This window comes from Symsagittifera roscoffensis, chromosome 2 (genome assembly GCF_963678635.1).
Source record: "Symsagittifera roscoffensis chromosome 2, txSymRosc1.1, whole genome shotgun sequence".
Taxonomy (NCBI): Eukaryota; Metazoa; Xenacoelomorpha; order Acoela; family Convolutidae; genus Symsagittifera; species Symsagittifera roscoffensis.
This window is the reverse complement of record NC_087063.1, coordinates 838,563-899,510: the sequence shown is the minus strand read 5'-3', so window position 1 is coordinate 899,510 and position 60,948 is coordinate 838,563. Positions and strand designations below refer to the sequence as shown.

Below are 60,948 nucleotides of genomic sequence, written 5' to 3'. Positions count from 1 at the left end.
TCGAGAAAATCACAACAAGTAAAATTTCAAAAAAGGGTCCGAAATTATATTATATAGAAAGATATCAATTACGTGAAAAAGGCGCTCACAGGCCGTGTTGAGTGTGGTGTTATTTTGAATCTCTTCCAGTCATGGTTCTGATTGCGAAAAGAAATTTCAAATTTTTCTCTTGGTGTCGAGTAAAATAGGACTGAACTTTTTGCTAGGCTTTTTTTTTTTACCGCCAGAGCAGTGAGTGTGCGAAAGCGGCTTGAATTTTCTGTCTCTCTTCTTTTCAGGTGTTGGACATTCTGGTGCGGAGTGGGAAAGCGAGTCTGGATCCCATAAACCAGACACTCAGAGTGGACCTTTGTGGTCTGCAGCGCAAGACAGTTTCTGAATTGATCGAAGCCATCAAGCCTGTTTGAGATAACTCAACTTACGCGAAATAACAGAGCTGACAAAACAAATTTGATAAATCTGACAAAATCAACATTTCTAAATGAGAAATTGGTCGATGTTTATCTTTTTAGAGTCCATTTTTAGAAAAACTAACCACTACATATTGTGACTCTATTGCGAAAAGTGTTTTTGCGAGTGGAGATCATTTCAAATCATTTGTTTGCTCTTTTCGGCCCTCTGCAACAGTTTAGCCTATACGAGTTAAGCACCTTGTATCTGATTTCAATTCTCAGTACAACCCTAGATTTCAAGATTAATTTGTAAAGCATTTCTTCAGCTCTGGAACGTATGTATGTTTTGTCCGCTCTAAATTTTAAGTTAACTGAACTATTGAAACTTCTTTGATCCTATAATTAGTGATTATGTTGTTTTTGATTTCGTCAATTGATTTTACTTTGAATTGAGTTAATATGTTGCTGTATATGTTTTTTATTCTCTTAGGATGTCAACGAGCTTAGAACTACCTTGTGTTTTAATGCCCGCTGAAGTGTTACCGAAAAAAGGTCATCTTGAAGGTCGTGTTTTTTCTGGTTCATATTTCTGATTACGTTTCAAATGATAATATACCCCAAATCACAGAAGTGACAAAAACGCAGAAGTTCGATGCAATGGTCGATTCAAGGAAATTTTTTTAAGGAGCTTAAGTTACCCTAGTGTAAAACGCAATTTAGTTAACAATTCAATCATTGATTCAGGGGCGGATTTAAAGGAAGGGGCACATCTCACCACTCAGTTATTCGGCACCTTCCTTATCAAAAAGATTAGCCCTTTGATTACACAAGCGTCAGTTTATATTAAGCTAAGTTTTTTTCTAATCTAAGTCGCAAATATTGGGGCCACTTTTGGGGCACCGTTACAGCTTTTTGATAACATTTACTTTGACATTCGAATAGAAATAAGTTGACACAGTTGATGTATGTATAATTCATCAAATGAACTTAAAAAAAATTATTTGTTTCAAACAACATAATTCAGCAAAAACTCGATTTGTTACATGCAAATTTAGTGTGGATGCCTTCAATTTGTTGTATTCCAAATTATTTATAAGCATATGTAGCTGCTTTGTTCGTGAATAGTGTTTGTCAGTGGTTAAGCCTGCGTGGCCGAGTGGTAAGTGCTTGAGGCTCACAATCTTTTGATGCAGTAGGTCGGAGATCGAATTCTAGACCTAGCCGCATTTTTACTAATTCGAAGCTCAATTCTATTTTTTTCTTAGCACTTTCCAGAGCTGCTCTTTTGTGTTCTCGTTAGTGTTTGCGAAGCGAAGCTTCGCCTCTGTGTAATATTTTAGGATATCCTTTTCAAATGACTGATCCTTAAATTTATCAAAGCTAAAATGTCCGCCAATATAATTTAATTTCGAGGATGGTGCGCGTTTTTTTAATTCGATTTTTAGCCATTTCATTTCTAGCTTAAACTCATTTTACCAAGAACTCAAATTTTGAAAAATCTCATTTAAAGTAATCGGAACGTGTGTCATTCACGAAGCACTTTCTTCTTTAGGTATGATATTAGAAGCTATTCTTTGAATTTATTTTTTAAATTCAAATAACTTAACAAATTTGAAGATCACCGTTGTAATTTGTAGTCTAGAAGCAATCAGACATTGAATCGTGGGCAAAAAAATGGGTTTCTGTTTGACTGTGTTACTTGAGTGTTGTTGAGAATCGATGAAAGCTGGTGGTGGCTAAATGGGGTTGAAGAGCTATCGATCTGATCAAATTACTTTTGAGCATAAAATCTATTGATTTGTCCCTATGTTATTCGAGCTCCGGGCAAACTATTTCTGATTTGATCCATGAGCAAGACAATAATTAGAAGACAAGCTGAAAAAAGATGCAAAAGATGTGGACAGTGGTTCGTGAGCAGATATAAAATTGTCATATTCTGAGTTTAAAGTGACAAAAGCTTTGCGTTGATTATTTGTTGGAAAAGTTCCTGCTGAGGAAAAACTATTCAAAACTACATTTCAAGAAGTTGCCGAATGTATTTAGCGTGAAGCCGACCTATTAGCCTCTCTTGATAGCCCTTGATTTTGCAGGTTTCTTGAAGATGTTTTGTTGTTGCTGTTTTTCAACAATTTTAGATAACTGATTGAACTCAACTGATCGAACCCAAAAATTGGATTGATATAAATTTGAAGGATATCCAAAGAAACTAGACTCATCCCCAACACGAACTCCTGGGTTCCTTTTTGAAAATTAACAGCACGATACTGCAAACAACGAGTTTTCCAATCGTTAAAACTACAGCTCCCCCAGAACACCAAAAAAAATCAAAATATGGGAATAGAATGGGTAAGGGAAACAATATTGCAGAACGAGAGAACAAATTTCAAAAAGTATGTGCTGTATCATTAAAAGTAAATGTTTTACTGTATCCTTTCATAGGTTCATATTGGTACATTTTTGTAAGTACTTCTCTGTAAGCTGAAAAATGGCTCGTGTGGTGTATATTCATTTTTGGGAAGTTTAATGGCAAAATTTAAACTAGCAGTCAAAATTGTTTTGAAAATTTGCAGCTCAACAAGATGAAAATTTGAAAATTTGCTTTTTTAGGCACTGGAGTGGAGACCGGAAAATAGGAAACGAAACTTCAAAGCACCATGTTGTTTAACTATAGCGTATGGAATGAACCGTAACTTCGTCAAGATTTCTATTTTCTAGATTAAATCCCTGGGTTCAAATATGTAACATCTTTGTCGATATCCATGGTTCCACTTATTTTATTAAATCATCATTTTGGATTTTAATTTCATCTTCCATGTTTTTTCTTTCTTAATTTTTAAATTTGTTTCAACTCTTTTTTCTTGCAAAGAGTTAGATTTATTAAGATTGTCTAAAACATGTGTGAAAACATGACATTTTAAATTTTGCCTGTGCTCAGTTGTGTTCGTTGTTTTTGATAACATTGACAAAAAATAGTGAAAACGGTGTAACTTTCCAGCCAAATTAATTTTTATATCATCTAGCTCTCGAACGTATAAATCAAACAAAAGCATTTGAAAATAAGAACAAAGATAGTCGGTTACTGTGCAGGTAGCACAGAATGTTAAGACCACAGTCTTAAAAAATACAAAAGTGTTTTCTCATATTGGTGTCGTTTTTTTTCTTCAGGTTGTGATTAAAATATTGCTCGAAAAAATAGAACTTAGGCATATTTGAGAGTCATAGCAAAATAATTCAATTGGAAAAAAGATTTTGAAGAAAAATGACAAGAAAAAGCAAAAAAATTCAAAAAGTTTCAATTTTTTAAAAAAAAATTTTTGCGGAACTTTTTGTTCCCAAAATTGCGCTAAAAACTCTATAAACTACCTTTACTTATTTTTCATTGCTTAAATGAAACTTAAATAAACTTTTGCAGTTACTAACCTAACTATCTTACTTTCTTACTAATTAGTTCCAAATTAGACCAAAATTTCAAACCGGTTTTTCTCGACACTGTGAAAAAATTTTTGAAATTTTTAAATGTCGTTCATATCACGACTGAAAGTGTTTGTTTATGATATATCGCTCAACCCTGTTCGATGATAATTTGTAGTACCTGATTATGCGTGGAAACCAAAAAAAAACTAAAACACACCTGTATATAAAGTTCCTCACCATTTTCAATGGTCGGAACAAAAATTAATCTGGGTCCCGTCAGTTTTTTTCTTAATTTTTTCCCTGAAACTATCGAATGTTTATGAAGAAATACTAACGTGACTTGAATAAGTGGATAAAAACTATTTGGGATTAACTTAAAGATTCTGTCAGCTTGCGTTAAATTTCTAAATTTGGGATTTAATCAGAATTCGCTAAAATGGTGATTTTTCATGTCCGTCATTGCCATTATTTTTGATGAAATTCTAAATACTGACGAGTAGTAAAATTGCTTCCAAATGTTATTGGCTATACTGGCATAATATCGAAATGGCGCTCAGCTTGTTCTGATGTCTGTTTTTGCTGTGCAGCTTTGATCGAGTTTTCTTTTGTTTGAAGTGCGAGTTATGAGGAGAATTGTTGAGCCTTGAGTTACTCTTTTCTTTTCAGATTTGACTCTCTGCTGTTTTAGTTGTGGAATTCTGTGCAGTTCAAGTTAGCTCTCTATTTTGTCAATCTTCAGATTTGGTTTCGAGAAATCATACGCTGAAAAAAAATCAGCAGCTGTCATGCTTACGAATTTGAATGATGGTTACGGCTCTTTTGAAATTGAAATTCAGGGTTGCTTTTGCAGAAATACTTTCACTGAGTTTTGACCATTTCAAGCTAATATTAAAAATGTTTGGGATAACAAGTGTTAAAAAACGGGGTAAAAAGAGGTCACCATTACATAATTGTTGTTACAATAATGAAATATTTTTTTGAAACCAATTGAGGTAGTTCAAGGAGAAGGTGCTCCAGCTGTGTTGTATAGAAGCAAGATAACATAAAAAACTTACTGAAGGTTAAGGTTTCTAAAAAGTTAATTCTGAACTCGATTCAAGGATACATGATTTATATGCACTGTCATCTAAAATATCGCTGCCTAACTGAAACAAGACCTGCTCATAAAGCAATGCAAAGCCCTGAATGTTTCGACTGTCTCTTAATCAATATCGAATAGTTTTGTTAAAAAAAGTGTTAAAAAATCAATATTTTTGGACAATATCATCAAAGGTGACAAATTGAGGAGTATAAAATCAATACGACCGACTACCTAGCCTCGATTCAATTTGGAGCGATTTTGTTGTGCGGGATAATTCGCCAGGCATAAATAATTTGCGTTACGCTTCCAGGATTATGGATAAAATCTACAAAGCGCTCATAAAGTAGTCTTGAATATGGCCAAGTTGGCTGTTTTCAAAATCCCAGAACTTTGCAAAAAACAATTGGAGGTAAAATATATATTTTTTTGATTCTGATTTAGGGAGTCGATATCTTCAATAGCGTATAATTTTTGTTGTTAAAAATTTTTGCTTCCCAATTGCCGAAAACTGACAAAAAAACCACACCAAGTATAAATATTTCGTTTTCTTCGAAAGTTGGAACAATGTTGATGAAGATTAAACCCTTAATAAAAATATCCATGGAGGTTTAGCAAACAAAAACTAGTTTTTTCATCAGGTTCGGTGTAAATTTTTAAACAGAGTTTTTCAAGAATATAAACAAAAATCCTAAAAATCCAGTGCAAAGATTTTTCGCAGGATTTTTGAAGCATTTTTGAATCTGTAAACTGAATTGCTTCTCCAAGCTTGTTTTTTTGTTGTTGAAAAAACTTTTTGGGTGAAAATTTTTAATTTTGATTTTACCCATCGATATAGCAAGTGTTTTATAACAGGGAACTACAGTTTTTGTACTTATAAATCGTTTAGTCCAATTTACTCACGTTTCTTATCACGTAATTTTCAATCTATTTTTTAATTTTATATTTCATTTGAAAATTATTCTTCTATTTGACGCGAAGCTACAATATTTTGACCATGATTTTCATCGGTTTCGTTTTCGGAATGTTTCATATATTGTAGAAGTTTTTGTTCACAGTAGACAGCCATCAATGTAACACAACTTGATAGATTCCGAAAACCTACATTCTGTAGAATTTCAAAAACCTACAATCTCTACCACATAACTGTTCATCAACAATTTTTTAAAAACATCACAATATCACACTTCCGCACTTCAGCTAGACCAGTTTTTCAGCTCGGTTTTTAAAAAATTTATTTCGATAAAAACTAAACTTTTTCTGTTACATCGAAATGTTTTTGGCTTAAGTTTCCCGGGATGTGTGCCTCTTACGAAATAACCTTAAAATAAAATAATAATTTTGCATATCTGTGGCTATAACCGAGCATTGGTGATTTTTCAATTTTGTAAAAATTGATACTGAAAAAATGAAAAGCTTAAAAAGTATATTTTGGCTAGCTTTTTATCTGTCGATCTTGCAACGGTTATTCGTTTAATTGGCAACTCGCATGCCAACGGCTTTCACTCGAAGGATGATAAAAGCAAAGTTCTTTCAAAAGTAGATATTTTCATGGGCAAAAACATATTGATTACGAACGAATTGTTCTTATTCCGCAAGCCAGTGCTTTTGCTCTTTAAAAATGCTTAATGAGTTCATCAATGTAATGCTCTAACTTTTTTGAAGTTTTTGTTAGCATTTTCTGTATATTTTTTTCGTTTTAAACGATTGTGTAATAATCAAAAGGAAATGTCACATAATTTTGAAGGCAATAGGTTCTCTAAATTTGAAAATCAGACGCTTTAAACTTGTCGGTGGACACTTTTTCTCAATTTTTAAGCTTATCCAGTTATTTTAAGTTTTCATTCGCTAAGCTTGTTACTTTCTGCTTGTGTTTTCAAGGTGCAGTTTTGTTTCCGTGTATTGTAATATAAAAACTATTTTTTTGATTACGAATTATTAATGTCTCGTACAAATTGGCTGAACTTATTTGTTGATATCAAAAAAAAGATTCAACCTTGAAAAACGATTTCCGATTCTTGAAACGTTAATATCAGTTTTTTTGCTAAATTTTGTTTATTTTACTTCGGCTGATTGTTGGTTTCTTTGATAAGTTGATTGAAAAAGTCGCAACTGCTTATTTGGATTCTCTGCCATTTTGTGACTGGCAGTTTTGTTTCTCTTGGAACTTTCAATAAGTTTCTGCAGTTTTCCGTGATTATATATAATTATTTCGCGAACTTAGTAAAGTTTGGACGGATTTTTGTCGGCATTACTTGAAGAAATACTTCAAAAATACCTAAGTGTAGTAAGTAAAAACTATTTTAGTTTTTATTTGTAGGTTTTAAGTCTTCAAAAACAACACGTCTTTTTTTGTGGCTTTTGTTGTATAACAGGAGATGCGAAAATCTGCCTTGCCTCTGTTTCTGAAAAATATTGTCTTTTCTGATAATCTAGTCCCGAAGAAACATGAAGACAAATTGAGGCTCATAGAAAATGTTTAGAACATCAAATCGTGTAATTTTCAACCAAATATTTGAGTTTATTTTTCTATGCAGAATTAAAAACAAAAAATAGCTTGATTTCGTCATATTTATTTTTGGCTTACGGTTCATTTTTCAAACCTATAAAAAAGTTAATATTGATTTGTTGATGAGTCTGTTTTTTTCTCAAACAAAATTCCGGTTTCATTAACCTTTTTTTTTTAATTCTAAAATGATTTGTTGATTCATTGTACTGTAAACGTAATTTTTTGGAATAAGAATTTCATTTGTGTTTTTAGAAACATTAATCGTTGACTTTTTAAGACACTTTCCTTTTACAAATTCAATTTGATAACTTTTTTATGGCTTTTGTAAAGCTTTGATGGGCCTTGTATAAATCTTCGGAAAGGATAGTTTTCTCTTAGTTTTGGTGATGTATTGCACATAAATCGATGACTGAAACACAATATGTAAAAAAAAACAGAAAACGAACAATGGGGAAAATTTGGTCAGTCACATTTCATGGAAACTCAAATTATATAACGTAAAAGAAACGTTTCTGTTTTTAGCTGACTAATTTTTTGAAACTGCTTTTAGATTGAAGTATTATGTAAAAATTGACAATTGTAGATTACTACGCGTGATTGAAAAACAAGAATAATTATTTCTTTGATACTGGTTTTTTTGTTAACAAACCAATTTCTAGAATGGTTTTGTCTTGTTTTTTTTTCGGCGCTTTGTGTACTTTGCAAACAAATATTATTTTTTTTGGGTTTATCGAGCAAAAATCCCATTTTAATGATTTTTTTGTATCTGAGTATTTGATAATTCATTGTTCTATGAATGAAACTTTTCGGAAATAGCTTTTTTTGTGCTTTGAACAAAAGCGGTTTGCTCTTCAACTTTTTAAACAGGTTCTCATTACAATTTCAGTTGAATAATTTTTAGCTAGTGAGCGGTTTGAAGTTTTGCTAGGCGTTTTATAACATTTTGGAAGTGCTACGGTTTCCCTTGGTTTGGGTAATTTAAAAAACAAATCAATTGCCGAAAAAAGTTGAATATGTTAATTAAACAGATATTGAGTACTGCGGAAAATTTGCTCAGCTACATTTCATGAAAACACAGTTGACACAACAAAACAAGGATAGCCGGTTACTGTGCAAGTAGAACAGAACATTCCGACCTAAGTCTTTAAAATTACAACAAGTTTTGGCGTGGTGTGATTAAAGGAACAGACCAAAAAACTAGGAATTAGGTATATTCGACCGCCATACTAAAATAAGCAAATTGAAAAAATATTTTTCTAGAAAATTTACTAGAAAAACGAAAAAAAATACAAAAAAATGTTTTAAATTAAACTATTGTAATCTTTTAAGCAATTAAAAGTGCAAATTAGACTGCTCGCTTGCTTTATTTGCTCGGAATAAGACGGAAAATCAAAAATTTCAAACCACTTTTTCTCGACGCTGGGAAAACTTTTTTGAAATTTTTAAATGTGGTTCGAATTACGACTGATAGGGCTTCATTATGATATATCACTCAACCCATTCCGATGACTGTTTGTGATACCTGTTTTGTGTGGAAAACAAAAAGACAACAAAACTAAAACTCACCCGAATACACACGCCTGATTTTAGAATACTCCATCTGATTTTAGATCACTACGCCTGAATCATAATGTTGAAAAACAAAAATAAATTTTCTATGATACTGTTTATCAAGTTGATGAGTATCAATCCATTTTAAAGATCTTGCCAAAGTTTTTTTGAAAATTTCGGGTTTGGTATCAAAAAACATTTTCAAATTTTATGAGACTTGATTGGTACTTTATCAATTAATGAGTATCAATCCGTTTTTTTTAAAGTTCCTACCGAAGTTTTTTTGAGAATTTCGGGTTTGGTATGAACAAACATTTTCAAAATTTATGAGACTCAAGTTTTTTTCAGATATTTAACTAAAACACTCATTAATGAAGTGTTTAATTTTAAATAATCATTATCCATAAATAAAACCCTCAATAAATATGGATGGTACTCTGATCAGTTTAACTTAAATGACTAGGAGTGGGACTAAGATTAGTATTAGGCTTAGGAATTGTACGAACATATGCGACAGAAACATGATGGAGGGAAAACATATAGTATATTTTGTCTAGTAAAAGTCTACGATATTACTACATCAGTTTACCTCAAAAAGGCAGCTAGATACCATATTTACAATATGGCTATGAATGAAACACAATGTGCTATGAATGAAACACAATATGTAAAATAAACAGAAATTGAACAATGGGGAAAATTTGGTCGGCCACTTTTCATGGAAACTCAGATTATATAACGTAAAAGAAACGTTTCTGTTTTTAGCTGACTAATTTTTTGAAACTGCTTTTAGATTGAAGTATTATGTAAAAATTGACAATTGTAGATTACTACGCGTGATTGAAAAGCAAGAATAATTATTTCTTTGATACTGGTTTTTGTGTTAACAAACCAATTTCTAGAATGGATTTGTCTTGTTTTTTTTCGGCGTTTTGTGTACTTTGCAAACAAATATTATTTTTTTTGGGTTTATCGAGCAAAAATCCCATTTTAATGATTTTTTTTGTATCTGAGTATTTGTTAATTCATTGTGCTATGAATGAAACTTTTCGGAAATAGCTTTTTTGTGCTTTGAACAAAAGCGGTTTGCTCTTCAACTTTTTAAACAGGTTCTCATTACAATTTCAGTTGAATAATTTTTTTTGTTGTGAGCGGTTTGATGTTTTTCTAGGCGTTATATAACATTTCGGAAGCGATACGGTTTCCCTTGGTTTGGGTAATTTATTAAACAAATCAATTGCTGAAAAAAGAAGAATATGATAATTAAACAGATATTGAGTACTGCGGAAAACTTGCTCGCTACATTTCATGGAAACACAGTTGACACAACAAAACAAGGATAGCCGGTTACTGTGCCAGTAGCACAGAATATTCCGACCTTGGTCTTAAAAAAAACAACAACGTTTTTTCAAAGTTTTGTCGTTTTTTTGGCATGGTGTGATTAAAGGAGCAGACCAAAAAACTAGGGATTAGGTATATTTGACCGCCAGACTAAAATAAGCAAAGTGAAAAACGTTTTTTGTAGAAAATTTACTAGAAAAACGAAAACAAAATACAAAAAACTATTGTAAGCTTTTAAGCAATTAAAAGTGTAAATTATACTGCTCGCTCGCTTTGATCGCTCGAAATAAGACGGAAAATTCAAAAATTTCAAACCGGTTTTTCTCGACAAGGGGAAAAAATTTTTGAGTTTTTTAAATGTGGCTCGAATTACGACTGATAGGGCTTCAATATGATATATCACTCAACCCAGTCCGATGATTGTTCGTGATACCTGTTTTTGTGTGGAAAACAAAAAGAAGACAAAACTAAAACTCACCCAAATACAAAGTTGCTCCTCATTTTCAATGGGATTTTTTCTCTAGGGATATCTGACAAAAATTTTTAACTATCAATTTGAAAATAGACGATTTTAGATCACTACGCCTGAATCATAGTGAAAAACGAAAATAATAACTTCTGTGATACTGTTTATCAAGTTAATGAGTATCAATCCGTTTTTTTTTAAAGTTCCTACCGAAGTTTTTTTGAGAATTTCGGGTTTGGTATGAACAAACATTTTCAAAATTTATGAGACTCAAGTTTTTTTTAGATATTTAACTAAAATATTATTTAATAAAGTGTTTAATTTTAAATAATCATTATCCATAAATTAAACCCTCTATAAATATGGATGGTACTCTGATCAGTTTAACTTAAATGACTAAGAGTGGGACTAAGATTAGTATTAGGATTAGGAATTGTACGAACATATGCGACCGAAACTGGATGGAGGGAAAACATATGGTGTGTTTTATCTAGTAAAAGTCTGTGCTATTACCACATCAGTTTATCTCAAAAGGGCAGCTAGATACCAAAGTAACAATTAATGACGCATAATGTTGCATTAAAGATGTTTTCATTTGAAAATACTTGCAAAGTTTCTACAGATAATGAATTCAAAAACTCGTTATTTTCTAGACATTTATTGTTTTTTGTTAAAATTTTTATGTGTGCATTTTTGATTCATCCATACATAAATAGTTCATGATTGTATAAAAGAAGACCCCAAATGCAATATTTTCGAATTCCCATTTTTAAAAGTTTTTGACGAAGTTCGTACAACTTCATAAAGTGTTGTTAATAAAATACGTCATAATTAATTTTCAAGTGTGTGCTAGTCGCTTGTAATTCTCACCAGGGATCAAGTTACAGACAGAAGTTGACTGGAGGCCTTTGTGCGGCTTATTTATCTTCTGGCTCAAAAAGCACCAGGCCTTGTAAATGTCATCGGCGAACCAAACATTTTTGACAGACTATGCTTCAAATGTTTTATGGAATAGTTTGTGTGCTGTTTAACAAGCTTAACTAAAAAACGTTTAAGCTGGTTGTTTAATGAACAGATCTTCATGTAAACTGAAAAGCAGTGATGACTGGCATATTACGTCAAATTTAAATTTAAAAATGGCCCCTTATTTGAGCGTCGAAGTTTATGCTAATTTACCATCAAACCGTACTTTCACATCGCGCGACAATTAAGTAACAGCGTTCTAACAAAATTGAAAGCAAAGAGTTTTTTCTTCTTTTGTCAAACAAAAACTGCTCAAAATTTTCAGTTCGATTGTGTTCGTAATTTTTGATATTTAAAATCAAAGTTGTAAAGCAGCTATTATGAGTTTTAATTCAAGTTTTCAAATGACATTTAAAAGCGTACAGTAAAATCAGCGCTAAATATGACGTCGAAAAATCCAGGATACATTTCCCCGGAGGCGAGTAAATTTGGGAACTTCCAGCCCAGAGTTCACCCAGACGGCAGTTTGGTTGATGTGCCCAGATCTTCGAAAGGATTTCCAATGGAAGACAAACACTTAGAAAAGGATGATTTTTATGGGCCAGTTCCTAAGTCTTCAGATACAAGTCAGTCATTACTCTTTTTATAATAAATAGCATAAGTTCTCAAACCTATTGATCATAATCTCATAAGCATCGAAACAATTAATGATCAGACAATGAAAATTCAAATGAGTTAAGCTAGTTGTCTTTTCAGAAATGAACTTTGCTCTTCATTTTGGCACTGTGAAAATGTAATATCATCGCCAGTTCCACTTAGTTAAAATTAACATTGAAAGAAGATAGTTTTTTTTTCAGGGGCTTCAGATGCCTCGCAATCTAGCAATGGTCGAATGCCTGAAGTGAGAAGCTCCTGCATGGCGTTCGTGGAAGCAGTCGGGCCCCAAGTGCCAGGAGCTGCCAACTGGTACCTGAGGATCTTCTGGGTTCTGGCCTACATTGGACTGACCGCCGTTTTCATCATTCAGTTTATAAACCTTGTCGACCTCTACCTGCAGTACAAGGTCTGTTATAAAAAAGCATTTGCTGAGAAAATTTATAGAGCGTCGAAGCCGTTGTGCCTAGATTTCCAGATGCACTTTTTGGTAATTTTGATGAGAAATGATGTCGGAACTATCAGCGTTTTTTGTATCTTCTGAAGCAATTTTTACTTTTTTCTTAGTCGATAGTTCGAACTAAATTGTGTTCTGCCTCGATTTGCCAACCGCTTAATTGAGAAACAGATTCGGCCCTTATTTCCTCAATTTACTTTGAAGTTTATATAACTCATTTATACATTTTTGATCATCATTAACGTACAAGATATAAAACTTCTGGATAAAGCATCAAAAGCGGAGGGGAGCGGAGCAAGTGTATTCTGTTTGTCAATGCCTTCCTATGAATTGTCCCTCGTTACGAACTGTCGCTTGTTGTTCCGACCATTTGAAAAATGAGGAGGAACTTTGAACTCGGGTGTGTTATTCAAAAACTTCAAAAAATCAAAAAAAAACTTTCTTAAATGTTTTCTTTTATAATTGGCCTATTTTACTATGACTGTCGAATATTCCTAAGTTCTATTTATTCGTTCAGATTTTATTATCACACCACGCAGAAAAAATGGCGCTAATTTGAAAAAAAAAAATTTTTTTTGTATTTTCTGAAGGCTATGGTCGGAACATCCTGTGTTACTTGCACAGTAACTGGCTATCCTTGTTACGAACTGTCGCTTCTTACGAATTGCCGAACTGCCCAACAGAATTTCCGACCTGCCCAACCTGAAAAATTGGTCTTTTTTAAAAAGCTTAGCGTTTAGTAGTGCTAAGATGGCATCATAATTTGGCGGATGTGGGGTTTTAACGGGATTTGAAAGTGTTGGATTGGGTAAGCGGACTGGGGATCACCCCAAGTTTGTCCGGGTGTCCTCCGGAATGTGGAAGAGGAGTGCGGGGCGGAATGGGTTGATGAGTATTGATATGACATGACAGGTGGACACTTCTCTGTCTCTGGTGAGGAGCACATCTGCCACCTTCCCCGCCATCACCCTCTGCAACAACAGTCCAGTGAAGAAGAGCAAGCTGGAGAAGATCAGGCGCTACTCTGACCTGGCCATGCTGGACGACTACGTGGAGTCGGAAATGATGCAGTCGGTGGAGGAGGACTTCGACATCGATCTGCCCTACAGCTGTGACCCGAATGACTTCCACTGTATCAACACGGGGGTCTGTTCTCTTTTCCATTATTTCTTAATTCATTTCCAAAACACAAATTACTTTAAAATGAGAGAGGTTAAATGAGTTAACACATCGATCAATCCCTAATAAGTACTTGGATGGACCCTATAAGTCACAGTAAACCCTATTTTGACCAATTTCAGCACAGCAGGCGAATTAAAAAAGACAAAAAAGGCGTTATTAATTAATATCATTTATCCACGGGGGAAAGGACCAACACAAGAGCTGTACAGCTCATCACGGCGAACCGCTGTTGTGCCCCTGTTTAAGAACTACATGCAATTATTTTTTTTGGTTATTTTTCTGGGCTGGGTAATGTTGCCTCACCCTCAAGCAACGAGCACGGATCATGGTGGGCCTCGAACATCCGACCTTTCGATTGAGAGGCGGAGACGTAACCACTTCACCACCGCTCCCCAAAGTTTTTGGAAAGTTTTGACAAAAAAATCGCGTTTTTTTGGCGTGCGCTCCCCCTCAAAGTTAGTAGATATAAGCGCCAAAGACTCCTCTAGGAACATTTTAGGATCGGTCGACCGAAAATGAATGTCGTAATATAATAGCAAACGGGGACCCTTTGGGTGATGAGGGGTTCAAATTCCTGAGTTATAGGGAAAAATGTGTGTTTTAGCATTGGACGTTTGTCATTTTGATTTTTGGCTAATAACAACTCAACTGGGCTATTAAGCTAGTCTAAATTATGTCTGGCTTACGAATTCCACAAGTTCTAACCTGGGTTGGCTTTTTTCCATTATTGCCCCACCCATGTTACAGAAAAGTGCAGCTCAATATTTTAGACGCCATCAACACCCGCCCCCCTCCCTTCTTACGAGGTCAACTTTTCGAATTTTGTAGAAAAAAATTGACCTACCCTTTCGATCAAACCTTCCCTCGAGGTTTGCTTTTTCTATTACGGGGTGCTATAAGTTGCTAGCAATGGGTTACCATGTTGTGCGCGGAATGGGAGAGGGGGCTATAATGGAAGAAGTCTGATGTCTACGTGTTGCAGGAGTGCATTCCGTGGGAGTGGGTGTGTGACGGAGTGGCCCACTGTGATGACGGACTGGACGAAGGCTGGGCCCCTTTTGGCGCAGATGGTGAGTCATCACTCCATTCCACTATACGGCCTCATTAAACCCACAGTTGCTGTTTAAATTGGTAAACAATTTTTTTTCAGCTACGAAAATGAAGATTGAACTGTAAATCATTCAAATATGTTTATGATTGCTGATCATAAACTCGGGAAAACTACAAAATTTAGCACAATTTAGTAAATTTTCGATCGTTTTGACCTTCATTTTAATTTAATTTAAATCCTGAAAAAAATCGTTATTATAATCGAAGTGCACGTAATTAGTATTTTATTGTTTTCAAGAGTCAATCAACGTAGTGAAGATTCTTAAATAAGTCTTGGTGATTCTGTTTGTTTTTTTTTCAGGAAAATTTTTTAAAATGCTATAATAACCAAGACAGACGCGTATTCATACTTATTGAAGCATTAGTTAATGCCTTTAGAAATACATTCGATTCAAATTGATCTGCTATAAATTAAGCAAATTGCGCTCTACAATGTATTTCAGATAGATGTAAAAAGTAATAAACCAATTAGTTTCACGATAGTAGTAGATGTTGGAGGTTAAGTGGGGGGGGGGGGGGGGGGGGCATGGAAGACCCTATGTATTAAGATACGTTATAGACTTCGGGTCTTCCATGCTATGTATTAAGATTGGGTATAGAGTCTACAATGTATTAAGATAGGGAATACCGATGGTAAGGTTTCAGTGTGATGGTAAGATAAAGAAAAACGTAATTTTTTTGGTTTTTGTGTGGAAATGTTTTTTTTTTTCGCAAAGTTTTTGGCGCGCGTTATCTAATTGGGAACAGTTAATAGTTAATTACGTGTAGAATAAAGGTTATGTATTTAGTTTTTTGGTGCATGGTAAGTCAATGGTAAGAGTTTTTGGGTAAATTTTTATGAAAAAAATTTCAAAAAAACTTCAAAAAACGATAAGGTTAGCTATTATTTGACGTAATTTATTAAATAATCTTACTTTCTATCTAATTGAAACGATAATTTTACTTTCTATCTAATTGAAACAATGCTGAAGCCTACAGAGACTTCGAAAAAAGGCAAGTTTCCGAGAAAAAAGTTTAAATTACAAAGAAAGTATATAAATCACTGCATTGTATAACAAGTTTACCGCAACATTTTACATTTTAACATCATAAAGCCAATATAATACAACATCATGAATAAGTTTACTTAACCAGATCAGTTCTTATAAGTTCAGTGGTTTTGTATGAATTCCATCATCTTGTACTTGTCTTTTTGGATAAAAATAGCTTAGTTCTTTCTTTGTCTGTTCATATGTGGCCACCATATGATTTATAGTTCTGAATCCTCTGTTAGTAGATGTAAGATTAATTGCTTCATCAAGCACTCTCCTATACTTTGCTAAAGGTCCATCTCCAGAGTCTTCTAGAACCCGCTTATTCAATCCTTTGCTGCTAAATTTGAATTTGTCTGACTTGTTGTCATAGCAGCAATATGTCTTACTACATAAACAGAGCATTTCTGTGCACCTAAATTCTTCTTTGAAAAGTCCCGGCTCCCGCTTATCATGTTTTTTATGGATACTACAACAGGTTTGAGGAAAGAAATTGGATTTTGCATCCGCCTTGAAGGAATCTCTGCAATCACTCTCCCTCATTTTTTCCCAAGCAGCTCTCTTATCTAGTTGGATGCAATCGTACAAATTTTCTTCTGCAAGTGCCAAGTAAAGTGAGTCTGTGTCCATCTCCAACTCTTCAAAATTATTTACATCACAGAACTTGTCAAAGAAGTTGTAGTAGAGTTCCAACATTCTCAGCTTTGCATACTGAAGTATGAAAAAACCAACGATGATGGGTTCTCTGTGCTCAATGGTTGACTTCAATAACTCCACCTCATATAAGTCCTTCTCAACTGTGTTAAGTCTCTTAAACAGTGGTTCATTGATTGCCTTGTGAGTTTTTTCATCGTTCAGATACTTCGTGATTGTATGCCTGGATCTGTCCATGATCTGATATCCATAGGAGGAATTGCCCAAGAGCTTCATTGTTTCTGCTACAACTCCTGATAGAGGGTTTTCATCTCCTTCTCTTCTTGCATCAACCACTGACTGAACGAAATTATTAAAGCATTTCCGAGGAGAATATTCAACAAAACGATAAATTTTGGTGCATTGCAAACCAAATTCCAAATAAAAGTTGAAGAGAGGAGTTATAACTGTTCCATTTTCTAGCTTGAAGCTAGATATAAGCATTCTCTGTGGATGTTTCAACATTTCATTTTCAATAGCATAATTCTTCATATAGTCACCAATATCGTTTCTTCCAACCTCAGTGTTTTTTAAAATTGGAGGAAAAATCGCAAATTTCGATTTCAGTTCATCTGGAACAACTAAGTCGCACTGAACGTAGCCAAAAAGATATCCATCTTTTATTTTTGCTAGAAGTGAGTCTGTAGAAAGAGGTCTTTTATTGGGAAAGTGGGTTCTGACGTGATTTTTGATCTTTTCATCGGTTTTGAAACTTTCCCACCAGTCACCTTCCCACATTTCTTCCACTTTGTATCCTTTCTCTTTAATGTATTCTCGTCGCATATCATCCATTTCTCTCTTCTTGTTTCCTCGCTCAATATCCTGTTCTGTTAAGGAGGGACGAGTTTCTTGACAAGAAAAAAAGTGATAGTAGCAACCCATTGCCTCGAATACTGTTTTACAGTGATCACAATAACCGTCCACATTAAAACAGTCAATTTTCTTCTGTTTTCCAGATGTAAAAAAGCTCTCAATTTTACATTCTGGTCTTGATTCTTGATAGAAAGACATGAGCATATTCTCAAAGTTGCGAGTTCGATTATGTCTAGCCTTGAATTTCTGCATATCAGTGTCAAACTCCCATCTCGTATACAGTCCTGTTGGCATATCTTGACACATTGAATAGGGGTAAAGCTGGCTCGCATCAATTCCAACGATTGACTTACAAATATTTGATGAATCTCTGATAAAGGTTTCGTCCACAACAGCTTTTCGAGTAAACACAATCGAAGGTCCACCGGTCATGTCTTCTCGTATTTTTTCACACAAATCTTTATCACTTTCGCAAAATGGATAAAACTTGTAATTTGTAGATTTGTGTAGACATATGTTTGCTAGATTTGGAAGTGTACATCCAAGTTTCAACATATCTTCCGTTTTTCTGCCAAGTTTGTTGTAAGTAACTGTAATTATCTAGTCCAGATGGGGGTACAGTCTTGATTTGAAGCTTTTTCAGTGCTTGCTGTTCATCAAGTCCACTCTTCCTCAGTTTTTCATAATCAGTAAAGTCTTTGTCTAGAGGATTGTTGTTTCTAAGTTTACTGAAAAATGCTTCATATGGGGGCAGTCCTGGAAAATCAAGTTTGTCAGGGTTGTCAAACCACTCATAAGGAAAGAATCCTTTTGTTTCACTAGCTTTATAAGCTTTGAGAAATGAGTCCAGAGTTGTTGCTCCACCCAGAAATTTCATAATGTCAAGAAATTGTACATCTCCAAACTTGAAAGATATAAAATCATTTGCTTTTTTGATGACGGATGTTTCTTGTTCTTTATCGCGAATCAAATAGGGGATTAGGTAGGACTTGATCAAATTTAAATCATATCTACCGCTGTTAAATCCAAAAACAGGTAAAGTATTTATATATCTCTCCAGATGTTGTTTCAAATCGATGAGTTGATTTTTCTGAATTCGCAAAAATTGTGTTGACATATCTGCTTCTTCCGAATCTTCAATGCATTCGTCTTCGTACTCGAATTTGTTACTTGAATAATTTTTACCACGTTCGTTTAGCTGATCAAAGATCTTCTTCATTCTTTCATTGACAGCTACTTCAATATCTTGAAATTTTTTTCTCATTTCTAGCTTACTTTGTTCAGCCAACAGCTCGAGGTTGGATACAAAATCAATTATCAAGTTCTGTGGATCCTTGTTGTATAAGAAGATGGGTTCATCAATCAGATTCGATGATATAGATACTGAAATAGGAACATGTTTTCCTATCCAGGTAGTAGTTTGTGTTTCTTTTAGTTCTTCTGTAGGAACACATATCGACTCAAAATCGAAAATTGCTAGGTTTTTGAAGAGTTTTTTATCATCGGAAACTGGAAGATTGAATCCTTCTAGCTTTTCAAACAAGGTTTTGCGAAGCTCATATACGTTCTTTGGGTAAATATGTTTCACACGATCCTTACATCTCAGAAGATGTTTGTTGAGAAACTCGGATCTTTTGAAGAAACTATCACAACTAGGGCACCGGAAACACTTAAAGAAGCTATCTATATCCTTTGTATGAATAATATGATTGTTATACTTCTTCGTGCTAGTTCTCCCACATATTCTCCCTCCTGAATATCAAAATCGTAAATAAAGATGTTGCGTTCAATTATTTCCTCGACAACAGGTAAGTCTTCAACGGAAACTCCACAAAAATTCTTAGGATCATAACCAGATTTTGTTATGAATTCTGTAAAATATCTGGAGGTGTGAGTGTCGAGATCATTGTGTCCGTTCATGTACATGGCCAATGCGCGGAAAAGACACAAATGATCTTTGTAAGGTTCCTTGTCTTTGTTAGATAAAAGACAATTCACTTGCGTATGTCGTAATAAAGGTTCGGGTAAGACAGAGTCCGGACATCCCATGGGGATGTTTTTCAGCAAAGCAGCAAAAATTGTAACGTTAGTAATCAACTTGAATCGCCACTTTGTGTTCTGGCGTTCTTGGGTACATTGCTCCACAATATCAAATTTTTCTACTTTTCCTTGGATTGTTATCAAATCCGCTTTCGTACAAAGTAAGTGGGATTTTTCAAACAGAGTATTGTTTTCATGGGCGTAGAAATATCGATATTCACCAGTCTCAATATTTCGAAGAACAAAACCCAGTGCAATGTTGATTTTGGCTGCAGAATGGAGCTTGTTGAAGACTTCTTCAAGTTTCTCGTTAATTATTTTAGTATCTAACTGGGACATTTGGAAGTTAAATACCTTATTTCTCCCATTTTCCATCTCCGTATCCACTAGAAAATGTTGACATGCACCAAGTTCCTCCTTCAATTTTTCACCATCTTCCCCCTCATCCTCCACAATTTTGCTCAAGTCGGCTACCGTATCACTTGGCTTCCGTTGTTTCACTCCATGTTCCTTTCTCCGATGTTGCTGGAGAGAGTAGTAACTCGGAAACTCTTGCTCACAAGAAGAACACACCGTTGATTGCTTGGAATTTGGTGGAGCATGTTTCTTAGCAACATGATAGTTCATCTCGTCCTTGTTCTTTGTATAAAAATGACATTTGGAACACTTATATTCCTCCTGCTTTTCACATCTTTTTTGATGTCTGGCAGCGTTTATTCGAGTAAACATGTTTCCGCAGTCCTCACATTTGACTTTCTCATTTCGGTTAAGTGCAGGCATTATCTAAAAAAAATTGGGACTTTTGAAATGTTCCAAATTTAAATTCTTAAAGTACCAATTGAATGAAAATACTTACTTTTCGTGAAGTAACGAAATGTAAAATTTGAAGTAAAATTCAGTTGACTGTTTCTGATTGGCAAACAAAATGAATGATTTAACCCAATAAAATAAGTGTATTTATACTATCAATGACGCCTACGCAATAATCCTTTTACGGTAATGACGTCATTCTTTGAATAGAAGTGATGTCACCGCCTACGCAATTTTCCTTTTATGGTATTGACGTCAGTCTTTGAATAGAAGTGATGTCACCACCTACGCAATTTTGCTTTTATGGTAATGACGTCATCTCCACGTTATTCCTTGGAAAATTCTAGAATTTTCGGAAAGTTCTAGAATTTTCGGAAAATTCTAGAATTTTCCAGAAAAATTCTCGACCAATCAGAACTAAGCTGTTTCTAGTCATAACTTTGGATCCAAAATATTCATTTTTGAAGAATGTCAATCAAAAAGCATTTGAACTTCCTCGAATTACTCTACAAGAAAAAAGAAAATATTCCGTGTGATTTCCTTATTGATGAAATAGATGTAGATTCTTACTTTTTTCACAATTTTTTGGACGTTTATGTTGTCCAAAATAGAGTTCTCCGGCTAAGTAAAGGTCTCTTTAGAGAAACTTACTCAATCAAAGAGTTTACTTTTGATTCACATATTGCGTATCAAAGCTATAAACTTACAGCTGAGTTACACTTGACTAGAAAATAAATTATATTTTTTTTAGAAAATTTGAAATTGATTAAAAAAATCGTACGATAATATTTCAAAGACTCTTTTTATTCCATATCCAACTCCCAAATTTGTTAAAACTCCCCAGCAAAGTTCTTTATTCCTCCATTTTTTTAAGGACTTTCAAAGTTCAAAATATTGCATGATCAGGTTTGGTATCAGATTTCCAGAGATTTGCTTTGAAAAATTCATCAACTTTGAGTTATCATCTCAAATCTACATCAAAATTAAAGAACTTGAATATCTGCTGAAAAATCAGCAATTTCTCATCGATTATATACAAAAAATTCAGTTAACTTGATGAGAAGACTAGCAAAGATGCTACTTTTATTAATTTTTCTTCTTTTGTTACTTATATCGGCAATATTTCTTATTTTTACAGCAAACAACTTTTGGTCATTTATTTTTGCGATTGCTTTTGTGTATATTTTTACTTATTTGGAAGACTTAAATCCTTAAAAGGTTCCTCTGATTGGATATGACAACTTGAACAAAAATGAACATTTTTGTGATTGGAAACGACAATATGTAAAATGGAGCTTTGTTTCCAATTGGACACGAGTTTTCTATAAGAGTTCCATAAAAGGAAACTAAAATCTGATTGGACACAACTACAATCCAAATAAGGAAAATCCATTCTGATTGGTTAAACCCACACATTCCAGTTGAAGGTACCCCTCTCTCTTAACTAAAAATCATTTTATTTTCAACTTAACTACCGTCAACTACCTCCTCTCTCAGCTCTAAATACAATAATTTCAACTTAACCACAGTCAACTTTTACCCTCTCAACTTTAAATCTTGTTTTTAATCACTTATTCATCTTATTGCTCAAAATGATCTTCTCAGTACAAAACAACAACCTTATGTTCTCGGTGGAATTTTCGGTTGATTTAGTACAAATCCAAGTGCGAGTTTGTGGAGTTTTTCTGGCACGAATGGACATCCCAATCCAAGTCTGGCAAATGGTGGAAGTGATGCGAAGGGATTTCAACGATCATCATATAACGCAAGTACCTCCTACAGAGAATCAACTTGGAGAAATGCAAATGATGGAGGAAGTGGCCGAGCATGTGGGAATGAACTACCCCGAAATTCCTGACTCTAGATATGTAGCCCAACCATTCGACGATTTCCTCTTTGCTTGGGAAGAGGGATCTGTGGACAACCCAATTACCATCGAAGAGGATGAGGGGTTCTCTGAGCCAAGAACTCCAGTCAGCGAATCACCAAGACAACCACCAGTGATGGACGCAAGACCAGCTTTGCGCTCCACTGAGAACTTGGAAAACTTTGAGAACTCAGCTGCTCGACAGCTCTTTGATTTGTAAATAAATTGGCTACTGTCTTGTGCTTTGTAATTTAATTTTTTTGTATCTAGTAAAAAAATTTTCAAGAGATAAGAACAAAGAGATCATAGAACAAAGAGATCATAGAAAAGTTAATTAAGAAATTTCAATGGTAAAAATTTGGTAAAAATTAAACTAATTATGCATCTGGTAAATACTTTTATAGAATTTTGTTAGAAAGATGGTAAAAAAATTGAACCAATTTTTGCAAGCATGTTAAGAACTTTACATTAATTTTTGCACCATGCAAAACTTTTCATAATTTTTTTTACACACTTGTTAAAAAAATCAAAGAAAATCTCGCAAATTAAGAAAAATTTCATTAAATATTTTCGCATTTTAAAGAAAACTGAAAGAAGATTTTCTTACACTGTTAATAATTAAATAAAATGAAAATCTTTGTTTTGATTTTGATCATAAAAAAAATCTCTTTTTTGCATGTAGATTGATCAAAAAAATTGGAAAAACAATGTATTAAGATAGGGAATAGTACTCAAAGTCAGCAATTATGAAAAATTTTTAGCATTAATTTAACAATTTTTTTACAAAAAATTTTTGCAATTTTTGCAAATGAATAAGAAAAAATTAGTTAGATTTTTGCGCATTTGTTTTCAAAAAAATCACGAAAAAACTTGCATCTAACACAAAATTTTGTTGAAAATTTTTGCACACTTGTTGAAAAAATCAAAACTATTTTTGCATCTTGTAAAAAAGTTTAATTAAATTTTTGCAAACGTGTTGAAAAAATCAAACGAAAATTTGCATCTTGCGAAAAAACTCTTGCTTTAAATATAAACAATTTTGACAAGATTTTTATTAACAAATATTCAATTATTAATGGAAAAATTGATACGTTCACTATTTACAGTACCAAAACCATCAATAAAACAATCAACAATTTTCAACAAGTCAGTCTCATACTTTGAGTTTTGAACTTTTCGAATCCTTTCCAAAAAAGCTGATCCAAGAGTCTGAGTGGACGCAATCTTCTGAGCAGAACTGAGATAATGTCTTTTGAATTTTTTTCGCAGCAGTCGTTTCTTTGCAACACTGGGTAATTTTTCCGGTATTCTACATTTCAAGTTGTGTTTGACTGCACGATTCAATTGATTGAAAACTTCACCTCTTGATGAAATAATATTGAAATAAAATCTGTGTTTGTATAAAGTATATATATACAGTCAACAATTCGATAAGTGAAATGATATTTATCTAATCTTTGCAAAATCTGATCGAGTGATGATCCGATTAATACCTAGTGAAATTTGCAATTTTCAACTGGGCAGAATGATGAATGGTTAGATACACAGTAGTCTTGGGTGACAATAAATTTTTTATAAAAGTTTTCTGAGACATAGATAAAAAGAGATTTTGCATTGTAGTCCGAATAAAAAGTGGGATATGCTTGACACATAGCAGATGCCATCACCGATTACTTGTTGAAAATGATTTTTATCTATTTTGAATTGCTTATATAGTAGTTACATCACCTACGCAATGTCCATATTTGAATCATCACCTACTCAGTATTCCATATAAGGTAAAAAAATACCTTATATGGATTGTACAGTGAGTCATCTAGATTTCCTAATTTCTATAAATTTACAAATATCATTATTTTGAAATATCTACTACTGATCAGTTGGTTCTGAATCTTGAATCAAAAATGTATTTACGAAAAGATATCCTTCCCAACTATATTGAATTTGCAAAGAACCAAAAAAGGATTGGGAGATTTTCTTGGTCCCAAAAACCCTACAACGGAAAAATTTACTCTGAACCTTGCTTCCAATTGCTAAAGAAAAATGAATCTGGACAATTCGAAAAAACCCAGCAAGTCTATCTTGGTGAAAAAGAAGGGGAAAGGATATCAGCAATACGGAATACTGTTATTCACGATGCTGACAACCTTGGACTCGTTCCTGTATTGGAACCCTATTCTGACAAAGACTCAACCATGGAGCAGGAACTTGCGAACTGTCATGCGGTGTATGACGTAGCAACATACAAGAAGAGAAGGGTGTGTGTCACAATCAAGAAGTACAGTGTGAACAAGCCACCCTACATTCAGATTCGACTCTTCACTGCAAAGGAGAACGAAGTCTTGAAGCAAGTTGCCTATGTCAACTATACTTTGAACGAATTCAAAGAACTTGCCCAAGTCTTGGGAGATTTTATGTTTGTTGAGAACTTTAATGTTCAATAATTTTGTTGTTGAGTGATGTTATTATAGTAATGTAATTCAAATATTCATCTTCTTGAATCATTTTTTAAAACTTCTTTGAGCTGAGCAGTATGAGTTGGAACATTGGTTTTTCCAGAAATCTTGTTTTAAAGCTTCAAAATAAATTGGGACTTTTTCATATCGTCTTACAAGAAAAGTCCCAGAAATTGTCACTAACAGTTTTGGAATCTCAAAATTTACCAAAATTGCAAGATTTGGATACAGAATCACAAATTTCGCAATTTGAGTGGACTTTGCATAATGGAAGACGAAAAATTTTTCTAAGTTATCGTTCAGATATTAAAAAAATAGATATTATAGAGTATCGTAGAAAAAGAAACACTTGGAAGAACAATCAGAATTTTCAGTTGGAAAAAAAAGAGTATGATAATTTGGTTGATTTTATCCCCTCAGTTTTGTCTTATGTAGAAACATTCAAAAAAACTTGTATCATTATTGACGAATGCACTGTAGAAAATGAACGTTCAGAAATTGAATGAAGTTCTCAGAAATTTTGATTTGATAAAGCATGACTTTTCATCAAATACAAAAAGAAAAAATTACTTTCTTTGTACCTGTATTGTTTTGGACCCAAACATAAATTTGAAAGAAATGGACCAAAAATTTCCTTTTGGGGGTTTAATTGGATACGGAAATTCTTGTATGAATTACTTTTTTGCAAATTCAAAAATTTTCAGACTTCATGCAATTTTACATGATGCAGCTGGATCTGTGAATTCTACTACTTATAAGGGACCTGGTTATTGTTATGTTTTACCTAGATTTCCAAGTTCTTGTTTTCTTGGTCACGTGACTGGATTAATCTTCTGTTTATATGTTAAAATTTTTGCTTCATCAGTATATGCATTGTTCGATTGTTAGTTATTCTAACAAAAATTTTCAGCGAAAACAGTAAGCATCATGAGTCTAGTTGTTTTGGATATTGAGTGTATTGAAAACAAAATAGTTAAAGAGTTAGGAGTTTATCAAAATGGACAAACTGTGGGATATTCCTTTCTTCCTCCCAAAAAATTCAAAGCTACATCTCAGTCTGCTTGGTGTACGAAGCATCTTCATGGAATCAATTGGAACAGTGGCCATGAAAAATATACTGAGCTTGAAAAAATATTGAAAAAACTAAAAGCTCCAGAAACGGAGTTTTTTGCAAAAGGTTATGAAAAATGTAAAATTCTGTCACAAATTTTGGAAACAAAGGTTACAAACTTGGATGACTACGCACGTCCAAAAGTTCAGAATTTGATTTTCAAAGATGAAGAATATGATTGGAGGTGTAGCAACTACCCATTTCGTCATGCAAATACTCTTCACTGTGCAGAAAGAAAAGCATTTGCATACGGAACATGGACTCGATGTTTTTTTAATAAATTGTAAATTACCTTAATAATTTTGTATTATCGTGTTTTTGAAATTTAAATGTTAGTCATTATCAATTTTTTCATTCCAGAGTTGAGATGGGTGATGAATGTGACAAGCAATTAAATTTAGGAAATTTTGTTTTTGATGAGGAGAATCATGAATGAAAATCTTGGAAGTTTTTTGGACGTACGTGTAATAGATCTCTTTTAGTGTTTATGTGCCAATTTTTTGTCATAGTTTTAATACTAGCATGTGCAACCGTTCGAATAATGTTATCCACTACATGTGAAGAAACAACTGTTTGGGTAGCAATTTTATCAAGTACAGTCGGTTATATTTTACTTTCTCCAAAACTATGAATAAAATAATTTCTACCAAAGAACGAGTTTTTATTTCGCTAGTTGGACCGAGTGGATCTGGAAAATCACATCTTATTTTTGAGTGGTTAAAAATTGGTACATTTCAACCAAAGTTTGACAAAATTTTTTATTTTTATCAACATTATCAACCTCTTTATGGACAAATGCAAAGAAAAAACCTTAAATTTATCCAAGGAGTTGACTTTGAACTGATTGAAAACCTTCCCAATAATGGAACAAAATACCTGATAATATTTGATGATTCTTGTGAAGAAATTTCAAATTCTAAGCAGTTTGTAAAAGTTGGTACTGCTGGAAGACACAGGGGACTGAATACAATATATATTAAGCATAACTTGTTTCATCAAAGCAAATTGGGAAGAGATGTTGAGTTACAAAATACTCATATAGTCCTTTTCAAGTCACCGAGAGATGTTTTACAAATCAATACATTAAGTCAACAACTAGGTCTAGGATCTCAGTTGAAAGAGTGGTATCAAGATGCAACATCTACTCCTTATGGTCATTTACTCATTGATTTAACTCCAAAAACAGTTGATTCGCTAAGATATTGCACAAACAGTGGTTCAGTTCCATCAAAGTTTTATCTACCAGCAGGAACAGAAACTAAGTTTTTGGACGATGAGCATACAATACGTCTCTATACTCCCAATATTCCAAACATTTTCCCAAAAACTTCAAAAACAATTCATCCTCCATTGTCCAAAAAGTTTCATTCAATTCCTCAGCGATTGTCTAGTAAACTTACTACGAGGCGAGCTAAAGGATCTTCGAAAAGTAGACGTAGTAAAATATCGACGAGAAATATCAGAACTCACACGAAGAAGAACTTCACTGCATAAAAGGAGAACTATTTTGAGCTCACCAAAAGGCTTACAATTAATATCTGTTATCACTCCTTTTGTCATTAAACGATTGACGTAGTATGGATCAGTTTGTTCTAATTCCTTACTCAATTTATCAATCACAAAGCACACTTCCAAAAAAACCAAAATTGGAACAAAAGCAAGAAAAAGAGGAGATTGTACCAAAAAATTTTGATTCTATTTACAGTGCTGTAAATGCAAAGTTGAAAACGAGTAACAATAAGCACCTTATTGATTTAATTTTGAACTCTCCTAGAATTGGACTAAGTCAGTCAGAAAATATCATATTAGATAATCGAGACACAAAAGAATCAATTGTAGACTTTGTGTGTGCACTAAAACGAAAAAATACCGACTTTCCCGATATTTACTTTACCATTTTGGAAGCAACTCAAATTCCACCTAAACTTGTTGCCAACAAGAACGCCAAAGCGAAAGACAGTGGAACTTGGATCCCTTTCAAAATCTGAAAAGGTAAGTCTGAACAGATTGTATTCTAGGGGTAGAGCTGCGTACGGTTCTGTGCGAAACTTGAGTAAAGCAAGCGGATTGTCAAAAAAGAAAGTAGAACAGTTTTTACAAACCAAGACATCGTATACAAAATTTGGTTCTCCAATCAGACGTTTTCGAAGGCTTCAAGCCTTTTCAAAATATATAAATGAAATTTGGTGTATGGATTTGGCATTTGTGGACAAACTAGCGAGTCAAAACAAGGGAGTCAAATATTTATTGGTTGCTGTTGATGTTTTTTCGCGATTTGTCAGAGTTCAAACAATGAAAACTAAATATGCCAAAGACACTTTGCAAGCTTTCAAAAAAATGATTTCTCGAAAAAACACTCCTGAAAAGCTTTGGGTTGATAAAGGAACGGAATATGGAGGAAGTTTCAAAAAAATTTTGCAAGGAAAAAAGCATTGAAGTTTACTCAACCATGAGTGAAACAAAAGCTGCATTTGCGGAGAGAGCCATTCAATCATTAAAACACATTATTTACCGCTACATAGAAGATCATGGTGAAAAATTCATTAACAAGATGCCGCAATTTGTGTCTACAATGAATTGTCGCATCAATAGATCTATTGGGAAATCACCTAGAGATGTCAAGAATACTGATTTCCTCTCAGTTTTGTACAATAAATCTCTAACAAGGTATAAGAAACTAAAATTCAAAGTTGGAGACAGAGTGAGAATTTCAAAGAATGATATTCCGTTCCGAAAAGGATATAAACCACAATTTACAGATGAAATTTTTGAAATTTCGGCAGTCTCTACAAAAAAGCCACCAACATACATCATCAAAGATCTCGACAAAGAGGAAATTCTTGGAAAATTTTATCAAAAAGAGCTTAGAAAATGTTCTGATTAAAGGTAAATCATTTTTAAACTAAATTTTTACCGATCAGTTGTCATGGATTCTTTCACTATTGAGTTGGTTTCCAGCGCTTCTTTTAATTGTTATCCGAATAATAGTCTTAGTTCTTTTACAAATTTTCTACCTGAACAAATACATCTGAAAGGAGAATGGGAGGTTGCTATTTCAGAAATATCATACCCTTCTTTGTACCAAAATGTTACAGAGGGAAAGTTTACATTCGTAGATGGAAGAGAAAGTTCTGAGGAGAAAAGACAGATTGTACCGATGAACATTGAACCAGGATTGTATCCAAGTATTGTTGATATAGTTGTAGCCATGAACAACAAAATTCGAGAACGTCTAGGAGCTCAAGTTTTTGAATATAACGGAATCTATGTATCAGTAGATAAAATTACACAAAAAGTTGCTGTTCATTTACCTGAGAGTCAATCAGTGTTTATAATTCAGAGTGCTGATTTGAGCCACATTTTTGGTTGTGATTTAGAACAAACTCAAACAGGGGTTATAATGAAAGGAAAAGGTCCACATTATCCTCAGTTTTCTTACGACATTATAAGAATACATTCCCTAATGATATACAGTGATATTATAGAATATAACATAGTTGGTGATACAAAAACTCCCTTATTGCGTTGTATTCCATTTATCTCCAAAGTGAAGAGTGGAGATATAATTTCTACAGGACAGTACATGAATTATCAACCCTTTACAAATTTACAGTTTAAAAAGCTGTTGAAAAATTCTTTCCATAGTATCAAGATAGAACTAAGAGATAGTACAGGCGAAAAAATTCCTTTTGTGTCCGTAGGAATCACTCGAGTTGTTCTCTTGTTCCGCAAGATTTCGAATAATCATTTTTGATTTAAACTTCATACGAAATGGTTGCTCAAAAATCAGCTGATTTCCCTATTTTTCGAGGACATGCAAGACAGCGTGGAAGAGGTTTTGGAGCTCTTGCGCAAACTCTTGGGAGAACTGCAATCCCCTTTATTAAAAAATATATAGTCCCAGCTGCAAAAAGAATTGGGGCAGATTTGTTTGAAATCGCTGCTCCAGAGATTGGGGAAGTTGTTAGTGGACGTAAAAAACTCAAAACATTTGCAAAAGATGTGGGAACAAAAACAGTTCGGAAACAATTGGGAGGTGGAAAAAAGAAATCTAAGCGTAAAACAGCTAGAACCAGATCCATTTCTCGAAAAGGCAGATCGAAAAACAGTCGCTCTCGCAAAGACATTTTTGACAATATAAAATGAGTGTAAAGCAAAACCATTTTCGGTACGAGGCTTTTACAAATTCTTCATTGGAGATTTTTGATAAAGTCCCAGTTTTGGAAACAATTATGTCATCTTACACGCAAGAAGTATTCCCCAGTACTTCTCTGGATGAAAGCAGTATTGAGTTTGAATTTGAAACGGATCGTAACCTCTACTTGGATATGCGTGATACCCATCTTAGCTTAAAGCTTCAACTATTTAAAGGAAGATTGTTTGATGCTTTCAAAAAAGAAAAAGCAGAACATAAAGCAAAATCGGAGGAAGATTCAGATGAGGAACCACAAACTTACTTAACTTATGTAAACAATCTACTACATTCTCTATTCTCCAACTGTGAAGTTTATTTCAACAATACAATGGTTTACAATGCCAATGGATTATATCCTCATAAGGCACAGATATCGAACGAATTCAACTCGTCAGCAGTGAGTAATAAAGGAATTCTTGCTTGTCATGGATACAGTTTTGAAGAAAATCCTGATGCATTTGATATGTATCCATTCACTGATAGAGCAAATTCCTTGGGAACAGGGATAACTTTTTCACTCTATGGAAGGCTCGCCATTGATTTGTTTACTTGCGAAAAACTGTTGCTACCAAACACCAAAGTTCGAATTAAACTTATTCGAGCTAGACCTAATTTTTACATGTTATCTGATAATCCAAATGTCAGTCTGAAAATAGTTGATTGTTCATTGTTTACTAGAAGAATTTCAAATGCTGAACGTAATCATCAATACTTGCAATGGAATCTGGAAAGAGAACCTGCTCAATACAATTACATGGAAACTATAGCAAGAACCTTTATCATTCCATCTCGTCAAAACCAGTTTATTCAGGAAAATGTTTTCAATAATGCCCCAATTAGAAGGATAGCTGTTGCAATGAATACAAATTCGGCTGTTGCGGGATCTTTTCATGAAAATCCTTTCAATTATCAACAATTTCATTTGAGAGAGCTTAGAATTATTCGGGGTGGAAGAGCAATTATTTCATTAGATACAACTTCTCCTTGTCGACCCTATGTTACAACAATGAAAGCAATGCAGTTTAACAAAGATTTTCCAGCTCTTCCTATGGAAGATTTTCAAAATCACTATATTCTAGTTTTCGACTTGACTTCACTACAGGATGCCGCTGAACACTTGCATTATCCAGAACTTAGTGGAGAAAGCTTGGGATTAGAAATGTTTTTTCAGTTTCCCTTGGAGCAAGTAACGGAAGTGATAGTCTTGGGAGAAAGACTATCAAATGTTCAAATTGAAAAATTCGGAACAGTCGCTAAAAATGTTTAGTTTTTTTGAGTTTTCAGTTTCCAATAAAAATATTGTAGCTTTTTTGGGACTTTTCATTGTGATTGTCTCTGTACTATATATTTTGTTTTTCTTCAGACCTAAATCTCCAGAAAAAGCAGCTAATGAATGCTGTTTAATTGAAAACCCAAGACATTTCTTCAACCTAGACTGTAAATCAGTGTTCAACAAATTTTGTCCAGTTCACAAGTTTTGTGTATGGGATTTTGTTGATTCAGTACCTAAATGCGAGTAAGTCAATAACTTTAGGATTTTCCATCCTAAATTACAATATCATACTTTCTATTTCTTTGTTTTAGATGTAAATCAGCTAACATTTGCAAAAATGGATAATTTTTCACTTCTGCAAATTATTGAAAGAATTCCTGAACTCAGGTTCAAGTACATGGGATCTTACCCCTCTGATAAAGTACCTCAACTAACAAAATACTCTTTTGCAATTGTTAACTCAGCTCCAAGCAATGATAGAGGGGAGCACTGGATCATGATGGCTCGATTGAATAAAACTTACTATTTTGCTGATTCTTTGGGTTGGAAAAGAACAACTTATTCCTTTCTAACAAAAAAGTATCGGCGAATGGTTCCTCGAAAGCTACAAAAAACTGATAAGTTGTGTGGATTTTACGCAATTTATTCAGCATTTCTTCTTTTTAAATTCTACCAGACAAACTTCAATAATATTCATGATGTGCATGTTTTGAATTATATAAGTAATTTTATGTAAATTTGTAGTTTTTTCATTTGTAAGTGTAAATTATGGCAGTAAGTTTACTATACGATGCAGTGATTTATAAACTTTCTTTGTAATTTAATTTTTTTTCTCGGAAACTTGCCTTTTTTTGAAGTCTCTGTAGGTTTCGGCATTGTTTCAATTAGATAGAAAGTAAAATTATTGTTTCAATTAGATAGAAATTAAGATTATTTAATAAATTAGGTCAAATAATAGCTAACCTTATCGTTTTTTGAAGTTTTTTTGAAAATTTTTTCATAAAAATTTACCCAAAAACTCTTACCATTGACATACCATGCACCAAAAAACTAAATACATAACCTTTATTCTACACGTAATTAACTATTAACTGTTCCCAATTAGATAACGCGCGCCAAAAACTTTGCGAAAAAAAAATAAACATTTCCACACAAAAACCAAAAAAATTACGTTTTTCTTTATCTTACCATCACACTGAAACCTTACCATCGGTATTCCCTATCTTATTACATTGTAGACTCTATACCCAATCTTAATACATAGCATGGAAGACCCGAAGTCTATAACGTATCTTAATACATTGGGTCTTCCATGCCCCCCCCCCACTTAACCTCCAACATCTACTACTCACGATGAATCACCCTACAAAAAAGCACCCACAAAACTTTCGGAAAAACTACCCAAGATATAGCCATTTTGTGCCATTGAGTCAGAGATGTAATTCAACAACTTGTTCGCACGTTTTTTTTTGCGATTTAATGACTTTTACTGCATTTGTGCTGAACAAGATACTATAGTGCTGAATTGAGACAACCGGATGAATTGAATTAAAACTGAATTTTCAAACTCGTTTTTCTCAATTTCAGCAGTATTTGGCCGAAAACAAAGTAATGAGGACAAATATTGCTTGAAACCTTACCAGCTTTTTACGGTGCAATTTTTTGCAAGTTTTTGAACCAGAATTACGCTCTTGAAACTGGTCAATTCAATTTGTTCAAAATTGAGGCGTGCACAGGCCAAGTTGTTGTTAATTTTATATCAAATGATCTTCTATCGTCCTCAATTTTGAACAAACTGAATTGTTCTTTTCTAAGGGTGTAATTTTAGTTCAAAAACTTGCAAAAAAATTGCACATAAAAAGCTAGTACAACTGTAAGCTGATTTTGTCTTCGTCGTTTTTCGGCAAATACTGTTGAAATTGAGAAAAAACGAGTTGGAAAATTCAATTATACTTCGTTTCATCCGGTTGTTTCAATTCAGCACTATAGTATCTTGTTCAGCACAAATGTAGTAAAAAGTCATTAAATCGCAAAAAAAAACGTGTGAATATGTTGTTGAATTAAATCTTTGACTCATTGGCACGAAATGGCTATATCTTAGGCAGGTTTTCTCAAAAAAGTTTTTTTCATATGGTGATTCATCGTGAAACTAAAAGCTTAATTACATATTACATCTATCTGAAACACCCTGTGCAATTAAGAAAGCGCTGATGGCCAAGAAAGCGCTGATTTTGAAGGCCAAAATAATTCCTGATGTTAGTTTCTGTCATTTTTCTCTTTTTTTTGCAGATTTCCAATCAAAGTACAATTAACATATATTTAACCGTTTTCACGACAACATCCCCCACTAACCCCTTCGCTTATTTAGGTTAGAGGGAGGGAATAAATGTTGGAGGAAGTTAAAAGGATATGCGCGGGTTTAATGCGGCTTGAAAGTAAGGAGGGGGATGTTTAAAACGTAAAGAATGTCGTGTTGCAAAAAATAAACGAGTGAGCAGGGTTAGAAACTGCGTAGAAATTGAGTAATGCAGAAAAAGCTGCAAAATTTTAAAACCGTGTTTAATCCATTAGAATGAATATTATTTCAAACTTCAAAATTCTTGTTTCCTTTTTTCAGTCGATGTATGTGAACTAATAGAAGTATGAACCAAAAATCTTACAAACCAGTCAAAAATACAGCCCGATTGCATAATAATTATAGGTAGCAATTGTGCAACAATTGAGAAAATGAAGCTAACTCAATCAATAATCGAATAATGTTGGCTGTCTAACTTATCTAAGCTCGTTTTCGGCTCGTTTATACTTCGGCTTCTTTATCCGAACTCAATAGAGTCTTGTGGAAAGTGGTTTACTTGAATTCATTTTAGGCTGTGAAACTATTTTAGTTTTATATTTTATAGTCGTTCTTGATTTGCTGGACACAGCAGGTATGGTATCACTCAATATCAGTCTAACATCGAATAACTAAATGTAAATGTCGGCTAAAAGACTGACAACAACTTTTGCCTCTTCTTCGGATGGCACTGCTCGGGCGTATCCTGTTTTTTTACAAAACTAGGAAAAGGATTTCTGAAAAACATAAAAGAAATTGACCAAAAAATATTATAAAAAAAAGTTTTTACCAACCCTATATGAATATTGGCAATGAAAAAATTTTAGAATTGGCATTCAACAACTGATGATCCAAAGTGAGTGAATTAGGAGCCTTTGCGTAGTGAAAGGGTCCAATTCCTGAGAAGAAGCGAACGCTCTGAAAAACCACCACTGCAAGCCTGCATTAATTTAGGCAAGGCAGTTTAACTGCTAAATTAGAAATTTTGAATCATTTTGTCTCGTGATTATTAAATCTTGAAAAAAATCAACGCCGACGCAACTTCTGATGCGTTTGCTGCACCCATTGTGTCAGTGTATTTAATCATTACCTGTGCACCCATGTAATGTCATCATTTCATGATTGCTTCATACTGCAGTTCAATTCTTAGATCAGGTCTCTCAAAAAAGCAACCATTTTATTATCTTCCACATTTCAATTAGCTTGTCCCTGCATCTGAAATATCCATTCTGATTGGCTTAAGGCTCCAACTTGAAATTCAATCTTATAATTATACCCCCGCCCCCATACCACACACCCACAAAAAGGCGAAGATAGCAACAGTTACTCGATATGAAACAAGACGGTTCGTATCAGGGCAAAGCCCTCAATGTTCCGACTGCCTTTTAAGGTCTATGAAGCAGTAATTACTTCAAAAAATATAAAAAATGTTAAAAAAAAAAGAAAATAAAATGAAAAAAATTTTGTAAAAAAACTTGAGATTTTATAAATGAAAATCTGAAAATCATCCCCCCACACGCCATACAAAATACAAGATGATACACTTCGCTTCTAGTAACAGTTCAAGTATGGCAAACAAGCTTCCTTCAACCAATTTGGAACGATTTCTTAGACGGATTAAATCTCCGCTTACGCGTGAATAGCGCGAAATGTATCGCGTGGTAAAGGTCAGATAGTGGCTGGCCAAAATGGCAATCTTTAAACCCCCATAACTTAACGATACAAAAGTAACGGAATATTTGTGCTCGGGTGGGTTTTTTTTTTCTTCAGACAAGTTTCGACTTTTTAACTAGCCATTTTTGACGGAATTTTTTTATATCATTCAAAAGGTAATGTTGTCCTGAGCTTAAATTTGAAAAGATATTTCACCTGTGATCATTTTTCAAAAAGTTATGGGGGTCTAAAGACTAGCATTTTGTCCAATTTGGGACAATTTACGCGCGATATATTTCGAGCTATTAACGCGTAAGTGGAGATTTAATCCGTCATAGAAATCATTCCAAATTGGCTGAAGGAAGCTTTTTTGCCATAATTGTGAATCTACTTAGCAATTGCCCCCCCTTAGGTATCTGGCTCTTTTTCCCTTTTCCCCTTCACCTTACATAGGTATAGACTTCATGGTGTAACGAGTGGTTTTACAAGGTTGATTATGAAGACTAAATATGTTTCTCAGGGCCTAAATAGTCCGTATGCCCAATTTGATAACAATCCGAGAATGTGAACAGAAAAATTACTGTAAAAATTTTGCAGGTGGGGGAAAAAGGAAAAAAAGCCAGGTATCTACTTAAGAATTACCACCCCTATGAATAAAAGCAGTAAATTAGCACTAAGCTTTCTATTGAGAATTGGAATTTTGCTGCATTCTGATTTGTCGAAAATGCGTTATTTTAATCTACTTAACAATTGCTTGCCCCCCTTTCTTAAAAGGTGGGTGGGCAATTGTTAAGTAGATCCATAATTGTTTTGTTACAAGGAGCGAAATTATTCGTTTGTACTTTATATGGCGTGTGGGGCGATGATTTTCTTTAAAAATTTCAAATTTTAGAAAAAAAAAATTCCAATTTGTTTTATTATATTTAATTTTTTCATATTATTACTGCTCGATAAACCTTAAAAGGCACGCATTATGACACAAAAGTGATGAATTTGTTGAGAAAAAGTATCTTGCCTGAAAATGTATTTCATTGAATTGAGCCAATCCTTTGCAAATCTAGTCAATCTTTAAAGTGTATTTAGGTTACTCATTACTACATGTGGCAAAATAATTGAATTGTCTTTTTCAACCCATCCTGTCAGCTCCCATTGAAAAATCACATTTTTTATCAGTCCCAAATTGCATCGTTAAGAGTAATCTTTTAATCTGCACCATCAGTGGACGGCATTTATGTGGGGACACCTCAAATGAAAGGTCTATCTCAAACTATTTTCGATTGCAAAGCTATGAACTTAATAATGCATTTATTTCACGGTGAAAGCCATAATTTGTTTCAATAGAAATTCATGGCGAATGGTATCAACTGTCTTTTTGAAATGAATGAAAGCTGCAAACTTTAATCAGCAGTTGATTTTAAAATTAATTGCGTTACTGATAAGATTGCTTATAAGCTTTGGAGTTTTTTCGAAAACTTAAATGGTTTTTACTGATGGCAGTTTGGTGACAGTTTTAAAGTTACAGTGCTCATTTAAATAATTCTGACAAAATGCATAAAACTTGAAATTCAAAACTTTTTTTCTCTATTTGGGTTGACTTTAGACGAAATGTGATCATGACAAAACCTTCGACTGAGAAAAAAAACGTTTTTTCCCTCAAACTTTTGATAGAAATGCTCTAAAATTTGTAATGACACCTGAAATGGTGAACTCAGAAAATTTTTTGGGTAGATCGATCAAAAATAGATCTAATACAAAGTGCACCAAGAAGGAGTAACCTCTGGGTTGTCAGAGGGCTGAATCCCTGATCGGAACTTTCGAGAGGTTATGTGGGAAACGGGAAGCGAGCCATCAAAATAGTAATTCAAACCGTCTCCCCACGCCACCAATTGATTTAGGGGCGGGGGATGTTTTTGTTGTTTAGTAGTTTAGTCTTGTCTTTTGTTTGGGGAGCTATAGTTCACTTGGTTGATGGGGGCGTGTAGGTTTTTAATATTAAGTATTTGTATACGCCAAATGCGTGATACAAATGAAACAAATACATGTACTAGTTTTAAAAATCTATTGCGAACTCGCTCACCTGATTAGGCTTACCTGATCTGATTGGGAGTACTGACGGTAATGGACAAGCACACCCACACCCACAAACATACACATCACATACATTCACATAGCAGATTGATTTTCAAACATTTCATCACTATTTTTTTTCAAGTAGCTTTGAGACACTCCAGATTGTGTTTGGTTGTAGAATGTAGAATTTCTAAAATTATATTTTATTTGCATTATTTGCTGCATATTTTTGAAGTGTGTCTTCTTCTTTTCAGCAAATAACTACACAACTGGGGAGAAAGTGAACTGCACAGGGTACACTAACCCCACCCAGAACATGGGGTACAGTCAGCACAACACAGACAACTACTGCGAAGACGGATATGTCAGGTGGGGAGGAGGCTTGCCTGCTCTCTTTCTCATTTGAGACATGTTATCATGCCCCCCCCCGCTTCGAAGCAATTGTATGGATGTATAACACAAAAATATGGCCATTTTGATTGTAGCCAGTCGGTCAAAGCCATCTCTGTCTGTGTTTTCACACAACTGCCACTTAAAAACATGAACATAAGAAACTATGAACAAAGAAACTCGGAGTTTGCGTGGGGAAATGTGCCATGTCATTTAGAAAGTTGTAAACCAGTAAAACTGAACAATAGTCAAGAACTCCCCCCTCCTCGCATCTTCCTCTTCTTCTTCCTCCTCTTCTTCTTCTTCTTCTTCTTCTTCTTTTTTCTTCTTCTTGTTTTTTTTTCTTCTTCTTTTTCTTTTCCTTTTTTCTTCTTCTTGTTTTTTTTCTTCTTGTTTTTCCTTTTCTTCTTCTTTTTTTTCTTCTTCTTCTTCTCGTTCTTTCTCTTCTTCTTCTTCTTCTTTTTCCTTTTCTTCTTCTTCTTTTTCTACTTCTTCTTCTTCTTCTTCTTTTTCTTCTTTTCTTCTTCTTGTTCTTCCTCTTCTTCTTCATTACTTCTTCTTCTTCTTCTTCTTCTTCTTCTTCTTTTTCTTTTCTTCTTCTTCTTCTTCTTCTTCTTCTTCTTTTTCTTTTCTTCTTCTTGTTCTTCCTCTTCTTCTTATTTTCTTCCGGTTGTTCTTCTTCTTCCTTTTCTTCTTCTTCTTTTCCTTCTTCTTTTTCTTCTTCTTCTTTTTTTTCTTTTTCTTTTTCTACTTCTTCCTCTTTTCTTCTTTTCTTCTTCTTGTTCTTTCTCTTCTTCATCTTCTTCTTCTTCTTCTTCTTCTTCTGCTTTCTCTACTTCTTCCTCTTCTTTTCTTCTTGTTGTTCTTCCTCTTCTTCTTCTTGTTCTTCTTCTTCTTTTCTTCTTGTTGTTCTTCCTCTTCTTCTTCTTGTTCTTCTTCATCTTCTTCTTCTTTTCTTCTTGTTGTTCTTCCTCTTCTTCTTCTTGTTCTTCTTTTCTTCTTGTTGTTCTTCCTCTTCTTCTTCTTGTTCTTCTTCATCTTCTTCTTCTTTTCTTCTTGTTGTTCTTCCTCTTCTTCATCTTCTTCTTCTTTTCTTCTTGTTGTTCTTCCTCTTTTCTTCTTTTCTTCTTCTTGTTCTTCCTCTTCTTCATCTTCTTCTTCTTCTTCTTCTTCTTCTTCTTCTGCTTTCTCTACTTCTTCCTCTTCTTCTTCTTTTCTTCTTGTTGTTCTTCCTCTTCTTCTTCTTGTTCTTCTTCTTCTTTTCTTCTTGTTGTTCTTCCTCTTCTTCTTCTTCCTCTTCTTCTTTTCTTCTTGTTGTTCTTCCTCTTTTTCTTCTTGTTCTTCTTCATCTTCTTCTTCTTCTTCTTCTTCTTCTTCTTCTTCTTCTGCTTTCTCTACTTCTTCCTCTTCTTCTTCTTTTCTTCTTGTTGTTCTTCCTCTTCTTCTTCTTGTTCTTCTTCTTCTTTTCTTCTTGTTGTTTTTCCTCTTCTTCTTCTTGTTCTTCTTCCTCTTCTTCTTTTCTTCTTGTTGTTCTTCCTCTTCTTCTTCTTGTTCTTCTTCGTCTTCTTCTTCTTCTTCTTCTTCTTCTTCTTCTTCTTCTGCTTTCTCTACTTCTTCCTCTTCTTCTTTTCTTCTTGTTGTTCTTCCTCTTCTTCTTCTTGTTCTTCTTCTTCTTTTCTTCTTAATGTTCTTCCTCTTCTTCTTCTTTTCTTCTTGTTGTTCTTCCTCTTCTTCTTCTTGTTCTTCTTTTCTTCTTGTTGTTCTTCCTCTTCTTCTTCTTGTTCTTCTTCATCTTCTTCTTCTTTTCTTCTTGTTGTTCTTCCTCTTCTTCATCTTCTTCTTCTTTTCTTCTTGTTGTTCTTCCTCTTCTTCTTCTTGTTCTTCTTCATCTTCTTCTTCTTCTTCTTCTTCTTCTGCTTTCTCTACTTCTTCCTCTTCTTCTTTTCTTCTTGTTGTTCTTCCTCTTCTTCTTCTTGTTCTTCTTCTTCTTCTTTTCTTCTTAATGTTCTTCCTCTTCTTCTTCTTTTCTTCTTGTTGTTCTTCCTCTTCTTCTTCTTGTTCTTCTTCATCTTCTTCTTCTTCTTCTGCTTTCTCTACTTCTTCCTCTTCTTCTTCTTTTCTTCTTGTTGTTCTTCCTCTTCTTCTTCTTCTTCTTGTTCTTCTTTTTCTTCTTCTTTCTCTACTTCTTCCTCTTCTTCTTCTTTTCTTCTTGTTGTTCTTCCTCTTCTTCTTCTTGTTCTTCTTCTTCTTTTCTACTTGTTGTTCTTCCTCTTCTTCTTCTTGTTCTTCTTCCTCTTCTTCTTTTGTTCTTGTTGTTCTTCCTCTTCTTCTACTTGTTCTTCTTCATCTTCTTCTTCTTCTTCTTCTTCTGCTTTCTCTACTTCTTCCTCTTCTTCTTTTCTTCTTGTTGTTCTTCCTCTTCTTCTTCTTGTTCTTCTTCTTCTTTTCTTCTTAATGTACTTCCTCTTCTTCTTCTTGTTCTTCTTCTTCTTTTCTTCTTGTTGTTCTTCCTCTTCTTCTTCTTGTTCTTCTTCCTCTTCTTCTTTTCTTCTTGTTGTTCTTCCTCTTCTTCTTCTTCATCTTCTTCTTCTTCTTCTTCTTCTTCTTCTGCTTTCTCTACTTCTTCCTCTTCTTCTTTGCTTCTTGTTGTTCTTCCTCTTCTTCTTCTTGTTCTTCTTCTTCTTTTCTTCTTAATGTTCTTCCTCTTCTTCTTCTTTTCTTCTTGTTGTTCTTCCTCTTCTTCATCTTCTTCTTCTTCTTCTTCTTCTTCTTCTTCTTCTGCTTTCTCTACTTCTTCCTCTTCTTCTTCTTTTCTTCTTGTTGTTCTTCCTCTTCTTCTTCTTGTTCTTCTTCTTCTTTTCTTCTTGTTGTTCTTCCTCTTCTTCTTCTTGTTCTTCTTCCTCTTCTTCTTTTCTTCTTGTTGTTCTTCCTCTTTTTCTTCTTGTTCTTCTTCATCTTCTTCTTCTTCTTCTTCTTCTTCTTCTTCTTCTGCTTTCTCTACTTCTTCCTCTTCTTCTTCTTTTCTTCTTGTTGTTCTTCCTCTTCTTCTTCTTGTTCTTCTTCTTCTTTTCTTCTTGTTGTTTTTCCTCTTCTTCTTCTTGTTCTTCTTCCTCTTCTTCTTTTCTTCTTGTTGTTCTTCCTCTTCTTCTTCTTGTTCTTCTTCGTCTTCTTCTTCTTCTTCTTCTTCTTCTTCTTCTGCTTTCTCTACTTCTTCCTCTTCTTCTTTTCTTCTTGTTGTTCTTCCTCTTCTTCTTCTTGTTCTTCTTCTTCTTTTCTTCTTAATGTTCTTCCTCTTCTTCTTCTTTTCTTCTTGTTGTTCTTCCTCTTCTTCTTCTTGTTCTTCTTTTCTTCTTGTTGTTCTTCCTCTTCTTCTTCTTGTTCTTCTTCATCTTCTTCTTCTTTTCTTCTTGTTGTTCTTCCTCTTCTTCATCTTCTTCTTCTTTTCTTCTTGTTGTTCTTCCTCTTCTTCTTCTTGTTCTTCTTCATCTTCTTCTTCTTCTTCTTCTTCTTCTTCTGCTTTCTCTACTTCTTCCTCTTCTTCTTTTCTTCTTGTTGTTCTTCCTCTTCTTCTTCTTGTTCTTCTTCTTCTTCTTTTCTTCTTAATGTTCTTCCTCTTCTTCTTCTTTTCTTCTTGTTGTTCTTCCTCTTCTTATTCTTGTTCTTCTTCATCTTCTTCTTCTTCTTCTTCTTCTGCTTTCTCTACTTCTTCCTCTTCTTCTTCTTTTCTTCTTGTTGTTCTTCCTCTTCTTCTTCTTCTTCTTGTTCTTCTTTTTCTTCTTCTTTCTCTACTTCTTCCTCTTCTTCTTCTTTTCTTCTTGTTGTTCTTCCTCTTCTTCTTCTTGTTCTTCTTCTTCTTTTCTACTTGTTGTTCTTCCTCTTCTTCTTCTTGTTCTTCTTCCTCTTCTTCTTTTCTTCTTGTTGTTCTTCCTCTTCTTCTTCTTGTTCTTCTTCATCTTCTTCTTCTTCTTCTTCTTCTTCTTCTTCTGCTTTCTCTACTTCTTCCTCTTCTTCTTTTCTTCTTGTTGTTCTTCCTCTTCTTCTTCTTGTTCTTCTTCTTCTTTTCTTCTTAATGTTCTTCCTCTTCTTCTTCTTGTTCTTCTTCTTCTTTTCTTCTTGTTGTTCTTCCTCTTCTTCTTCTTGTTCTTCTTCCTCTTCTTCTTTTCTTCTTGTTGTTCTTCCTCTTCTTCTTCTTGTTCTTCTTCATCTTCTTCTTCTTCTTCTTCTTCTTCTTCTGCTTTCTCTACTTCTTCCTCTTCTTCTTTGCTTCTTGTTGTTCTTCCTCTTCTTCTTCTTGTTCTTCTTCTTCTTTTCTTCTTAATGTTCTTCCTCTTCTTCTTCTTTTCTTCTTGTTGTTCTTCCTCTTCTTCTTCTTGTTCTTCTTCATCTTCTTCATCTTCTTCTTCTTCTGCTTTCTCTACTTCTTCCTCTTCTTCTTCTTTTCTTCTTGTTGTTCTTCCTCTTCTTCTTCTTTTCTTCTTGTTGTTCTTCTTCTTCTTCTTCTTGTTCTTCTTCTTCTTTTCTTCTTGTTGTTCTTCCTCTTCTTCTTCTTGTTCTTCTTCCTCTTCTTCTTTTCTTCTTGTTGTTCTTCCTCTTCTTCTTCTTGTTCTTCTTCATCTTCTTCTTCTTCTTCTTCTTCTTCTTCTGCTTTCTCTACTTCTTCCTCTTCTTCTTTTCTTCTTGTTGTTCTTCCTCTTCTTCTTCTTGTTCTTCTTCTTCTTTTCTTCTTAATGTTCTTCCTCTTCTTCTTCTTTTCTTCTTGTTGTTCTTCCTCTTCTTCTTCTTGTTCTTCTTCATCTTCTTCTTCTTCTTCTTCTTCTTCTGCTTTCTCTACTTCTTCCTCTTCTTCTTCTTTTCTTCTTGTTGTTCTTCCTCTTCTTCTTCTTCTTGTTCTTCTTTTTCTTCTTCTTTTTCTTTTTCTTTTCTTCTAAGCCTTGGGCCTTGGATAGTGGAGTTTCTAATCCAGGCTTTCTCGTGTCGCGCCGTAGCCTCGCAGCTGTGACATTATAAATTCTTCCCTGTTAATCGATGCGTTCTTTGGTTGGGTTGTACACGTCCGCCTGACGTTTGCGTTCTTTTCTACATTCTCCCCACCTACAACAAAAGGGTGTGCCATTTTTTAGCTTCGGTCCTTTAGGAGGGGTGGTTCTGTCATTTTTGACGTCGATAACTCTCCGTTGACAACTCCGTTGAGTTTTGCCGTTGATAACTCTCAGTGCTTCCCAGAAATATTTTCGATTCGTTGCAGCGGGTAATAATGCGTGGGGAAATGTGCCATGTCATTTAGAAAGTTGTAAACCAGTAAAACTGGGGAAAATATTTCCCCACGGGTAATAAATATTTTCTCCAGCCAGTAATAATGTTTTCCGATGCTTTTCAATCTTCTCTTTCATGACGTCAGTGGCCTAAAACCCATTTGTAAGATGCGGTCTTTGGGCATTCGTAGGACATGTCTCGGTCTTGGCAGTGTTTTTATCTCGATTTTTGTTTGTCTGCTGGTTCGTTTTGTTAGCCCTTTTGTTTCTCCTCCCCTCCATTCATAAAAACCGTCGTTTTGCCGAGACTAATGATTATTGCTAGTTCTAAAATTGTTTCAACTCGTTCTAAAGGGAGAGATGAGTTCAGTAGAGACGTTGCAACAACCTTATGTGGCTTTAATCATGCGGATTGGCTTGGCAAATTTGAATAAATCTGACGAACAAATATAATTTTGAACTTTCTTGTGTTTTTTACTAAATGCTTTTTTTGCTGGAACTAAAATTTCAATTTCGCAACGTTAAATTTTCGGGGAAACTTACGCTGTATAAAGTTTAAAAGTTCACTACACAAGCCTTGAAATAGCGAGAGAGCCAAATGAGTTTTTATTTTCACTTGGCATGCCAATATGCTTGTCCACCAATTGAACAACCGCCCCCCCCCATTTCAATTCGGCTACCTTTCTTCGGACATAGAGGACAAAATTTAACGAAAAGACTTATGAAGTTCAAATAGTCTGTTTATGTGCAATTATTGTGCAATGGTTGACCGACTGGCGTTTGGTTTTTCTACTGTTTATACATCTGTATTTGCTCAATTGCACCCCTGCAGGTGTACTTTTGTTTCAATGTGTGTGCAGGTGTAATCGCACGGATGAGCCAGTGTGTGCGGCGCCCTGTGACGACTCCATCGAGTGCTCCAATGGCTTCGACGAGTCCCCCCACATAGGCTGTGTGGAAGTGCTGGACTGTGGGAGTGCAGTGGCTCTCACCACTTCTGTGCCCCAGGAAATTCTCAGCCCAGATTACCCGAATGGATATGATAACGACAAGACTTGCGAGTGGACAGTCACTTCAGCCGGTAAGCATCCACGCTTCAACATACTCGCTCACACTGAGTTTTTTACACAGCTTGGAAACCTCGAATATTGAATTTTCAAAAAACTAGAATGTGTTCAGTGACTCAAGTTTCTGAAAACAGTTATTGTTCCAACCACTCTTAAACAAGTGGCTAGAATTATTGCGTAGGGTGAGTTTTAACGCAAGATCTGGTACCCAACAAAAAACTCACGTAGTGTCCACGTTGTGTGGTAACATATAAAAGCACTTTCAATTATAAATCGAATTTTTTTGGTTTTTTTTATTGATGACTGAGCCTGACGAAACAGTTTGCGCTACTAACACACCAACCAGCTACTCTTGTTTATGTATTAAATGTTTAAAAAAATAAAACGAAATTTGAAATTTTTTAAATTTGAAAAGATCCCCCCACTCGCCATATAAAGCACAGAGTGATAGATTTCGCTCCTAGTAACAAATCAATTATGACAAAAGAGCTTCCTTCAACCAATTTGGAACGATTTTTAAGACGGATCAAATCTCCGCTTACGCGTGAATAGCGCGCAATGTATTGCGTGGTAATGGTCCCAAGTTGGCCAAAATGGCAATCTTTAAGCCCCCAGAACTTTACAAATAATGATCACAGGTAAATTATCTTTTCAAATTTAAGCCCGGGACAATACCTTTTGAATAATTAAAAATATTCCGTCAAAATCATAGACAAAACGTTATACATGTGTTTAGTGGATGTAGCTTGATGAGGAATCCGCACCTCCTTGTTTACGGAATCCACTATTTGTTAGCAGAATCTGCCTTTTTTGCGGAATCCAGTAACAAATTACCGAATGCACTTAGACTTACAATTTTTGCTTGTTGAGGATTCTACTGCATATCTTATATGCCGACAAAATCTACGTTACGATGTATATGTACGAGACGATGGCAAGTCAAACTTTAATTGGAAATGTTCGTATATCAGGGCAAAGACCTGAATGTTCCGAGTGTCTCTTAATTCACATCTAGCCAGCATCGATTCATTTTGGAATGATTTTGTTGTGCGGGATAAGTCATAAATAGTTCGCGTTACGCTCTCAGCATTATGAATTAACTCTTCAAAGCGCACATAATTTAGTCCAGAACATGGCAAATTTGGCAACTTTCAAACCCCAGAACTTTACAAAAAATAATCGGAGGTGAAATATCTTTTTACATTTGAACTCAAGAAGTCAATATCTTCATGGAGTATAAAAAAATTTTGTTGAAAATAATTATTTCGATCGGTGGAAATTGACTGAATAAAAAAACCACGCCGAACATAGATATTCCGTTTTCTTCTAAAGTCGGAACAATAAGTTTAGAGGCTTGTCTCGTGATGTATAAGGGCCTTTGAGTTGAGTTTTTGTTCCGAATTTTGTAACGAAAATAACCGAATATTTGTGCTCAGAGTGTTTTTTTTAAAGAAAAATTTCGGCTTTTTAACTGGCTATTTTTAACGCTAATGTTGTGTTGAGCTTAAATTTGAAAAGATATTTCACCTGTGATCACTTTTTGTCAAATTAGGGGGGTTTAAAGATAGCCATTTAGACTAATTTGGGACAATTAACGCGCGATATATTTCGCACTACTAACGCGTAAGAGTAATTTGGGACAATTAACGCGCGATATATTTCGCACTACTAACGCGTAAGAGGAGAATTAATCCGTCTTAGAAATTGTTCCAAATTGGTTAAATGAAGCTTATTTGCCATAATTGATTTGTTACTAGGAGCTAAATTTATCATTTTGTACTTTAAATGGCGTGTTGGAGGATGATTTTTGCAAAAAATCTCAAATTAAAAAAAAATCGTTTCATTTTATTACATTTAATTTTTTCATGTTATTACTGCTCCATAGACCTTAAAAACCAGTCGGAACATCCAGAGCTTCGCAAAAAAATGGAAACGCTTTCCGCAAAAATCTGGCCGATGTCTTGTAGGGAATTGAACATGGTATTTGACAAACTGTCAATTTTTGAAAAGCATCGAACCTTTTTGTTATTTTTCCAGCTGGAACTAAAATCTCTGTCACTTTCAACCACATGGAAGTGGAAATAGACCAGGGAGAGTGCAGGGACTACCTCAACTTCAGAGACGGGGGCGGACCCGGAGACCCCATGATCAAAGTGGACGGCACTGGACGAGTGTGCGGCGACCAGACATCACCCACTGGCTTCGACACCACCGCCAACGAACTCTTCATTCGCTTCGTCACTGACAGGTCCTATGGCTGGCCTGGATTCAACCTGACAGTCACTTCCAGCCCAGTTACAAAAAAGCGAGCAAGGAGAGACATCTCAGCTCGCACTCAGAAAACACTGGAGCGGAAGTTTCGAGAGAAGTCGGCTCGAAAGAGGCGCACAGCATCTGCCGACTACGATCCCGCAAATTATGGGGATGACATCAATTACGACGTCAACTTCTGGGAAAACTATGACACTTGGTACAATTCCTACGACCCCTACGATCATTATGATGACAATATGGCGCCTTACGACTGGATTGAGGCGTATGAAAAATCTAACAAGCCGGACTATTCGGACTTCCGCTCCTTTGCTCTGTTCACGCAGAACGAAGTGAAGTTTTTCGGAACTCAAGCGGTGGATTTCATAGCGCAGTGCACGTTCGACGGAAGAGTGTGCAGCTATGATAGTTTTCAGACTTACCAGAACCCGAAGTATGGCAATTGTTTCCTGTTCAACACAATCTTCGAGCAGAGTGTCATGTCAGACGGAAGTTTCCAGGGCATCCGCAGCACCTCTAGGACTGGGCAGGAGTACGGACTGAAAGTGACTCTTTTCATTGACGAGGAAGAGTACATTGGTGTCCTTAGCCAGAATGTTGGCGCCCAGGTAACTCATGACTCAAATCTGTTTTTCTTCGATTCTACCTATTTCGCCCCGACACGGCTTAGAGTTCAAATCAGTCGCGATAGTCTGGAAATTAGGCGAAAGTAGAGGAATTGGCCTTTACAATTTTGAGCCAAGTATTGTTCTGAAAAAATCTGCCGACATTGCGTACTGATTTAATCTGAAAAGCGGGTTTTGAAAATCCATGTTTTGGTCAAAAGTTTTCAAAAGAGATCAAAGAAATCTTAAAACGATTAAGGTGCAGAAAATTTGATTAAGAATTTCTATATTAGTTGTTCTAGAGAGCTTGGAATAAAAATTCGGTCGACCTTTAAAGAAATTTCACGTTACTAACAAGTTCCACGTCGCTCTCCAATGTGGGCCCTTGTTTTAAATTTAGGTGCTTCTGACCAGCCCTAACGCGGTGCCCCTCCCCGAATCGGAGGGCATCCAACTGGCAGTGGGCTACAACACTCGGGTTGCCATGCGACAGGAGCAGATCCAACGGAGGGGCGGCAACTACGGCACGTGCCACGCCAGCTGGCCCACAGATGCGATCGACTTCTCAGACAAGTTCCTGGACACGTGGCCCTTCTACAGCCAGAAGATATGCGAAGTGTACTGCGTGCAGACTTACATCTACGACAGATGCGACTGCACCGATCACTACCTCGGTGAGCTCAAAACAAATAAAAGCTCTTCCTCCAACACCCCCCCCCCCCCCCCCCCCCCCCCCCCCCCAATGCTTGTCCCCCCACCTGTGATTTTTTTATAAGTAATTTTTTGTTCACATTTCCGATTGTTACAACTGAGGCCACGTTTTTTCATGGCATCCAATTTGCCGATCTGTTTTTAAATTTTCTCGACGAGCTCCTTTGGCACCAGTTTTTATAAAACAACGAGAGCGCCAAAACTGCATATCTTTGCTGAAATCGCTTCATAAGTTCCCAAAAAATGGTTTTTATCTTGACCAAAATTCGAATTGGTTGAATAAAATTAATCAAAAAATTTTCGACTGAATTGGGTGTGTTTTTGATCCATGCAATTAGCCGTTTTAGTTTTTAAAATTATATATCCGTCTCTTATTGAAGAGCTTATGTTTCTATTAAACTAGAGGACTTGTGTCATAAATTCGATAGTGTATAATTTTGTTTCAATAACAGTGACTATTTTGCAGAGGGCTTCAACCAAAACAGAGACGATGGGGACAATGCCATGTGCAGCATGTGGAATGTTACACAGCGCGATTGTGTGCGGGACATCTACAGCCAGTACAGGAGCAGCAACCTCACCTGTCCCTGCTACTCCCAGTGCGACTCAGACGTCTACCAGTACGCCTCCAGCTCCACCGAGTGGCCGTCGCCTCAGTTCACACCTTATTTGGTGCAGGTGTTACGTAAGAACAGCGAGAGTGAGGTAATCCAGCAGTACCTGTGGGATCTTCTCGGAGACAGCTCCAATGGCGCCATGCTGTCCGACACGAGAGAACTCGCCAAGGAGCTTCGCAAACAGTTCCTCCGAGTCGAAGTGTTTTTCGAGGAGTTGAACTTCCAACTGCTGAAAGAGAGTCCCAGCTACACTATGACCAACTTGATGTCGGATTTTGGCGGCAACATCGGTCTGTGGATCGGGTGGAGCGTGTTGACTTTCCTGGAGATTGCGGTGCTCACAATTAACTTGCTCAAGATTCTTCTATTCGGAAAAGCTTGCTGAATTTGTCCCAAAAACTGCGCATCGATTATATATATTTTTTGCTTAAACCAAAAAAAATAATCAATTGTACATATTGGGGTTTTAGTCGATGCTCTCAGTTTGTCCGGATTACTGCAATTCGAACTGAAATGGTATTTTTCTAAATTCTGAGTTATATTTTTATAGTTTTTTGTGTACTAACTGAAACTGAACATTTATTGCAGTGCGACAATTTCAAGCACCCCACCTGCGTATCTGACTGTAAATTCTTTCACTTAACAGATTATTTAGATGCTTGATTTGAAAAAAAAAACAATGATCCGGCAGTTTTTTGAGCCATAAAGAATAGGGTTGTGATTGAATCTTTAAGTGAAACTGATGGCAAGGCTGTGTGCCAACGTGTTTCATATCACCAGCAGTATATGACGAAATGTATGTTATTTTTATCATATCAAGTCTTGTCTCGTTTTTCGTTGTATAAAACACTATTTGTACTGAGATGATATGCTAGCAAGTGATTGAATTTTTGGACAACTGAGGCGATAATTGAAATCACAGAAGTAGTTGATTGCATTGGAACACTTAATAAATGTGAAAATAGTCACACAAATTAGTTTAATTGCTCTGCTTCAGTCCTTTCGTGCTGTGATTTCGATTATCCGCTCAGTACTCATAAAAATAAAATGTCACTTTTGTCTGATAGACAAGTATAGAAATATATGCAAGAAGATTATTCATGAGCGAGAAAAACCATAAGCTGCAGAATGATTAATATTAACTAGTAGACAATTCACATTATGATAGTCTGAAAAGCTAGTGGTGAAAATTTACTGCCCTATTTTTTCGAATGATTGAGCAGGGGTTCAGGAACTTAAACGACAAGCAAATTAGACGATCGGAAAATAACGGAATTTGCACGCAAGTTATTGTCTAAATTCCGTTATTTTCTGATCGTCTAATTTTCTTGTCGTCTAAGTTCCTAAACCCCTGCTTAATCATTCGAAAAAATAGAGCAGTAAAGTTTCACAAGTAGCTTTTCAGACTATCATAATGTGTCAAAAGTTTTCTGCGGCGCAGGCAAATGTTTCAAAAACAGGCCTAAAAATGTCGTTGTCAAGAGGTATCAAGAGACAACTATAAAATTGCCTTTTGATATATCAATCTGTTTGTAGTTTTTTGCCACTAAATTTGTGTGACAAAAAGTACTTGAAACTATAATAAGTTCGTCGCATGATCTAAACTACGAAGAGCTTCGCATTAAAAGCATATCATAGCTTTAAATCCTGTATTTTGTACTGAGGAAAGAAAAACAATTGGTTACCAATCAAGCGTGCCTCCAAGAGATGAAAAAACACAAACTTAGAAAATTTAGGCTGAGTAGTTTCTGCTAACGCCGCCGACTTGTCATACATTATTATGGCGCCAAACTGTTGGTTTAGTGAAAAAAATTATAATATAAAAGATTGAGCTTCGCTGATAGTTGTTTTTTTGTCAAGTTTGACAAAAAACGAACAAAAAATAAATTGACTTTCGAAGGAACTGACCAAACTTGAGCTTTAAACGTTCAATTTTTCAAAAAATGTCTACTTTTGATGGTTTTTTGTAGTCGGTTTTAATGCTGCCAAAAATTAATATGTCGCAAGATAGATCCAATATTTTTGTTAAATTCTTGGGGTTTAAAAGTCACCAATTTCATACAATTAACGCGCGGTTTTTTGAGCTATCAACACGTAATCGGCAAAAAAATTGATGAAAATTGTTGGATAAGGTTCTATTTAGTTATATTTTGGTCTTCTTGATGCCAAACCAAAAACTACAAGCATGTCATTTGCCCAACGTAGTGGTAAAAATTTCAACAATATGGACATAAATTTCGAAAGTTTTCTTGCTCTCTTTAAAAATTTCTCCTTGTTTCAAAGTCAAAAAGTATTTCATAGACTTCACAAGGCAGTCTAAACAATAAACACTTCGTCCTGGGATTTAAGAAATTAGAAGACAAGCAAATTAGACGATCAGAAATGAACGGAATTTAGATAAAAACTTGCGTCAAACTGCGTGAAATTTGTTTACAGACTTAAATTAACTTTTGGCTGAATAAATACTGGTTTTCCTTAAATTCCGATTCTTTACGGTCGTCTAATTTGCTTGTGGTCTAATTTACTAGGCCTCAATCAAGCACGGGTTGTTTTTTTTAACATATTGGTCACCGATGACTGACATAACACACTATTGTCTCAATAGTTTACTTAAGGTTAAGAATCAACAAATAGAACTCTTTTCGATCCAAATCTTATTCACCCGTCAATATTGGCATTTGCTTTTACTAAAAGGGCCTCAAACGTCAGAATCATATTTCAGCTGACCTTTCAATAGAACATATAAAGTTAGCTTTTTAAACTTTTTAAATACTGCAATGATTTTGTTTATTTTTTCATTGTTGGATACCTGGCATTATTTTCGTGCCATTTTATTGGATATTAAAATAAATCATGCCAATTGGACGGGTTGTCTAAAAAGCGGACAAAAACACACTGTTTATTACACTCCTTATTAGAACATTTGCAAATAAAAATTTTGATAAGCATCCGCATTCAGTAAAAAGAGAAAATAATCGATTATATTACAATTATAATTGCACTTTTATCAAAATTACAATTAATTTTCAGCGCAAAATTTAGATGTTTTAACGATTTATAATCCATTATAATGAAAACATTTTTTTTGTGCCGTTATAATAATATAAACGTTCCAAAAATCTTTTATAATCTCTTATAATCTATTATAATTTCGCATAAACTCTTATAATCAATTAAAATCTATTTTAATAGATTATGGTTTTTTTCGTCAAAAATCTCTAAAAATAAGATGTCTTGTCACTTTTTGGTTCATCTGAACACAAGTTTTACTACGAAACATAAGTTTCATAGAGATCCCTTCATATTAGTTGAAAGAATCCCGCGGTAGGTGATAAAAACTCTTTTATAGAAGTCATGAAACTAAAACAGTGTGCTGATATTTTGGTGTTCAAAAAAACTCAAAATGTACATCATTAAAAAAGTATAATCAAGAGGAAATGAAAAAAAAACATAATAAATTTGAATTGATTTGAAAACTGCTAAAACAATTTTCCCATTTTTCTCATGAGCCAACGTCTACAAAAAGCATAAAATATAAACAATTCACGTGGAAGGTCGAAGACAAAATGGGCAAACAAAAGGGGTTATAAATAATTATAATCAATTATAAAAGATTGTTTCTGCAAAACAAATAAGTTAGAAATTCGGATTAAAATAATCGATTATAATCGATTCTAATGTTTTATAAATGATTATATTTGATTTCAAAAAGAGAAATTCTAATCGATCAGTAATTGATTAAAATCAATTTTTTTCTCAATTTTTGTAATACTGGTACTAAAATCATATTATTATCAGTTATTAACGCTTGAAACTGGATGCGGGCAATGGAGAAAAAATCTGAAAATTGATATCGTTTTGAGACAAAAAAAACTCAGAAATACGGATCGAGAAGTACGGACGACCCAAGATACTGACTAGGATTAGCGGGACTAATCAATTAGTGGTTCAACGGTTCTTCTAGACGCGGACTAGAGTCATATAATCCGTTAGAAAAGATATAAGCTAATAGGAAATAAAATGCCCCCAGCTAGTGGTATATAACAAACAAGTTTTCAGCTACTTATACCCTCATGTTCAAAACAATTACTCTCAAACCTTTGTATCGCGAAGCTTTTATTTCATTGGAGATGAGTTTTCACATGAAAAAGTTTCTTGAATTTGCAACCCTATAAAAAATTGCATGCGGGGTTAAAAAATAAAAAAAAACAATAGGACCTTCATAATAAAGCCTAACTTAGCCATTTTAATTAACTTTCAACCATTTTCTTTTGATACTACATGTAAAGACGGCTGAGATTTTAGAACAAAAAATGTAGACGTTATTTTAAATCTAAATACAATCGATCAAGTTTTTAGAATTGAAACTTGTTATTATCAAACATACTGTAGATCCGAAAGAAGTGGAAACTTTTCAAATGCGAAACTAGACAAAAACAAAAAAGAAATGAAACAAAGGTATATGGTCTAAAATTTTTTCAGTCATCAGTATTTTGTTTGCTTCTGTCTGATTTTTTGGGTTTTGGGGGCTTATTCCATATTTGACAATGATCAGACTCATTTGAAAAGTTTTTATCTCGAGATATCAACGAGATTGAACTAGATTTTCCTTTCCTGGGAGATAATTGACAAAATTTGGTGTATTATTTGAAAAGTTTTACTGCCCCAAGCTCAAGTTCGAACAAACATTCAACTAACAAATACACATTTTTCAAAAAAAAAAGTTTTGTGGGTTCAAAAATAAGCGTTGGGGATATTTAGTGATGGCAATCTATTTTTCTGTTAAAGATATTAATTTTTAATTAGGATATTGTTTTCTTTCATTTAATAATTAATACTTAGTAATCATTTAGTAGGTATATTACATTGAATGTGGAGGGAACTTTGTCATAAAAATTATCTTTTTTTGTTTACTTAATCAAAATTTTCAATTGAGTTTAATCCCGGTATCTGAATTAAGTCGTATCATTCAAATTTTTCGTTGTGGTTTAGTTGCTATGGTTTGACACATAATGAAATTGGATCTTTAAATATTCGGACAAAAAAAATCGGGAAGATAAGGAAGGAATGTTAGTGCATGGGTGGTTTCTTTTTTGCAGAGAATTTTCAGTAAAATTTAGGACAAAGTTTTTGTTATCTGAAAGATATTGATGACCTGATATCAAACTTAGAAAAAAATTTCATTGTGATTTCAAATGCATTGAGATTTTAAAACTGTTAATGAGATGGAAAGTTTTCAATTTCCATTAATGTGTAGGCGTCAACATTATCCCAATCAGATTTAATTTAATATTAAATTGAGGCCAGCTAATTTATTTAAGTTTTGCGCATGCAGAGGCAATATTTATTGCTTTGGAAAGACATTTTGTGTAGAACAAATAGAAGAATTTTAAAAACAGTGGATTTTTTATTATTTTTCGTAAATTCATCCTCTTTTTACCAAAACTTAGTTTGATAACTCCAAGGTTCCCAGGGTAGTTTGAATGTTCATTGCCTCCAGCCGATACAATCCTTCTTGTTTTCCTTTCTTCCACAATTGAATTGGTTTGTTTGAAATTTGAAACAATTCGGGTAATAAGCTACTAATTTTATTGATTGTATTTATAAGCAATGATAACCAGTGCAAACATTTTAAGAGATAGGGATGGCGCTGTTTTTTAAAAAGTATAACAAGTTACAGTATGGTGTAATTAACTCTCAGTGATGGCCATTTATGGCTATGAGTATACTGAGGATAAAAGGGATACGTTAGTGTGGCACCTCCTTGTGTGGTGTAGTCTTTTGCGGTGGGTTCCGCAGTAATCGGATCTACCCCCGGTGTATCCTGGGGATTTGATCTGAGCTTTTGGGCTGTCGAGTGGGTATTTGGAAATTCTATTGCCTAAGCGACGTTTTGGACCACGTGCTTCCATTATTTTACCGACGGTTCAACGAACGGGGCCTTATATGCCAACGCCAAACGACGCATTGCCCAGTGCTTAAAGGCGTAAGTTGGAATCTTGGTGGTCACTCAACATTTTTGCATTGCGCTTGCCATGTTTGGATCCGGCCTAGAAAGCCACCAGACTAGTGACATTAGTAGTCTCACAAGTTTTCGGACAGAGACGACTATTGTCACAACTTGCTGTGTTAGTGGAGACCAGGAGGGGGGGGGACTGTAATCTACAGAATCCCCTGATGATTGTTAAAAATTTTTGGGAAAATTGGCTTCCCGAAGATGCCATGAATGGTAATCGCCAAAATGCTTTAGCACTGTGGCTCCTATGATGTAATCATAGGAAGGGTTTTTACCCGGTGATGTTTAGAAAGCTCGGATTCATAAAGTGGGTAGCTGGGCAACTCGCTACCCTTCAAGGATAGTGCTTCTTGGTGAAACTAACTCTCAGTGATGGCCATTTATGGCTGTGAGTATACTGAGGATAGCAAGGAACGGATGAATAGATGTCGTGAAAATAAATTTAAAACCAAAATTGAGGGTCGCCATTGTATCTTCCTTTCTCCCAATGCCACCCCTCCCTCTCCCAGCTCCCGGCACTCTTCAGATGATAACTGAGATACTCCGTGAAAAAAACTCACATAAAAATTTTTTGCAGCTAATGCTTCTGAAGAATTCTAGTTTTAGATATTAGCAATTTTAATTGACATTTATCCGGCCAAAACAACATTAAAACTCGTATTGAACATTTATACAAAATACAGATCGATTATGAACTAAGTCATGATGAAAAATGCATAATTAGTCATCAACGTGATCAAATTTTGATAAGACAGCATCGCGAGCTTCTTTTTGTCTCTCTGAAATAGCGATGGCGGATGTTGAAGGCCGAACGAACTTGACCATGAGAAAGGGATCTTTTTCTATTTGAGTGTCCGGTGACTCATCCGCGCATTTCGAAACATCAAACAGACTTCTAGCTTTTGGATCTGCATATGAACTCGACTGACAAAGGTTTAATTCGAGGTGTTTCATTTTGTCGTATTTGAAACCGAAGACACAGTTTTGAGTCGAGGAACTGCTAGACATACGGCTTCGGTTTTTGGGTAAGTTCTGAGATTTGGAGCTGCCTGCTAAGCTGACTTGATCGTCTTGAGTCACGAACAAATGCCGCGTTGAGTTCTGATTGGTCAATTGATCGTCGACGTTGTCGTCGTCGTTGTCGTCGTCTGAGCCGTGGTCTGCACTCATAGAACTGTTTGAGCGACTGTTCGCAGACTCACTGTCTTCTTGGTCGTCTAGTGGGGCGGGGGATGGGGAAGGGGACTTGTAATTGTTGCGATGTCTGTCAACTATTTCCGACCTCACGTTTCGTCTCAAACTGAAGCGTCGGCTCATGATTGGAGAGAAGCTTGGAGCTACCTAAGCAACAACTTCAATGTTTTTCATTGCTTCAAATCACTATATATAGATAAGGGAAAAACTCTGAAAAAAAAGAGCAATGTTAGCAGTTGGGTATCTAGTTTTTTTTCGCAAAAGGACCGGAATTACGAGGCCAAACTGTGCACAGGCGCACAATTTGGTGTCTCTATGTTCCTTGATTCCAGAGACAAGTCTTTAAACACGTTCCCAAATGTATGTGGATTCCACTTACAAAATTTCCGTGGATTCCTCGTACAAATACTTGTAACGTTAGTTTTGTTGCGGACTCCACAAATTTTGTTGTGGATTCTGCAAATTTGCTTATTTTTGGAGCGATTTTGAGCAAAACGGTGTTTTAGCTATTTTTTCAATGGAATCAAAAACAGCAAAGAAGATCAAAGAAAAAAAGCAATGTTACGGATTCCGCAACAATTCGAAAAATGCCCAGTTTGGCCTCCTTATTCGAATTTTTAAAGTGTTTTGTTTTTAAAAACGTCAGTTTTTTTTCTTTTTCTTAGGTCAACCAAACTGACTTCTTGATAAACTTGATTTTTTGGGTCAACCAAATTCAGTCCCTACTTTAACTTGAGTCACTTTTGGCACTTTTGATTTAAAATTTATGCCCAAATTTTTTTGGCGCATAACTCGCCTCAAAATTAGTTAATACTGGCGCCCAAGGAGTCTTTGTCTTTGTAGAACAAAAATGCCATGTTGTTTAATCTAAAATGCCAATCGGGCCAAACTCCTGATTTACAGGACACTCCCTTAAATCAGCTCCTAAATGTTAGCTTCTTGCGTGAAAATTCAAAACATGTCCGCAAACAGACAGTGAGTAGGAGCTTTGTAGTCGGGTGTGAGTTTTATTTTTGTTCCGATTATTTGAAAAATAGGACAAATTTTTTGATTTTTATGAGCGAGCAGGCTTAGTGAGCGAGCAGGCTTACAAAAGTTTATTTAAATAGTTTAGAAGCTTACAATTGCTAGATTTAGTTTTTCTTAAGTAAAGTTAGTTTTTTGAGTATTTCAGCGCCTTTTTGGAAACAAAAAACTCACCAAAATTTCAAAAAACCAAAAAAGAGAATTGTTATTTTTCTGGTCATTTTTCTACAGAAAAAATGTTTTACATTTTGCTTATTTTACTATGATTTTTGAATATTCCTAAGTTTTAGTTTTTCGTTCAGATCCTTTTATCACCACGCAGAAAAAACTATTATAACGACTGAAAAAAAAACTTTTTGTTGTATTTGTCAAGACTGTGGTCGGAACATTCTGTGCTACTTGCATTGTAATTGGCTCTCCTTGTTCGGTCGTTTGAGTTTAGCTTTATTGCACAAATTCAAATTATTGAATTTTTATGTAGCGCTCTGCATCCTTGTCTTTTAAAAACCGAAAAAAAAAATCTTTTTAATCAATTTTGTTTTGTTTTTCAATTCTCGAAAACAACTCTGGCCAGTTAAAAACATTACTAATGTTCTGAGCAGGGATGAATTTTGGGGGTGGTGGCGTTTGTCCCTTCTCCTCAGGGGTTTGACGCCCTTACCAATCAAAAGCCCCCCACCCCTTGAACTATATGATGTCATCCATTTTTGGCAACTAGCCCTAAAAGTTGTCCAAAGAAGCCTTCGGTGCCAATATGTATTAATTTTGAAGGGGAGCGCGCGCTGAAAAAACGAAATTTTTTGGTCAAAAAATTGAAAAAGGGCCTGAAAACGCCTTTTTGGCCGGTTTTGATTTAAAATTTGCCTGCAGCGCAAAAAATGGGTCAAACCGATTTTTAGGGTGTTCTAGGAGCACTCGGAAATTTAGTTATGATCGAACAAACAATATTTTTAATGTGAGATGAAGAAAACTTTGTATCGAAAACTATTCAATAATTGAAAAACAAGCTATTCAGGATCAATTGTTTTTTAGCAATTACTGAATACAACAGAAACAATTTGAATGTGTAGCGACAAATGCAAAACCTTCAATCCTCGACGTTTGTTTCGATTCAATTGGCGATTGGCATATGCGTTCCGCATTGTCTTCTGAAATTAAAAAATGACGACAAAAGCTTATTTCAAAAACTTATTGTTTGTCTCCTGGTGTTTTCATTAGAAAAGAGTTTGCTCCTAATGAATAGAATACGATGTTTGTCTTTTCCAAAGTATGTTAATTTTTGACAAATGAGCCGCACCAGTTTTCTACTGTGTGCATAAATGTGTAAAAACTGAGTTTGTGCATAATTGTGTAAAGTTTGAAGATGGGAAGAACGTCCTCTTCAGGTGTGTCCTATTTTTTTTGTTTTTTTTTAAAGAACGCAAATTAATGAGCTACAAATACTCATCCGAATGGGTCAAATGAAATATCATAAAAGAGCCCCTGCAGCCGTGATTCGAGCAAAATAATTAAAACAAATATTCTCTTTTCGCGAAAACTGGGTTAAAAAAATTAGCTTCTAGTACAATTCCGAGTAAGTAAAGCTAGCAAGTAGCGATTTTTATATGAAATCAATTATTTATATGTTTAACACTTTGGAAAAACTTAGTATAACTAAAGGAGAAGATGTTGTTTCTGAAGACTCATCTAGCAGTTCCCGGCACTTAAAAATTGATATATTCCCAAAGAAAGTTTAAGAAAACTTGAAAGTTTGTTTCATTTGTTTTGTTCTTAATTTCTGAAAAAGAAAGCATGGTCAAAAATACAATATTAGTAATATGATAGTTTATTATGTCTTTCAGTCTTTTAAACTTTTAGATATTTTTTCCAAATCAGAATTAGTTCTGAACATTCTGAGCTAAACTCACAGCAAACGCCTCATTTTGTTATAATTGACCTTTGTTTCACAGGTGAAACCCATTTGTACCAAGGTTCATTTGTACCAAAATGAAAACTCTGTCCCATTTGTACCAAAATTATTCAACTCGATTTCTGATTGGTCGAATAGTGAGCCAAAGAATTATTACATTAATTTTCTAATGTTCGAACAGAAGAAAACTAAACAGCAGAATAGTGACCGCCGCAGTCGCGCCAACGTGTTGTGAGCTTGCCAACTGAGGGTAGGAATCTATAAGAAAATTAGAGCCAGTTATCGCCCACCTGCAACCTTAAACCAAGAGCTTAAAATAGTCGGCTTAGTAGTCTTTGGCCTATTGATGATCTTTGGCACTTACGCGATTGATATTTTATTTTGGTACAAATGGAACTGATTTATCATTTTGGTACTTGTGAATACCCACCGTTTTACAAACAGCCCTAAACTCTGGGGAGGATTCTCATGCTTGAGGGACCGAATGCTTGAAAAACTTCAACCAATCAAAATCGCTTAGCGTTCATATTGGCTAAATGCCTTTCTCACAAAATCGAAGTCAATATTAACAGAAAATGTTTTAAATCAGTGGAAAAAATCAAAAATATTACAAATTGCGGGTTACAACCGCAATACTATTCAGATAAACATCAAGATTTATGAGTTCAAAATCATAAGAATTTTTACAATCTTGAAAACTCATCTGCTTATCATCTAATCGGTCAATATTAACACTAATGGCCTGGATTTATTTTCTTACTTTGAGATTTTCTCGATTTACTTTGAGATTTTGAATACTCAATTCTGATTGGCTGAAAAATAAGCTAAAAATAATTTCAAGCATTCGGTCCCTCAAGCATGAGGGACGCCACCCTAAACTTTGATAATAAAAACGAATTTTTATGAGAACTTTTAACATTGACCATCGATATTCAAGTGAGTGTGGGTTACGAAAACAATTATCTGAAACTAATTGTTTGCTTTCATTTTCTATCAATACAAAAGCTCGACGGAAATCCAGACATGGTTGGCCAGAACATGTATGGGCATAAGTTTGACACTCGCTAAAACACTTGATTTTTTATCAAAAGAACTGTAATGCTGACTATTGGAACCTGATCTAAACTACATTTTATGATTGGATAAATTAGATATTTTACCACTGTAAAGTATTTAATATTAACCAATCATGATCCATCTAACTAACAACCCACTTATTTGTAAGTGCTGAAATTACTTGTAATTTCAGCACCAGAGAGATTTGAATTTAACTTAGAATTTAGTTGCCTCTCCTAAGGAACTTCAGCAGCCGCAATAAACCAGTATACCCTAGATCTATTGAGCCTAGCAGAGACTAGTTAAACAAAAAATAAGATAGCGTGCCGAAAATAAGATAGCGTGACGAGCAGACGGTGTACCCTATCCGAAATTACTCTATGAGTTAACCACATCGGTCATAACTCACTATTTGTATCGCGGACCATAATACTCCAGTACAGAGTGAAGATTCAGTGTTTGATCAAAACCCATAGTCGAAATAGCATAAAGATAGTGTAGAGTTTCTAAAACCCAGAGTCAAGTTTCAGTCAAACAAAGTTGTAAATATGTGTTGCGCAGCATAACTCCAACACCTACGTCGAACAAATTCTGATATGTTTTGAACATTATGAAACCAAAATGTATAGTGGTAAACCATATTATATATTCTTCAAGAATATGTATGCTTATCCCAGATGAATTATCGATATTTTGATATTGATTCTAAGAATACACATCGGCTTAAAAAAAGTTACTTGAATTTTAGTGCATCAAAAATAATTAAATTATTTTTTATTATATAACTTCACTTCTACGAAAACGCGAAAGCAAAAAAGTTATGTGATTAACTTATTGTTGTCATTAACTTTTTGAACAATTTCAGAGAAAAACGATGAAAACCGAACTGAAAGATTGCTCAACCGCAGAGATGCCACTGCTGAAGTATCATGATCAAACACCTGCCTGCTTCAATCCTTCAACCAAAAGATCGTTTATCGAATAGATACCTTGTGGGCAAAAACGGAAACAACAAAAAAAATGTAGATTTTGCTGATGCACTAGAGGCACAAACTGTTGAAAACGACATATCCAATGCTTTGAAACTGCCATCAAAAGCAACCAGAGATAAACCGCTGGTAGTTCGATTTGCCAAGTGTATAAAAATATTCATCAGCTGCAAAAGAAAAAAAAACAAAAAAAAACACCAAAAAGTTCAAGGAGGTTGAAGTTTTCAAAAACTTGAGTACTACTAGGGTCCGTTTCATGAAGATGATGAAAGGAGTTGAAACAGTTCAAGCTAGTGGAAGAGAGAAAGAGCAATATTTTTTGTATGAAAATGATCAAGAAATACTTAAAACTACTAGGCTGTACAAAGGTGGATATTTTCTAAA

The 60,948-nt window shown here is 34.7% G+C and overlaps 2 protein-coding genes across 6 annotated transcripts in view; one reads left to right on the top strand and one right to left on the bottom strand.

Moving 5' to 3' along the window:
- The first annotated feature begins 12,031 nt into the window (after positions 1-12,031).
- On the top strand, positions 12,032-49,288 carry LOC134840541 (uncharacterized). 2 transcript variants are annotated; one of them, XM_063856422.1, is made up of 10 exons: positions 12,032-12,340; positions 12,572-12,777; positions 13,738-13,971; positions 14,990-15,077; positions 34,307-34,333; positions 37,716-37,830; positions 43,964-44,184; positions 46,208-47,049; positions 47,447-47,720; positions 48,224-49,288. In XM_063856422.1, the coding sequence occupies exons 1-10, from the start codon at positions 12,157-12,159 to the stop codon at positions 48,757-48,759; spliced, it is 2,727 nt and encodes a 908-aa protein (XP_063712492.1). In that variant the 5' UTR covers positions 12,032-12,156; the 3' UTR covers positions 48,760-49,288. The 2 variants fall into 2 exon arrangements, with proteins under 2 accessions (XP_063712492.1, XP_063712493.1); XM_063856423.1 differs by lacking the exon at positions 34,307-34,333 and having other exon boundaries at positions 48,224-49,287.
- A 5,709-nt stretch (positions 49,289-54,997) lies between these two features.
- The window catches only part of LOC134839498 (uncharacterized), a 19,098-nt gene continuing 13,147 nt past the window's right edge, over positions 54,998-60,948 (bottom strand). For all 4 annotated transcript variants that reach the window (XM_063855073.1, XM_063855075.1, XM_063855074.1 and 1 more), the window contains exon 3: positions 54,998-55,731. In XM_063855073.1, the coding sequence (XP_063711143.1) occupies positions 55,111-55,731 (621 nt within the window). In that variant the 3' untranslated portion in view covers positions 54,998-55,110. The remainder of the gene's footprint in view (positions 55,732-60,948) is intronic.

Coding starts and splice junctions, on each gene's coding strand:
- LOC134840541 (XM_063856422.1), top strand. CDS start 12,157: ATGACGTCGAAAAATCCAGGATACATTTCCCCGGAGGCGAGTAAATTT. Junction 37,831..43,963: donor TGCGAAGACGGATATGTCAG/GTGGGGAGGAGG, acceptor ATGTGTGTGCAG/GTGTAATCGCACGGATGAGC. Junction 44,185..46,207: donor GTGGACAGTCACTTCAGCCG/GTAAGCATCCAC, acceptor TTATTTTTCCAG/CTGGAACTAAAATCTCTGTC.